The 60,948-nt window shown below is 41.2% G+C and overlaps 3 protein-coding genes across 3 annotated transcripts; 2 read left to right on the top strand and 1 right to left on the bottom strand.

The window, feature by feature from the left end:
* The first annotated feature begins 2,763 nt into the window (after nt 1–2,763).
* On the top strand, nt 2,764–13,468 carry LOC139478909 (pancreatic lipase-related protein 2-like). Its single transcript, XM_071261594.1, has 9 exons — nt 2,764–2,854; nt 3,970–4,409; nt 6,300–6,531; nt 6,811–7,032; nt 9,220–9,323; nt 10,372–10,501; nt 11,422–11,536; nt 11,987–12,166; nt 13,276–13,468. The coding sequence occupies exons 1-9, from the start codon at nt 2,812–2,814 to the stop codon at nt 13,358–13,360; spliced, it is 1,551 nt and encodes a 516-aa protein (XP_071117695.1). The 5' UTR covers nt 2,764–2,811; the 3' UTR covers nt 13,361–13,468.
* A 4,637-nt stretch (nt 13,469–18,105) lies between these two features.
* Nucleotides 18,106–32,158, top strand: LOC139479723 (pancreatic triacylglycerol lipase-like). Its single transcript, XM_071262576.1, has 9 exons — nt 18,106–18,189; nt 19,195–19,652; nt 21,351–21,582; nt 22,602–22,820; nt 25,708–25,811; nt 26,311–26,440; nt 29,447–29,561; nt 30,899–31,078; nt 31,897–32,158. Exons 1-9 carry the CDS (start codon nt 18,150–18,152, stop codon nt 31,976–31,978), a joined length of 1,560 nt encoding a protein of 519 aa, XP_071118677.1. The 5' UTR covers nt 18,106–18,149; the 3' UTR covers nt 31,979–32,158.
* Nucleotides 32,159–33,699: 1,541 nt separating this feature from the next.
* On the bottom strand, nt 33,700–58,097 carry LOC139479998 (pancreatic triacylglycerol lipase-like). Its single transcript, XM_071262966.1, has 11 exons — nt 57,977–58,097; nt 54,824–55,089; nt 53,961–54,107; nt 51,031–51,139; nt 50,485–50,601; nt 47,064–47,180; nt 43,087–43,202; nt 37,974–38,106; nt 36,489–36,612; nt 35,203–35,403; nt 33,700–33,833 (listed from the first exon to the last, which is right to left on the bottom strand). The coding sequence occupies exons 1-11, from the start codon at nt 58,044–58,046 to the stop codon at nt 33,764–33,766; spliced, it is 1,470 nt and encodes a 489-aa protein (XP_071119067.1). The 5' UTR covers nt 58,047–58,097; the 3' UTR covers nt 33,700–33,763.
* Between the last annotated feature and the right edge of the window lie 2,851 nt (nt 58,098–60,948).

Below are 60,948 nucleotides of genomic sequence, written 5' to 3'. Positions count from 1 at the left end.
TAGGGCTACATGGGTACAATGTGTGAAGCCCATTTCTGGTGTCCCCCGCCGTGATTTTGCTGGAATATTGCTAAAAGCGGCGTAAAACCATACTAACTCACTACTGATGTTGTTTACAATGAAACAACACTGTGTAATATGTTCTGGTGTTAATATTCTGTTATTAATACAGACTGAAATGCACAGACTGTAATAAACACACTATGATACACAGACTATTATTTACTAACAAGAATAAGTGAGTCGTCTGGCCTTAATCTATTATCGCATGAAATATGCATGTCTGAATGAATTTTTATTCATAGCAAGATAAGGTTGTGCTGAATTTCAACAATAACTGGGTAAACAAGGTTATCACAACCTACTTAATGTTTAAACAATTTTACTGTTGAGAACTTCATTTTGTCAGTGACATGTCTGTGTCTGTAAACATGGCGCACAGCCCGTCCCTGGTCTTGCCAAACCTATCCCAATCTTTCTTGCCAATGGTAAGCTGTTAGGGTCACATCCTTCGTGGAGGGTACACCTGTTTGAGGGTACTTGTCTCACAGTCTTGAGATTACACTTTTTGATTTGCCAAACATTCGGGCAACCTGGGCAACGTCCCCGCTCTATCGTACTCTCACTTCGCCATTTTGTTTGTTCATTGAGATACTCGGAGGCATTTACAAGCATGTAGATATATATGTAGGACTCTATGGTTGGACTCTGATCTGTAGCAGATTATCAGATCCGTGGCAGATCCAACATATGGGGCCGATTTTGGTGCATACTCAGATCTATGGCAGAGTATCATATAATGTTAATAACTGGCAATTTCACATGACAATGAAAATCTGCCACGGATTGGAGTCCCACCAAAGATCTGGGTCTAGATTTTCGAAACGATCTGAGCCCTAAAATTATCACAAAGTTATCGTAGGGAAATCGTAGACTGTCGTAATCTATTATCGAAACTACCGTGGCCCAAATATATCGTAAGAATGTCGTAAATCTAAGATAGCTCAATACCTGTCGTAAGTTTATTGTATCTTCATCCAAGATGGTGTCATACTTTGCCATAGGTATTTTTCAAACCAACAATCTGCTTTACGTTCAAACTTTGACATTAAACTGTGTGATTCAAATGACACTTCGAAAACACGAAGAACTCATCAAAGATTTCACGTCAGAAATCTGGTTAATCGTGATACCGATCCATATAACTATGGAGTTGATAACTTATAACATGTTTATATCTGAGTCTAGTATGCTGAAAGAAGTGTGAAACAACATACCGTTTCGATAATATGTGAAGGATAAAAACGGAAGGTGTCGGCAGGCTACAGTAATGACCGTGACCTTATTGATAACTCAGGGGCAGCTAATCTTAGTTCATATTCTAGTTGAGAATGCTCTCCCTTTGTATTGGCCCGACCATACTTCTACCCAGTGTGTGACACCTTCGTTACACTCTCGGTAACATTGATAAAATAATAATTGATGTTGGACTTTTTTAAAAGTAAAGTTAAGCTACATTTACCCGTTTTATATTAAAAAATGTATAGATACTTGAGACCATTCAGACAATAAAATCATGGTAAAGGATAGTGTCACCTGCCCCAAAAGTGACCCTTAGCAATGCCGTCAGACAAGCCAAACGTCATCGAACTGCGTTCGGGAATAGATTTGACACATTGACATTGTAGTTATTTCGATCCTCAGCCAGATGTAAATCAAATCAGACAAATCATAATAATAGCTCTACTTAATTTAAAATGATAGAAAAGGACAACATTATCTGTATGTTCACCTTAACATGTGGTGGACATAACTTGACATTCCTAAATTATCTCCTTTTGTGAACGAAAAGTAGTGTCACTTTCAAGTTTTCTAAAGAATTATGTATCTAGATAGACAAAAAATAATTACATTATCTGAATATTAATAGCTTGATATTGCATTTGTTTATTCGTGAAAGATATTGGAATTATTAATAATAAAACAAACCTAAGCTTACTTAGTCCTCATGACACGCTCGTGGGTGCACGGCTTCCTGAACAATTTTTGTTTTGTGTGTGTCGAGGTATAATGTTGGTGTTCTCACTTTTAACTTGACTTTATACATCACGTAACATCAGACTTGAACACGTAGTTTAAATGCTGATCGCCTGCCGTTCAATCAAAGGTCTCGTCATTGTCATTTAGAATAACGTCCCTTACTTTCGCCCTTGACTTTTTACAAGATCTGCGCAATCGCGTGAGGACCATTTGAAGGGAATATATTGAAGTATCTTTTGGCACATTATTTGAATTCTAATAGCCATAGTGTGGTAACACTATACGTACTGATTATAACATTAATTGGGTTTGAAAAATGTCTTTGCGTGTGCACACGAATGCTATTTGTTATCGGGTAGTGATAGCATATTATATTATGGTCATTGTCAGTGGCTGGGAAATCCCCGTGACGTCCCGCCTTTTCAATTTCTAACACAAACGAGTTCTCTGTCAGAGTTAGGATAGGTTTCATAACTTTGTACGATCTGCAACATATTTAAGATAGTTCCGAAAATGTAGCTTAAACTTAAAATATCTTATCATTGAACGTAAGTTTGTAAAGATTAATCTTAGCTAAGATCGTTTAAAAAAATCTTGAGTTCCCCAGATGTAGTACTAAATATCTATATCTATAACATACATTTGTTCACCGACACGCGTCAAGGCGATTGCACAACAGCAACAGGTGGCAAATTTCTTGTCCAAACCTAAGCGTATCACGTGATACTGTTGAACACATTTGTCTTCCTTTGGAGATATGCACTGGTCGTTATGAGGTCTCTTGCGGCGGGTCTCAGCCTTTGGGTGGTACTAGGTAGGTGCACTGATACACTGCCTTACTTACTGTGTTGGCACTAAATCGTTATATTTCTGCATTCATAATATTAATGTTACTTAATCTCAGATTATGATTTCTGCAAACAACGTGGAATACGCCAGGTGTGTCACACATGCACATGTACAAGCACCTTTCTTATCGGACGAACCGTCCACCAGTTGCCACCAAAGTCAATTGTTCTCATCCCATGCACGACATGTGGGATATTCTAACTGCTACATCTCAACATACCCCTTTGATTACCCAGGCTCATTCATGGTAGGCAGACCTAAGTATCAACCTTCCAGTTCTGAAAGTCCAAATCATCTGTTTTCCAGTCCCAAAAGTCCAAATCCATTGCCTTTCAATCTCGAACGTCTGAACGGACCAGAGCAACTTCAGTATATGTTAACGTTTCACAATGAAAAAAGATTTGCGAAGAAAGACGCCATCAAATGAGTGTACAGGGTCAGTTTTAATCCCAACTGGCAAGGTTAAAGATTAAAAGTTCTCAATTACTCAGCATGTTTGAAGACTTGATTCGTCTAACCAGAGTAAACCTCTCCGATAATGATCCAGGACAGTTACAGCATGAATGTTATTACGTGCCTCTTCGTAAATTGCAGGTGCGAGTCTCGCAGATATCCCAGCTTTCGAGCATGTATTGAATTGTGAAATTTTAGTCATCACCGTGGAAACGGATAATAAGTTATGCATACAGGACAAGCGTGCAGCTTGAGAACAAAACTCTTTCTGCATTTGGTCATTTCAATAAAATATCTGGACTTCTTTGAATGTCCTATTAGTGTGATTGTTGCTTAAGGTCAATACCATGCTGCAGTTTAACATGAATACCCTACTCAGACACAGTATACTGACTCCGAACCGACCAGTCCTTTTTTTAGCCCCTTAATGTCTAGCACCGGAACAGGGTTAGTACCATCTCTTAACGTCTTTTGGTATGGCGTGGCCAGAGATCGAATCCCGGACCTTCCGTTCTCTGACGCCCATACGCTAGACAACAGAGACAGTCTCGATGAATAGGTTCCCTCAAACATATTAATCAGATATCTAATGGAAACTTGACTTACACACAAGTTTTATATCCCCAGCTTTGTGTATAGCAGAGACTTGCGCTGACGCAGCATCTAACCCACAAGACCCATCTCATCCCAACTCGTCACATGCCGCAGCATCAACCAACAATCAAGCTTCAACATCTCCACCATCGCCATCAAAAACCACACAGGATCCGCGTGCTAACCAAACTGTCTGTTATCCGGTTGTCGGATGTTTCAGCAACAGCCCGCCCTTTAATAACACAGTTTTTGCACTTCCGGTAACACCGGAATCACTGGAATCGGGGTTCTGGCTATACACACGTGAAAGTATTGGCAACGACGACTATGACGAGCTCAACTACACCGATTTGTCTAGTGTTACTGCGTCCAAGTTTGAGCCTAAGAAACCGACTAAAATAATTGTCCATGGCTTCAATAACAATGGCAATACATCTTGGGTGCAAGTGATGAAGGATACATTTCTGAAACTGGTTTGTAGGAATATTCAACCTGTATATTTCATTGCAAAAATAAGAAAGACAAAAAGTACTGTCTGCTTCCTAAATGCACAAGATATTATCAAGATTTTCCAACTGAAGAAAGCAGGCTGTAGACATTGCTCCAGCTCAGATGCATTTTCACTATTGTTTTAAAAACAGCCAATACACGTTTATGTGTACACTCCAAGTTCTTTTACATCCAAACTCATACCCATTCACGAAAAATAACGGTTGAGGATAAAAAGAATTGATGTGTGGTTTTAACCCAATTACAACATGAAGTTGGTTGTAAGTGAGTGTGCAATATTATCATTGGTAGAATGCACCAACTGAAAGAAGGTGTACAGAATTGGAATAAAGCCATTCCGTTCAAGCTTTATAGCCAGCAGTCATTCCCATTAAAGTGTAGGTGCCCTGCATGAAAAGTTTGTAGCTGTTTCCACAGACAAGGCACAAACATTATACGAGGTGAGGTGAAATGGGGTTTAACACCGCGTCCAACATTATTGCACTTACATAGCAACGTGTGTGTGGCTGCTTGTACTAGTCTGGACTAATGCCGATTTTATACTGTTAGCCCACTGAGATACCATGCTGCAGTTTATCATGAATACCCCTCTCAGACACAGTATACTAATTCTGAGCCAACCAGTACTTGTTTTAGACCCTTAATGTCTAGCGCCAGACAGGGTAGCAACATGTATCATCTTTTAACGTCTTTTGGTATGCCTTGGCAACGGGATCGAACCCCGGACCTTCCGCTCTCCAAACTCTTCCGAGGTCCAAACATAATACGAAAGCATCATTACATTAATTGTTCGGTTAAAAAACTTAGTAGAAGTGACGTGAATTTGTGTGAAACGAAATGTCGCTCTGTCAACTAAGGAAGTAATCTGCTACAGCAGTGACATCAACTTTCACTTGACTATAAAACCTTAAGACATGGCCATTTCTCTTTTGTATTGGTTTCCCATTTCCATATGTATCGGGATTTTGAGATGAATATTGTTGGGTCCAGCAAATGTACCACCAATGTACCTGTCTCAAAGCTTAACAACAATCCTTAATACAACAAATGTAGGACTATCGTTATATTCATAGAAAGCCATTGAGCAAATTTGACTTAATTTCCCTCAAAAATAATTCCGGCAAAACAAATTATTTTTCAACTTTGTACACAAATGTCCCACACGACAAACTTAAGGAAAAACATTTTAAAGAGTGTCATACAACTCTTGCTCAAAGTTGTGTGATCAGGGTTACAACATTCAAGGCTTTAGGAAAGATTTCAAACAGTTTTATGTTAGATACGAGGAAGATATTTTTAAATTTGGCGCATTGGTGACAGATGTCTGACGCACTTCCCCATTTTGACTTGTACCCATGTCTTTATAGATGAACATTTATACGTCTTTACACGTGTCTGTGATGGGTGCCACAGGTGGGCAGGATACGCTCACCTTTTCGTGAACACCTGGTATCATCACTATTTGATTAAAAAACACATATAGTCGGAATAGTAAAATGGACCCTGCTTGGTAGCAGATATTTCTTTTGACTATGGAAAGGTTTTTGTCATTTTCATTTGCTACTCATTTTACTAAGTATAAACAAGAGAAAGTCCAATTAAAACATTATCAAGCTCAAGTTAATTTCGTTATAGAAGGAGTTTACGATCTATTTCCCGAAAGGACTACGTAGGATTCAGGCCCAATAAACCCAGGCCCAATATAATAAAGTCAGGTGTTTTTCAGATAATTGCTCTCAGTGACAATTTGCGTGTTCTCTTTAAAATCATAGTTCGACTTACAACAGGATTAAATGTGTGAATGATTGTTGAACTTTCTGAGCAAGTCTTACCAGATCAGTTCCATTTTACAGGGAGACTTCAACGTTATTGTAGTGGACTGGGGAGTGGGGGCAGTATTTCCGGACTACGCCCAGGCCGTTGCCAACACTCGATTGGTTGGCGCACAACTGAAGGCTCTCATTGATCTTCTGATTGGGGCGGGGCTTAGTCTTGAAGATCTTCACTTGATTGGTCACAGTTTGGGAGCCCATACTTCCGGCTACGCAGGAAGTCGGTTAGGAGGGAAAGTCGGCAGAATTAGCGGTACGTGGTTGATCGTTGGTTATTCCTTAGGGGAAATAAAAGCTTAGGTTCACAAATGAAATCATATTACTAGTGTCATGCGTAAAGACGCCACGGCAGATCCGACGCAAGCCAGTGATCAACGTCTTCAAGGTGGCATCAATCTGATGCATGGTCCATGTTGTTCCATGAAGCGTAGGGATACTTGGCATCGTCATTGTTAGAACAGACCATTACGATATTTCTTGAACCAATATTTGGAAATATCTACATGTATAATATTCTATTTCAATGTTGTAGGAATGGATCCGGCTGGGCCCAATTTTAAAGATACTTCATCAGTGGTTAGACTCGACAAATCTGACGCTGTGTTTGTTGACGTGACGCATACCAATGCCGATACCTTAGGCATCGTCACACCCAGTGGAGACGTCGATTTCTACGTGAACGGTGGAGAGACACAAGCCGGGTGTCCTTCAGGCCTGTTGTCAGGGACTATCTCGACGCTCTTCGGAGGCGGAGGTATCCAGATTCTCAATATATTTCAATAATGTTGCGTTACCTAGGCGTACAATAGTCCTTTTATCGTGGGTTCGAATCAGAGCATGATTCTTGGTTTGCCAGCACGACCGGGTTTCACCAACGTGGTAGGACCTGCTTTACTTCTGATTGACACTCCGTGATATAGCTGAAATACTGACTTTTTTCGAACTGTTACGACTCAAAGCAAACATTAATTATAATTAATCACAGAGATTCCAACAACGGAGTGGTATCTAAATCGACGGAAATCTAAAATACAAAACAAAACAACGGAACTAATGATGTGAATGTAGCTATCGTTGAGGTGTACATTTGCAATACCATGGTGTTGCATCTGAACGTAACATCAAATCACAATGAAATTTCACATCATGCACGAACAACAATTATAAGCAGCTGAATCTCTGCACCTGTCCTCAGCGGACGATGTTCTTAAAAGACCTTTCAAAAACAGTAAATGCACGATCGTGTCATTCGATTTTCTGTTCCACCGATCACTTAATGTTTGGTTACAGGCTGCAATAATTACATGAAATTGACAGGGGATAAAACAATGGTCAATTACCCCGGTTCAACTGGAAATATAACCGTTTACAGAAGGTTGCTGTCATGCCTGAGACATGTTGTGCATTCAGGCGATAACTGCGGGTGTTTGTAGGCACAATATTCCAAACTACTGAAACTCCATCGTTCAAAATCATTGAAAGGTTTTGTTTGACCCACATCAGATTCACAATCACTGTAGCATCTGAGATGAGTACACCTTAAATATGCCCCCAAGAACGTATCTGGGAATGAATTTTTTGGAATGAAACGATGGGGTGGGGGTGGTCGTGGTGGGTGAGGATATACTTAAATGGATTCAAACATGCTCCTGTTATCAATAGAGATTGACATTAATTGGGTAGCAATTAGGTCTGGGTGTGTTATGCCCTGAAAAATACAAATTACAATAATTGCACTATGCAGTCTTCTCATTATCAACGGAGAATTACTTACAATAACGGGATGGCGAATTTTAACATCTACCAATATTCCAGGGCAACAATTGTTAGCCATGATCAGTATGGGGGCGGTTGGGTCATGGTGTGGGGCGGTTTCACACATGATTGGCGAATTATTAGTGATTGGACGTTTGACAGCGGTATGCTGACGAAATGGACGTCATGTCGTTGTTCAATACGCTCGAAATATCAACAGAAATTTGAACTGCTAGATGACAATGCCAGAAAACAGTGTTCCGGACGAGAAGGAATACGGACAGCCGCGCTAAGTCCCCTTACATCTTCCCAAAGCAGCATCTGTGGGATGTTCTCGGACAGAGAGTGCACGCCAGAGACCCAGTACCCGCATCCGTGACTCAACTTGGGGTAGCCCTTCTGACAGTTACATTCGTCACCACTCGCCCCTTTCCGTAACCTGCAAGAAGACTTGTCCCCTTATCAATGAATGCCATATGCGAAAATACGCAAACCAATCAGCATACGCGTATGACTTCAAGTACTTCGGTCAAAGAATCCCTCAGCAATATTTTTTCATTTTACATATTATCTTACATTTAATATTTACCCAAGGTATAGTTAAATGTGTTCAATCATACTGTATAATACTGTAAGTCCCAATGTGTTTTCAATAGCATCTGGGATATATTCGATATATGGGGGAAAATGTAATTGAATCATTACGCAGCGAGTTGACTATTCTTTTAGCTATGCCCTTTTGCGCTTAGACGGACCCCAGTCGCTATCATGGCGACGGGATGGGCACGAGTCTCTATCTGGCCTGTCCCGGAATAACACGAGTTGGTCACGAATGACGCAAGTAAATCATGGTGTCTTGCATGTATCGCCCAACATGGCGGACACACCTAATATTGATCAAAACGCCTGAAATTATGTTTACAGACATCTATCGTCATTACACCTTCACTATAATTTCATCAGTTCCCTTATTTTTTTGTCGGTAGTATATTTTCATTCAAAGAAAATTCGTCCTCTGTCTTCTAAGTTTTGGAGAAGAATAAAATACCCGAAGAACCATTTTTTGTTTGCATGACATAAATCGATGATGATCCATGTTTATGAAGAAGATCTAATGACCCTATCTGATGACTGCTTCATTTCATGGTTATAAATCCTCCACATCTGCATCATTAACGTGTTTCAGATGTAGCCAAAGCTGTGAGCTGCAGCCATTCTCGGTCTATCTTTTTATACACAGAATCCATATCCAACTCCTGCCCCTTCACAGCCTACCCCTGCTCTGATTATGTAAGTATATACTGTATTGTGTGTGTTTATGTAGCATATGTGTGTGTGCGTGACTCACGTCTGTGTTTGTGTGCGTGCATGCGTGCGTGCGTGGGTGCGTGCGTGCGTGCGTGCGTGTGTTATATCCATCATGCTGTAAAATGAATGGAATTTGCTCAATCATATAAGCACAAACTGACAAAACCATGTAGTAACAACTCCCCACTACATACCCATTTAACCACCAGATCCCGAAAACATGGATCTCCACTTGTCTTACTTCCTGGATCCATTCGTGTTTTATTGATAAAGCGTTTGTTGCTATTATATGTCCCCATCAGTTGTGTTTTTTAATACTGAAAGCTCCAGCGAAAACTTCACTGAATGGTTGGGTGAAGTGAGTGAGTATAGGTTAACGTCGGTTTTAGCAATATTCCAGCAATATCACGGCCAGAACAAGAATTGGCTTCACACATGATGGCCATGTGGAGAGTCGAACCCGGGTCTTCAGCGTGACGACCGAACCCTTTAACCACAAGGCTACCCCCGCCCCTGTTGTGTGTAAGAATTACACCATTATGCTCACACTTTTCGAGGACTGGGTGGGTGTAGTTAAGTAGTCTTTCTAAGTGGAGTTATTCTCATGAGTGAGTGAGTGAGTTGGGTTTAACGCCGCTTTTAACAGTATTCCAGTCATATCGCGGCGTGTCAGCTTAATGTGGGAGGAAAGCCCGAAGTGATGCAGGTCGCAGACGTTTACCATTTCGGTGAAACTCACGAGCACGGGTATGGTGCTGACAAACCTAGAAACATAATCGGGGCGAACCAGCATTCGAACCCACAATCATAGGTTTCTGGCGTGCCAAGGGACGCAACTCTGCTCAGCGAATCGCGGCGCCTTAGGCGACTGAGTTGTTCTCATGGACATGTCAGTAAGGTAATGACGATAATAGAAATATAATCATAACCTCAAATTGCGTTTTTTACGTCATAATATATACCGAGCGGTTAATAACTAAAAATGGGAATTTGGAAAGAAATTCTTAATGCTGAATTTCTGTTTTTTCAGAATGCTTTTGACAGTGGTCTTTGCTTGACTTGTGGGAAGCAGGGATGTACACAATACGGGTATCACGCCAACGAGTACAAGACCCGCGGCACATTGTACCTCAAAACGCGAGGAAAGACGCCATTTTGCGGTACCTGTATTTTTTTACTTTTCTGCCGGTGTCCAAGAGTCTTAGGGGATGTAGTTGTGCTGAGAAGTCCCCTATCAGCTGGTGCGCATATGTCGATGTACTGCATGGCGTATCCTAGGAGTCGAGTGAACAACTGGAATATACACTAAGTTCTAGCTCTTGCTAGAAATACATATATGTCAAGTCAAATGGATACCAACTGGACGTGAATGTAAACAGTGCACTTGGCAATTTATAGCAATTGAATGTATTGAATAGATATATGCATAGATAGATAGATAGATGATAGATACACAGACAGATAGAAAGATAGACAGACCGACAGACAGTCAGACATACATACATACATACATACATACATACATACATACATACATACATACATACATACATACATACATGCATGCATGCATGCATGCATGCATACATACAGACAGACAGACAGGTAGGTAGGTAGGTAGATAGATAAATAGATAGATAGATAGATAGAGAGACAGATAGAGAGATAGATAGAGAGACAGAGAGAGTAAACTACGGTTATAACGAACTCAAAGGGACCACTAATTTAAATTCGTTATATACGTTGTTCGTAATAAGAATATAAACAGCATATATACAGCAAATGGAGGGTACCAAGAAATAGTTCGTTTTATCCGATAGTTCGTTATAAGCGTGGTCGTTATAAACGTATATATATATATATATATATATATATATATATATATATATATATATATACTATATATATATACACACACACACACAGAGTAAACTACGTTTATTCATTCACTCAATGCATTCAATTGCTATAAGTGCGTATACATGTACTTGATATTTTTCACAGAAGCAACAGTGGTCGCGTTTAACATCACGTCTTGGTTGGCTAAGTTTCTGATTGTTCTGCTCCCCGTGTATTGCAGGGTATCACTACGGCGTGCAGCTGACGTCTCCCGATGGTGTCAAGGAGACGAAGGGGAAGCTGGCTATAAGGCTGATGGGAAAGTGGGGAGACAGCGGCTTCTTAACAGTCACAGGGTCAGAGAACAGTCTTATTACATCTTAGTACCGAATCACTACATACACTAACATGCATACTCGTCAGTTTCAATATATCGTCATTGATATTGTTCGTTTAGAGAAGGAGACACAGGTGGCCCAGACGTCTAAGGCGTCGCAATTTGCTGTGCAGAATTGCGTCCCTCGGGCACGCCAGAAATCTATGATACTGGGTTCGAACCCCATTCGCCCCGATGACGTTTCTAGGTTATCTAGCACCATGCCCGGGTTCGTGTGTTTCACCAACGTGGTAAACATCTGAGAAGTGCATCACTTCGGGCTTTCTTCCAACATCAAGCTGACACGCCGTCATATAACTGGAAAACTGTTCAAAGCGGTGTTAAACCCAACTCACTCCCCCACTTCACTCTTTTGGTGAAAAAATAAATAAATTCTCCTCCTCTGATAACTTCGTTTATGTCTTTACAGGGACGTAACTCTGAAGCCCCAAAGTACGTTATCCCACGTGGTTGTTTCCCCTGTCGAGGTAGGGGACATAACTACCATTGAAGTTAAATACATCAAGTACTCCGGGTTCTGGTTTGGTGGTGGAGAAGATGCCTTTGCTTTGAGTGAAATCAAGGTCTTGTCAGGAGAAAATGGCTCAAGGTGCGTTTTAAAGGGAAAATTGAATCAAATCCTTTTAATTATTTTGCATCTAATGCTTTACAATTTTTCAGTAATAATGTTCATGTGCTGCATAGATTCATTATGGTTACGGAAAGGATTTTATCGGTTATATTATCACAGATTGGATAATTCGGACGGGAAGTCAATCAATTTAGAACTGCTTTTAAAGGGTACAAAGCATTGTGCCCTTATCTGTGCAAGCATTCGCTGGTCGTGAGTTCGAATACCAGATTCGGGCTGACCATGACCTTTGGTCTGTCACCTCTAAGCGTTGACGAACGTCCATTTGCACTTCCGATGAGGTAAAATGGAGTTTAACGTGGTGTTCATGATTAATGCACTTATATAGCGACATGCATGCACGCACGCGCGCCTCTGTGTGTTCGTGAGTGGCTGCTCGTTCTAGTCCGGACTAATGCCGGTTTTATAGTGCAAGCCCACTGAGATACCATGCCAAAGTTTAGCATTGATACGCCACTCAAACACAGTGTAGAAACACCGAGCCAACCAGGCCTTGTTTCACCCCCTTAATTACGAGCGCCAGACAAGGCAACAACAAGAGACATATTTTAAGGTGCTTTGGTATGACGTGGCAGCGACCTAACAAGTGACTTTCCTCTCTCTATCAACTGGACCAGGGAGGCGGATTCCGGTCCACAGTAAGCCTGTTAAAGTTGAAATACTGTTATAAGTATTATCCGGCGTTATACCCATTCACTTATTTTCAAGGGGGCATGGGTCTTAGGCGCCGCGATTCGCTGTCCTGAGTTGCGTCCCTTGGGCACGCCAGAAACCTATGATTGTGGGTTCGAATCCCGGTTAGCCCCGATTATGTTTCTAGGTTTGTCAGCATCATATCCGTGCTCGTGGGTTTCACCGAAGTGGTTAACGTCTGAGACCTGCATCACTTCGGGCTTTCCTATCACATTAAGCTGACACGCCGCGATATAACTGGAATATTGTTAAAATCGGCGTTAAACCAAACTCACTCACTCACTTATTTGAACACTTATAAGCCACAATTATTCGAGGATAGATTTAGACCCTTTGCATCAGGATGTTTACAACATGGCGACGTTTCTCTTCAGCTACCTGTCCTGCTTAGGGGGGCGTCTGTTGAATCAGAACACACCTGTCAGAGCTGCTGTGTCAAGGGCGTCCTCCTGTTCTTGAACATTCTGCTCGTGTGCACCTTTACCTCAATAGATAACCTAAATGAGCTTGTAAATACCCTCCGAAATGAATGCGTGTATTTTGTTTTATAATACATTTTTGGGTAACTCTCTTTTTACCTGAACATGTTTGCGGTGGTGGGTTGCGACCGGAACACGGTTTCACCTTTTGGGAAGCATTGTACTAAAAAAGGCAGGTTACTCTATGAACAAAACGCCCTGTTCCATATAGCCATGGTCATTTGCTGTAAACAGTTATTAAAGTAGAAAATCCAAGTTCGGGACATTATGACACCGTCACGTATTAGAAAAACAAAACTTTACTTGGGAATTCCCTTCATTTATACAAGGGGCCACGTCGTCTAAGGTCCCGATTCGCTCTGCTTGTTGAGCGAGGATCCGCTGACTTTTGATTCGAACTCCAGATTGGTACCGCTTATGACCCTTGGTATGTCAGCACGGTTGGGCTCCAGTGTGGGCTCTCCTTCCTCTTTACACTGCCCCGACAAGAAAGAACTTAAATATGTTTCATAGTGTGTTAAATCAAACACACTTTAGCTATTGCTGCAATATGGAGCCGGGTGCAGAGCGCTGGTGGAGGCTAAAGTTCTTCGCAAGTAAATGGACGTTTTACGCAGCGGTGAGCCATATAAGGAATCGAATCCAGGCAAACAGGTGGTTGACTGCAAGAGCATAGATCCAAGCCGAGGGAACTTGTGACATTTTATCAGGCAGGTCACACAATGTAATCACTTTTTATACATTAAGGGTTGCGGGTTAACCCTTGTTACAACTCTCAATGTAAAAATTACATGTTAAAATGTTTACATAAAGGGTTGACGTTATTGATGATATTTATTTTTTACATTTAGGGTTATCACTATGAAATAATGCTCATCGGACATTCATGACTTCGTAGATTGAATTGATAGCTACGTTGATTATTTAATTATTAATCATTTTTAGATAATTTTTAGATGATAGTTTTAGATACAACGACCACCTGGCTGCTATATTCAGGATTCATAAAAAGGGTTTGTGATCTCTGACGCTTTGTACCGATTTCTATCAAACCTAATGTATTACAAAGATTACCTTACAATACTCTACAAGGTAACCTCATTTCCGTTACCATCCAAATACCATAGCGACGTAAAGGGGGGCTCTGGTTGATTGAAATGTGGTTATTGTCCGATTTCTTTCAATATGTATATGTGTTACGAAAACCATTTTTAAAGGGACAGTTTGAAGCAACATTACGCACATGACAGTCACGCACACACCAGAATCACATGATATAAAAAAACCCGTTACCATCCAAATACCATAGCGACGGAAAGGGGGACTCTGGTTGATTGAAATGTGGTTACCACAATGCCAACACCCATGAACCTACAACTGCTTCGGCGGATGCGACGTTTCGGTGGAGTCATTTTGCAGCAGACCAGACAAAGTCGCAGATGGTGGTGGGTTGTTAAGGCATTTTTAAAGGGACAGTTTGAAGCAACATTACGCACATGACAGTCACGCACACACCAGAATCACATGATATAAAAAAACCCGAATTCGAATGCAATGATATATTTGTTAAAAAAGAACCCCGTAGGTTTTAGGTTTTAAAAGTACCGTGTCGAGTCAAAAAGTTGTTTTTATTACAATAGAAAGCATATATTTTTCGGGATACATTTTCTAAAGCAGTTTAGCATATCCTGTAGTAAAACCATTGCTGATTGAAAACAACGAAAAATGAACATTACGCATACGACCTATGTATTTTATGTCCCAGGGGAGCTGGGATTGACTGAGTTTATTTTTAACGGACAGATCGACGGACAGGTGGACACTCTGAATCCGTGATACCCCCTAACTACGTAGCGGGGGTACAATGAACTAATAATCTGATGAAATGATATTCACGTGGGTTTTCAAAAGGACTTCATACAGAGATTTTTACTGAGACCAAAATGGCGACTGTGAGGCCATCTTAGATTTCTGAATGAGGTTATTTTACTGGACAGTGTAGTGATCGCCCACACCTAGTTTCATAAAAAGCACTTATAAGTATGGGAAAATAGTCTCAAATTGGGTTATTTATCTAAATTTTGACCAATCAGAGGACTCCGTTCTGTTCCTGTTGTAATAAAATGCACTTCGTGTGCAAAAATGTATCTTAATGCCTTTGAACGAAATTGAACTTCTTCAGATGCCTCGGTTACATTGCCATGGTAAGAAAAGCTCTTCCTGAAATACATTGTACCTAAATACCAAATTTGAACAAAATCTATAAATATCGATCAATCAGCTCTGCAGATGCCGCTTTCCATTGCCATGGAAGCAAGGTAGTAACGTAAAGTGAAGTCATATTGTGTGTTTTCCCGAGATACACCTTTGAACCAAGATTAAACAAATTCGGCTAAATGACATCTTAGTAATGACCACTTAAAGAAAACCTGACAATAACGACCAGGTTGTCGTTGTTGAGAGGTTGTTGGAATATTGAAGATTCAGTGCACTAACACAAGTTCCATGGCTCTGAGAAAACGAGAAAAATTGAAGGAAGAGAATATATGCTATTACAAATAATTATAAGAAAACTAACAAAAACAATGAAAAATGTAAAAATCGAAAAATGACCCTGTATTTCAATTAAACTTTGTTTATGAGTCTTTAACAGTAAGGGGCGATATGTACGATATTAACCCTTGATGTAAAAAATACATTTTTTACTTGAAGGGTTGCGGGTTGTTATTCTTAATGTAACGATTTTACCTTAAGATTTAAGACGTAAACCTATTTGTAAAAAAAGCTACATTAAGAGAATTTTGTACACTGAGGGATGTTACATACTTGCTACAAAGAAAAGCTCGACGAGAATCTCCATATTTTACTAGCGCTTCTTCAATCAAAGCGAACGTTAAACGGACTTTCCCGTAGAATATATAAGGTGAGGTGAGGTGAAATTGGGTTTAACGTCGCGTCCAAGATTATTGCACTTATATAGCGACGTGCATGTACGTGTATGTGTGTGTGTGGCTACTTGTACTAGTCCGGACTGGTGCCGATTTATAGTGCTAGCTCACTGAGATACCATGACGCAGTTTAACATGAATACCCCACTCAGACACAGTATACTGACTCTGAGCCGACCAGTCCTGCCCCTTAATGCCGAGCGCCAGACAGGGTAACAACAAATACAATCTTTAAACGTCTTTTTGTATGACGCGGCCCGGGATCGAACCCTGGACCTTCCGCTCTCCAGGCGGACGCTCTACCACAAGACCACGGAACACAATCACAATATTCATTTGGAGAAGAACACGACAGTTAATTACACTGAAAACTAAAACAACCTACAATAACGTTACATGATTTCGTACTGATCACAATCATACTCAGCAAAACATTATATAAACCACAGAACATTTAACATTTCTTCGCTGGAATCGTACCTACCTGTTACCTACATGTTCTCCTTCAGGGTTGTTGGGATGATTGTATGTTGAGGCATAAATAAGGCTGAAATATATGTAGCTGTAAGGACTCCTCACCAAAGTATGAAAAACACAAAGGAAAAGAAATTACATACATATAAGTCTTAAGGTCACATTATAACTGTTGAATGTATTTTTCTTAATTTGTCATTACAAGACAGAACTAAATGTAATCTGCACCACTTCCTCAAATTTAGCCCAAAATAGGACGGTATAACACTGGACACATTTCCTTATTGATAGGTCTGTAGTTAACGGTTGGTTTAATGGTTCCAGTTATTCAATACAAGAATCGCGTATAGCAAGCCTCCGCTCCTGATGGTCCTTCTATCTGCCTGCAATCTCATTAAAATAAGATCTTAGCGCTCGCTACCACTAAACAAAGATCTGAGGACATCCCATGACGGATCATGTCAGACCGACCTTTTACTTACTTTGACCGACCAATGGAAGGACTGAGAAGAAGTCGACATTAGCCAATCAGAAGGCTGCTTTCTCGTGCTTTACGGCATGAGTTTCAAACTGGCGACTACTCTTCAAAACATTCTCGATTAAGATTTTGCACACTGAACAAAATAGCATTCTGGAATGTCTAATAGATGGTCTAGATTGTATGGATTCCGTCACAAAGCCAGTAACTGTTGTTCGGAATACCCCCTGTTAAACATTTCGAGGTTACATGATTAGAAAACACATTCAGAATGTCACTTTCGTGATCTGGTAAGCGGCGCTCCAATTGGTCGGATGAACGGTCGTACTGACCTGACCTGTAATGGATTGTCCTCATATCTTTTGTTTAGTGGTAAAGAGATCTGATTTTAATGAGACTGATCCATCTACTGAAACTGTCACAACACTAGTGAAGATGCTGCATGGAATAATCCCTACCATCTGTAACAAATCTGGAACCGAAATTTGAAAGATATCTTCAAAAATGTGTCCGCATCGGGGATCAATCGGTATTGATAGCCACAAATGTACGTTGTATTTGGTGAAGTCCTAATGTCAATCATCGTACTTGATTAATTAGTTTACCATGTTTTGTTTTGCATTCCATAAATTATTATGCTGACCGTTTGAAATTTTATGTGACCGTGTTGGTGCGGTATCTCGAGGTACTTACTAATCCAGGTTATCTTATCAGCTTGAGGCACGGGGCGACAAGGGTTTCTTCAGTGGCTATATATACTTTTATCTGCTATCATACAGAAGTGAAACATGCACACGTATAAGGACGCAGATCACGTGACCTGTGATTACAGACCAGGCTCTGTGTTGTGTGATACTGACCTGTGCGCTATGCGGTGTGTTGTCTTACTACAACTCGCGACATCTGCAGGTAGGCGTGTACAGAATGTCGTCACCTAATCAGAGGAAATACTAGGCTAGCAGATGGCGCATTCAAAATTGTTTATACTCTATAAAATTTAAGACATTCATAATATAGCTTAAGACTGAGTTAGTCAGTGAGTTTGGTTTAGCGCTGCTTTCAACAATATTCCAGTTATATCACGGCGTGTCAGATTAATTAGGGAGAAAAGCCAAAAGTGATGAAGGGCTCAGATGTTTGGTGAAAAACCACGAGCATGGATATGGTGCTGACAAACCTAGAAACATATTCGGTCTCTGGTCTAGCCAAGGGACGCAACTCTGCACAGCTGATTGCGGCGCCTTAGACGATAAGGGCAAGAACATGTAAACATCTTTCCAGTAGCTATATAATATTTTTGTTAAAACGGTTGACGAAAGTATGGATCTGGTAATTAGATTTGATTTCATGAAACATTTTCCATTAAAATCACATTAATAAATTTATTCACTACATTTTCAATACATCGGCGATAGAAAGCATGTGGTCTAGGTTCCATGACACAGAATCAGCCTGGTTGCTGATGGTGGTGGACACCCATTCATGAACTAAACAAGGGAGCAAGCAAAGCGTCCAGAAGATTTCACATTAAATCAGAAGTTGATCAAACTGTCGGGCATAAGAAAGCATACACTTGAAAACTCACATTTCACTCTGCTCATTTCTGTGAAATTACAAACCCCGTACGCCTTGTGACGTCATGTGGACGTCATCTGTTGTGGAATACTTATTGATATGATGCACGTAATATCACCTATAATACCTGTATGAAACATGGGTGTATACTTTCTTCTGCCCGACAGTTTTTCAACTGCCATTGTGACCATCTGATTTAATGTGAAATCTTCTGGACGCTTTGGTCCCTCGCGATCAAACTGTTCCAACTGGAGCCAAACCATCATCTAATAGGCACCAAAAGATGTCTAGACATATTCCTATTTCTTATTCCTATATAATCTATATGCAATCTTTCAGTCGTTTTAAGAGTGGCGGCATCACTGCCTCCATCCACAGCAGTCGGAAGAACCGCTCCGACACAGACAGCAACTTCACCACAGACAACCGCTTCGACACAGACAACCATTTCGACACAGACAACCACTTCAACACCAACAACTACAACAACCCCAGACCCACGCACGAATACAACAGTATGTTACCCGCATGTTGGCTGCTTCGACAACATTCCGCCATTTAACATCGCGGAGTTGGCGCTTCCTGTAGCACCGGAAGTAATTGGGACTGGTTTTTGGTTGTACACGCGCGCAAGTTCTGGTAACGGCGACCACGATAATCTCAACTTCACCGACCACAACAGTATCACCGGATCAAAGTTTGAACATACGAAGCTGACGAAAATTATAATTCACGGTTACAAAAGAGGCGGGAATTCATCATGGGTACAAAACTGCAAAGATGCTTTTTTACGACAGGTAACGGTAACATCATACATAATACATGTACAAGCATATATATGTGTATTCGTGTAAGGAAGTACAGAAAATAAGCTCATGATCTCAATTACCAATTGTCTGGTCCAGACTCGATTATTTACAGACCATCGTCATATGGCTGAAATATTGCTGAGTGCGGCGTTAAACAACAAATGAACAAACAAACAAAACTAAAAATATACTCAACAACAAAAGTTCCTGTGACACCAATATTTTAGTGTATATTTTTCAAAGAAGTAAAGTTTGGTTTTCAATATTGTAGTACATGTATGGAATCAAGTCACAAAAGCGCAGAAAAGCATGCATTCCATGCAAACGTGGACTTTTATGCAAGCCCCATGCATTTCACTACCCAAGAATGGATATAAAAACATGTGCGTTAACGGGATTCCATATTCATTGTTTAGCATCAGGCTGACAACAACCACTCAGAAAAACAACAATTTACGCAATTATTCAACATTACGAAATGCCACGCCTGTCCGAAAATGAGCGTCTGCGAGCCATTGGTATGCTTGAAGCAGGATCGACAGAAGCAGAAACACCATTTGGTGTTTGTGGCAACGTTGGCAACAGACGAATGCAGTCAGAGACCATACTCGGAGTGTCCAATAATCGACAAGGCAACTGGATTCGAACATCACACGAAATAGATTCCAGCCAGCAACATTGACTGCAAGAAGCATCCCTGGCCTTCGACGAATATCTTCAAAATCCGTGCGTCGCCGCCTCAGATTTGCAGGGATTGTCACCAGAAGACCCGCCAGACGGCCCATTTTGACAGGAAACCACCGTCAAGCAAGTCTACAGTGGTGCAGACAGCGTCTACGCTGGACGGCCATGCAGTAGGGACAAGTTCTACTCACTGACGAGTCTCGTTTTCACCTCAGCGATGGACGGATTCGAGTGTACCGACGTCGAGGTGAACGTTACGTCAATCATTGTGTCATGGAAGAAGATCGGTTCGGGGGCGGCTGTGTTATGGTATGGGGTGGGATTACAGCAAGACACAGGACCTGTTTGATAGTGGTAGAGAGAAATCTCAATGGACAGCGAAACCTTTCAACGTGACAACGCCGGCCTCATATTGCTCAACTTGTTCAGGGTTCCCTTCAACAAAACAACGTGAATGTCATCCCCTGGCCGACTCGCTCCCCTGATCTCTCACCAATCGAGCACATGTGGGATGAGATGGATCGGCGCCTTCGACGTCAACCACGTGTCCCACAGAAACTCCAGGAACTTGAAACATGCTCCGGCAGATATGGACAGATATCCCACAGGACTTTGTGCGACGCCTGGTCCATTCCATGAGACGAAGATGTGTTGCTTGCATCGCAACCAGAGGTGGACACACACGCTATTGATTTGTAAATTGACATTTTGGCATGTTCATGTCTTTGTTTATGTAATTACGCATTTTCTGAAGTCAGTATGGCAAATTAAACCATTTGAACACTTACAGGAGTCTTTCATCTGTTGCAAACCGAAATTGTTTCAGATTTGATAAAAAACATAACTTTGCATTAAATCTTTTTCAATGTCACAGGAACTTTTGTTGTTCAGTATAACATGAAACATTTTCAATCTGTTAAGTCCTTTTAAAGGAAATATTGTATTAAGTGGCCAGTTCACATCATCAATGATTAAACTACATACAGACGTATCTTCATTTAGGGCGATATCAATGTCATCATTGTCGACTGGAGACGAGGTGCAGTTGCGGGTGATTACAACCAGGCTGTTGCCAACACACGATTGGTTGGAATACAACTTAGATTCATCGTTGACATGCTAATAGAGGCGGGGCTTAAGACGAAGGACGTGCATCTGATTGGTCATAATTTAGGTGCTCATATAGCGGGCTATACCGGCTGGCTGATGAGGGGTAACATAGCAAGGATAAGCGGTAAGAAGCTGATACGAGGGTTGAATGATACGAGTGAGTGAGTTTGGTTTTACGCCGCTTTTAGCAATATTCCAGAAATATCACGGCGGGGGACACCAGAAATGGGCTTCACACATTGTACCCATGTCGGGAATCGAACCTGGGTCTTCGGCGTAACGAGCGAACGCTTTAACCACTAGGCAACCCGACCGCCCCTTGAATGATACGAAATGATAATGAAATCGTTTATTGTGGATATCACAAGATAACATAGCGGTTTATCCACAAAACCTTGAGGCAAGTAAACAAATCATTTCGCTGAGGCAAGTCAGTAAAATAGGTGTGGTGAAATGGGGTTTAACGTCGCGTCCAAGATTATTGCACTTATATAGCGACTCGCATGTACGTGTGTGTGTTTGTGTGGCGGCTTGTACTAGTCCGGACTGATGCCGATTTATAGTGCTAGCACACTGAGATACCATGACGCAGTTTAACATGAATACCCCTCTCAGACACAGTATACTGACTCCGAGCCGACCAGTCCTTGTTTTAGCCCCTTAATGCCGAGCGCCAATCAGGGTAAAAACAAGTACCATCTTTCAACGTCTTTTGGTATGACGCGGTGGGGGATCGAACCCCCGACCTTCCGCTCTCCAGGCGGACGCTCTACCACTAGACCACGGAGGCGGTGGTCAGTAAAATAAGCGCGGCATGTGACATTTGGAAATAGACAAACTTGAAGCAATGTCCACAAGGGAAGTTTCATTATATAAGGCTTGGGACCACACGATACACAATTTTCCGATTAACAAACATTTTTTTCTTAATTGCACAGAACAGACGTGCCAAATAAACACGGCTGTTAACAAAAAGTCGGAAAATAATCCAAGAGTGGCAAAATAATTAAAAAATATAATATTGTAACATTTATACATTAACCGCTACATTTTTTTAAAATCTCGTATCCTATAAACATGCTCTAGATATTATGTTGAGTGATATAGATGTACATATAAATGGTAACATTTTGATTTATATAGGATTGGATCCCGCCGGACCAAATTATGACCATGCAACTCATGTTCTGAAGCTGGACAAGACCGACGCCATGTTTGTTGACGTCTCCCATACAAATGACGGCTTCTTGGGTCAGGAATTAGCTTCTGGTGACGTGGATTTCTATGTGAATGGCGGGAAGGCACAACCCGGATGTCCGACCACAGCACCGGCTGCACTGGGTCCGCTGTTGACAGACAAAGGTACTTTTGTTTATGAAATAAACGACGAGTGAGAGTTGTTTATCGTACCATAAAACGCTGCAGGGAGAATAAACATGAGAAGCTGCGCAGTGTTTTATTGTACGATAAAAAATTTCCCACTCGTCGTTTATTTCTTATATGAGAAAACCTTATGTACAGCCTCTTTAAGAACGTTGATTATTTGTACAGCTTTAAAAATATTTCCCCAAATTTCAATAATGATGACATCCTGAATAGAATCCAACCTCGGAAATGTCGGACAAGTCCATTTTACGAACAGGTGGGTTAAGTTTGGTATTGACCGCATTTTTTACAATCCTCACGTAGATTATCTGACGGTATATTTTCTCCAAATACCGATTGTCATATCTCCCCCACGTTTGGATGCGATCGTTCGGCCAGTGGGTTACCTGCGTAGCCCAGCTTCATTTACGGCGAACGACTCACTAGACTATTCACTCTCGACCTTTTGTCCTGACACCGATTGTCATATTTTCCTCGCTTTTGGATACGATCGTTCGGCCAGTGTGTTTATCTGCGTAGCCAAGCTAAATCTACGGCGAACAACTTACTAGACACTTCCCTCAAAACAATAACGTCGTCGAGGAAATGACATCATCATGTTACGAGGGCATATTCGAATCTCCAGAAATGACGTCATGATAGATATACACTTTTAAACCAATGTAGCTGATTAAACTAACGTGTGCTGACTCCTATCTAGGACACAGTCTTGATGGTGCAAAGGGTAAATGTGAAGTGCAGATTTGAATTAAGAAAGAGGGCAAGAGTTTGAATGATCCAATCAGCGTTGATTTAATCAGGCCACACAAAACTGTGCTAGCCCAACCTATCCATCCTTAACTGAACTTGAATGAAACAAACTATAGAGCTAATTATAGACCCAACTCTTCAACTCTTCAACCTTCTGTTCCTGACTCGTTCCCGCTTTTGGAAAGGTGTGAGCAACCTGGGAATCCATCGTGCAATGGCTGAATGGGGGCGACCAGGAATGGCAGCTGTTTCCACAGATGTCCGACCACACTTGAACTTGCGATGCTAGTGTTTAACAACGTCATATGAGTGGGCATCTTCCCCATAAGTTGCTTTCATTTCATCGAAAGTTTCTTTTGGTGTGCAACCTTTGAAATATGAAAACCTAATCACTGCTCGGTATTCTACTGGCTCCATTGTCACACCCTGCTTGATCTTTACACCTGTGAAAATGGTAAGATTAATAGTTCGGTGCTGCAAATTCAGACATAACCCATAGATACATGTATCATTACACATGTGAAATTTCAACCAAATATGATAACCCTAAGTGGTTTAGGGGAAATCTTTAATGAACACCTCTCGTAGGTTTCTGGCAACTCTGCAAAGCTGATTGCGGTGCCTTGGGCGACCGGGCCACCCGTGCCCCCCATTTGTTTAGTATGATGTATAATGTGTATGATACAGACCACAACAGGAAATTACAGTTATTTATAACCCCAATATGTTTTCATATGCAGTTCAATGTTAAATTATTCTTGCGCTTAAGTATTTAGTGATATACTGAGGAGCAGACAAACGTACACCGAGTTTGTATTCTATGTAATTGAAAATTGAAATAACTGTTGTTAAATTTAAATGTGTCTATTTAACCATTACTCATTCCTGCAACTGTTTGTGAAAAATAATCTATGGTTTGGTTATTTTATCTTAAAATATTGGTTCAATGAAAACTGGGATAAGAAAAGAGTTTTCAAACACATGCCTCCTACCACGTTTGAAATGTAAATTTGTGCCGAATTAGGCAAATTATTGATTTTCAAAGACAAGATGTCAAAGACACTCATCAGCAGTTGTGTATTATGCAAGAATAGTTTTTTTTTAAAGTTTTGAATCAAATTACATTTTATTAAAAAACCACGCGGGCGCCAGTACAATTCAGGTTTTCGATATGATATCGCTAACTTAAGATATTTTTAAAAGAAAAAAAATTATATGATATGAGCTGAAAGGTAAACACGTCGACTTCCTGTTGGTAGGCAGGAGTACGCTGATCACTGTGTCGGATTAACGAGTCTGATTCATGAGTGATTTCGGTAATTCGTTTGAAATTAGCTGTGTCGGAGTCGGAGTGCGAGACTTTCGGATTAACGGGTCTAAATAGCACTCATTTAATCGGTTCCCATCATTAGTGTCGGATAAAGCCGATTGTCGGATTAACGAGTGTCGGATTAACGAGACTTGACTGTGGTTTGTTTTGCTCCTTGGTTTATTTGGAATGGGCTTAATGGGTCATTTATTGAACGTGTTGGAGAAGTTGATGAAAGCAACATATTTTGAGTGAGTGAGTATGGTTTTAAGCCGCTTTTAGCAATATTCCAGCAATATCACGGCGGGGGACACCAGAAATGGGCTTCAAACATTGTACCCATGTCGGGAATCGAACCCGGGTCTTCGGCGTGATGAGCGAACGTTTTAACCACTAGGCTACCCGACCGCCCCCTTTTTTTATTTATTTTTTGTATGAAAGGAGAGTGTCCGATAAACACTTGTCGCAGTTGTAATGCGAGTCACTGAAGACCTACAATGCTAATTAAATTATTTTTTTTATTACAAAGCATAATCTAGCATAATCTATTTATGAGTATCTCAATTACATAACAACAATGTCTAAAAGGTCCTATGGCACACAACACTCCTTGGACCAAGACTGGGAACCGACATCAGTCACCAGTCCACAAAAATAGGTCTTGTTTCGCGAAGTTGAAATAACGTTCACCTTTCAATAATCTAGTCCAAATACCTCAAGCCCAGGTGACGAAAGTTCGGTCTCAAAAACATAAAGACCAATGCTATTTATTAGGGAAACAAGATCGTATCCTTCATGTTTCAGACGGAAACAACACATTAGGTTGCAGCAGCGGCCGAGCCACTGACTACTACATAGAGTCCATCCACACGTCCTGTCCGTTCACAGCCTATCCCTGCACGGACTATGTACCTACATATACTTTATCCTTCGATAGACACAGATATTCATAATTATATAACTATATAGATGTTCTAAACTGTCTGTACCCAAATTGTCTTATTTCGTTTTCTCTATGAGCTAAGGTAGATATTTCGTTTTTCGAATTCCCACTTTTAGTTGTTTTCGTGTGAACAATGTTCTTCCGCCAGAAGGCACCTGAGCATTTGATCCTGATTAATTGTCAGTGTTTAAAGAGTTCTAAAGCTGAATTTTGAACTGATGTTGAGTCCGAGAAAGTGTTTAATGAATAAATGGCTGTTTTGAATCACAAACTTTTCTTCACAATAGATGCATTAAATGTATGATTTTATAATAAATAAGTATGTTGCATGCACGCATCGGTTCAAATCTTGTGTAAAACATAAATGAAATATTACCTTTATATTTCACACGGTTATTTTAAGTATTCCACAGAAACGTACACTTTCACGTTTAAGTTTTCGAAAATTGCCCATACTGTTGCAGAGCAGCTTTAAAAACGGCCACTGTCTGACGTGCGGAAGTCGAGGTTGCACACAATATGGCTATTATGCGGATCAGTTTTCTGGTCGTGGCAGCATGTTCCTTGACACTGGTGGCACGTGTCCGTTCTGTGGTGAGTTTATTTAAAAAATACACGGCGACTGGGAGTTGTTTATCGTTCAATAAAACCTTGCAAGGAGAGTAAACCATGAGGGGCGCAGTGTTTTAATGTACGGTAAACAACGAGTCCTTTATTTCTTATATGAGATATCAACATTTTGTTCAGCCACTTGACTGACTCCCCGAATAGAATCCGAACAAGGCGATGTCGGACAAGACCATTGTATGAACAGGGGCGTTAAGTTTGGCATTTCACAACGTTTACGTCGATTATCTGTACCTTTTCTCCTGCGACCGTTCGGCAATTGCGTTTATCTACACTGCTCAGCTACCTCAACACACTACACACTTCCCTCTAAAAAAAAGTTTAATTTACGACGTCATCAAGCTGCGAGCGCATGTTCGAATCTGCAGAGATGACGTCATGGTAGAACAATGTTTTATCGTAAAATAAACCACGCTTCATTTTTCATTGTTCGTTGCTATTTATGGCGAAGCTATTTTATATATTCCGAGGTAACACGTCACGTGGTACTGGCGGTTCATCTCCGCTCTGTGGTGAGTTTATATTTCACAAAAACACACAACTAGACACTGGCACTGGCACGTCTCTGTTCTGTGCTTAGTTCATTGTCCGTGGCAACAAGTAACTAGACACCGGTGGCACGTCTTCATTCTGTGGCGAGTTCACTGTCCGTGGTAACACGTAACTAGACACTAGTGGAACGTCTCTGTTCTGAGGTGAGTTCATTGTCAGTGGTAACACGTAACTAGACACTGGTGGTACGTCTTCATTCTGTGGTGAGTTCATTGTCAGTGGTAACATGTAACTAGACACTAGTGGAACGTCTCTGTTCTGTGGCGAGTTCATTGTCCGTGGTAACACGTAACTAGACACTAGTGGAACGTCTCCATTCAGTGGTGAGTTCATTGTCCGTGGTAACATGTAACTAGACACTAGTGGAACGTCTCTGTTCCGAGGTGAGTTCATTGTCCGTGGTAACACGTAACTAGACATCAGTGGCACGTCTTCATTCTGTGGCGAATTCACTGTCCGTGGTAACACGTAACTAGACACTGGTGGTACGTCTTCATTCTGTGGTGAGTTCATTGTCAGTGGTAACACGTAACTAGACACTAGTGGAACGTCTCTGTTCTGTGGCGAGTTCATTGTCCATGGTAACACGTAACTAGACACTAGTGGAACGTCTCCATTCAGTGGTGAGTTCATTGTCCGTGGTAACATGTAACTAGACACTAGTGGAACGTCTCTGTTCCGAGGTGAGTTCATTGTCCGTGGTAACACGTAACTAGACATCAGTGGCACGTCTTCATTCTGTGGCGAATTCACTGTCCGTGGTAACACGTAACTAGACACTGGTGGTACGTCTTCATTCTGTGGTGAGTTCATTGTCAGTGGTAACACGTAACTAGACACTAGTGGAACGTCTCTGTTCTGTGGCGAGTTCATTGTCCGTGGTAACACGTAACTAGACACTAGTGGAACGTCTCCATTCAGTGGTGAGTTCATTGTCCGTGGTAACATGTAACTAGACACTAGTGGAACGTCTCTGTTCCGAGGTGAGTTCATTGTCCGTGGTAACACGTAACTAGACATCAGTGGCACGTCTTCATTCTGTGGCGAATTCACTGTCCGTGGTAACACGTAACTAGACACTAGTGGAACGTCTCCATTCAGTGGTGAGTTCATTGTCCCTGGTAACACGTAACTAGACACTAGTGGCACGTCTCTGTTTTGTGGTGAGTTCAATGTCCGTGGTAACATGTAACTGGACACTAGTAGCACGTCTCTGTTCTGTGGTGAGTTTCTTGTCCATGGTAACACATAATTAGACACTTGTGGTATTGTTAGTTGAAGTTTAACCAGAACCATCAGTAAATAACCACAAACGATCAGTGAATAACTAACACATTATATTGAAACACACATGAGTAGGATTGCTCACTAATGTCTGAGTGTGTCCCAGCTGAATGTATACATCGAAGAACATATGAGTGAGTGTAATTCAACACCATTTGTTACCAGTGGTTATATGTGGTTAAACCCTGTAGGTACCGGCCGTGGTCCGTGGAAGCATAGACACAGCTTTGTTTTGGAGGTGAGGTGAAATGGGGTTTAACGTCGCGTCCAAGATTAGTGCACTTATATAGCGACGTGCATGTACGTGTGCCTGTTTGTGTGGCTGCTTGTACTAGTCCGGACTGATGCCGATTTATAGCGCTAGCTCACTGAGATACCATACCACAGTTTAACATGAATACCCCACACAGACACAGTATACTGACTCCGATTCCTTGTTTTAGCCCCTTAATGCCGAGCGCCAGACAGGCTAACAACAAGTACCATCTTTTTAAAGTCTTTTGGTATGACGCGGTCGGGGATCGAACCGCGGACCTTCCGTTCTCCGGGCGGACGCTCTACCACTAGACCACGGAGGCGGTCGGCTTTGTTGTGGAAGGGACACGAGTAGTTGAGACTCTGCAACTCCTTTGACTGTCAACAGCAGACCCGCGCTCGTTTAACGGAACTCCATGATGGGAACTCGTGAAACCCATTGTTTGATAACCTAGCTTTATCATATAATGGGTAGGTTTCTCGGCAGGATAAAGCCAACGGATAAAAACGATATCCGTTGGGGTCATATGCGGATAGAGATGCAAATATCAAAGGTCAAGTGTTTCAGTGTTTACAAACAAACATGGCGTCGCCCTTGTCATCGCTAGACCGAGTCAGATTTAACCATCGGGAATCTGGATAAATTAAAGGGATAATTGATATCATAATCAAAAGAACAGTCTAATATACTAAAAATCAGTGTCTAACTGTGATGTAGCTAAAGCATTTTATAACTTTTGGCAACTTTGGAGATATTTTTGATTGATTGCCTTACTGTATTTACTTTACTTTATTTTGCTTTACTGTTTAAGTATGTGATCTGATATAGTCAGAGGCGTTAAGGTAACGATTGCTGTCTTCACCATGCACTGTGTACAACAGGTTTTCACTACGGTGTGGAACTGACGGCCGCGGACGACGTGACGGAGACACAGGGCCAACTAATGCTCAATCTGTTCGGCCAATGGGGAACCAGCGGGCTCATCGCAGTCACGGGGTAACCACCATATCATGTCGCATACACGATGCACAGTATTACTTATTAAATGTGGCGACTCTGAAACATCTTTGACGTCACGGACTGGACAATCTTGCTGTGAAAGTCGATCTTCCTTCACGCCCATGATTCACTCACCCGGACATGGGTTTATCCTGATGATTTCAGCAGGAACGTTACCGTGCGGATTAACGAGGTCAATATGATATTGATCTTCATAATTCACTAGGCTATGGATGTCCATTTGGTCCATTCAAAGCACCGCAGTCTGCTCTGCGATTTATATTTGTCGTCACTCTGCTTAAATTTTACTACAAATTGCAAGAGCTAAGGGCGTCTGAAATATATTCACAGAGGTGTCTCTATTGAAACAATGGCCTGTGTATTGCGTCTATAGTGGTGCGTCTTTGAAGGTTTCCGTATTTTCTGTCTGTATTACATCGGCGAATGACCGTTTTAGGCCACGTGGATTTCTTGAAACACGTTAGTTAGTCAGTCTCAGAGTATGTGAACTATATTTACCTCATACTGATGCTACCAAAACAAGATGTAATATTACAGGGCCATTTTTCTTCCGTCAGCAACCCATGCAACCAAGGCGAGTGTGCTTGTCGTAAGAGGCGACTAACGGGATCGGGTGGTCAGGCTTGCTGACTTGGTTGATGCATGTCATCGTATCCCAATTGCTTGGATCGATGCTCATGATGTCAATCACTGGATTGTCTGGTCCAGACTCGATTATTTACAGACCGCCGTCATATAGGTGGAATATTGCTGAGTGCGGCTTTAAACAAAAACAAAAAACAAACCGACAAACACGTCATTTGACCACTATAATAAAAGTGTTCCATCATAATTATTATTTCACTTTCAATGGCGTCTGAAGGGTGTATAACACATTTGTTGAACACCTGGTGTCGTCATCACTGACTTTCAGTCGTCCATTCATAGAATTTCAACAGCCATTTGCCCTTTACAAACAGTGGAATCAGTTCCAGCAGAATATCTAGGCTGGTTATTCTCTTGCAAGGGGCACGGGTGGCCCAGTCGCCTAAGGCGCCGCGATTCGCTGTGCAGAGTTGCGTCCCTTGGGCACGCCAGAAACCTATGATTGTGGGTTCGAATCCCGGTTAGCCCCGATTAAGTTTCTAGGTTTGTCAGCATCATACTCGTGCTTGTAGGTTCCACCGAAGTGGTAAACGTCTGAGACCTGCATCACTTCGGGCTTTCCTCCCACATTAAGCTGACACGCCGCGATATGACTGGAATACTGTTAAAATCGGCGTTAAACCCAACTCACTCACTCACTCTTGCATTGACAATTTTCATTGTTAAAGGGACGGCACGTTGAGCCCAAAAGCAACGATGCTGCATGTAGCTGTCTCAAAGAATGAGATAGGGGACGTCACCGCTCTGGAGGTTAAATACGTCAAACATTCAGGTTTCTGGTTCACGAATGGAGAGGATACCTTTGAACTCAGCAAAGTAAAGGTTACTTCCGGTGAAAATGGATACACGTAAGTATTTTAACATACAATCGTTAGATTTGTGAGTGCATACGCGAGAAAATGGAATCTTGGGGCGTCACTGGGTTAGAGCGTTTTCCCATCACTTTGAATTCCCATGTTCAATTCTCCACATGGGAATAATGTTTGAAACCCATGTTTGTGTTCCCTCTGTTAAAAGCGGCGTCAAATCCCAACTAGCCCACTCACACAGTTTTCTGCAATTGTATGTAGTCTTTATATAAGCTGAGTAAGGCAAGCTACGAGTTAAACATTTCATTTGTCGATAAGAATTGGAAGGCCGAGCTTAAAAGGAACGTTAACTGTTCGCTATTTGCGGAGGTATGGATAAATATGCTGTTCAGACAGAAGTAATGTGACGTCATAATGATATGACGTCAGTGTTTATAGAATATATGACGTCTTCTCCCAACTAGCCCACTCACACATTTTTCTGCAATTGTATGTAGTCTTTATATAAGCGGAGTAAGGCAAGCTACGAGTTAAACATTTCATTTGTCGATAAGAATTGGAAGGCCGAGCTTAAAAGGAACGTTAACTGTTCGCTATTTGCGGAGGTATGGATAAATATGCTGTTCAGACAGAAGTAATGTGGCGTCATAATGATATGACGTCAGTTTTTATAAAATATATGACGTCTTCTATGGTTAATGATGTCACATATCGATTACGAAACGTCCGAATTATAGATTAATTTCAGATACGTGGGCTGGTACATAAATTAATACACCTTTCTTCTTTATCCGGAATGAACTTCGATGTCTTTAAGACAGATAATCCTCAGTTCACAATACGTTTTTCTTCTTCAGGTACCTTTTTTGTCTTAAAGGACACACGCTTCCCGACAAGGCGCTGATTAAGACGGACGTCACACACAAGGCCACATGCTGATTTTGGTCAAATACTTGTAGGACGGTGTAATAAACATGAATGTCTGACTTTCACTGCCACAACAAGTAGTTACTTGCTTTGGGAATATCTACATCAAACCTTATACAAGACCATGCAACGTATTGATGCATTATGTGAATACATAACGAAAACCATTACCAAAAATCTTGGAGTATCACATCCCAAAGTGTTTGTGAATAAAGATTAATAAGACACCATGTCTTGGACAGAACCCTGCGGCGCCAAACTGCTAGAAGCGGCATCAAGAAACCACGAGAAATGTCCACTTATGTGCTGTGTAAGAGACATGTCTCATGAATATTTATCTGATTGCTTTAATTTCTGTCTCGTATCTGTCTCTGTAGAGTTGGAGTGTGACCTAGGCCACACACACAAACACTTATCACCCAGGCGTTGTTCAATTATCTTGCTTGTAGGTTGCCGTGTGATGTTAGCGTGGAAACCGTCACCGTATGTTCAGACCAGAGTACTATCATATGTCAGACATCCGCCAACAACAGAGAGGTCACACAATAAATACATATTTGTTAGTCATAACCGCTAATTCAGGTTTCTTTGTGAATTGGTCTTTGTAGTGATTTTATGCAGAATGAACATATCTAACCAGAGGAATATTTCCAGAAGAAGCTTTCACCCAACTAAACAAGGTTCTTTGAAAGGTAAAACCGTCGAACCCAATGAATAATAATATCTTGGGTAATGTACGTTAAGGTTTGGACAACAGAATTAAAGTTGATGTGAATACATGTAAAAGATCTTTAAGAAGTATAATTTAGGATGGACCGAGTAGATAAATAGTGCCCAAACAGGTTACAATAATATGTGATTCGTAGAAAATTATTAGACAGACATACATTCTAATGGCATTCGGCCCATTTACGTACATTAATGTTCATAAATAAATCAAACTATTTGAATTTGGAATATGTGTCCATCATAATTACCTTGCCTTACCACGGGTGGCCCCTAAGGTGCCGCGATTCGCCGTGAGTTGCGTTCCTCGGGCACGCCAGAAACCTATGATTGTGGGTTCGAATCCCGGTTCGCCCCGATTATGTTTCTAGGTTTGTCAGCACCATACCCGTGCTCGTGGGTTTCACCGAAGTGGTAAACGTTTGAGACCTGCATCACTTCGGGCTTTCTTCCCACATTAAGCTGACACGCCTTGATATAACTGTAATCCTGTTAAAGGGCTCACTCACTCGCACCACTGTCTGAGCATCGTGTTCTTTGGGTTCCTGGTCAGTTCAACCTAAACCAGTCGACAAAGATTAAACAGGTACAAAATAGGTATTAATTAATTAGTTATAGAATACACATCATTGTAAACGTAAACTGCAATTAAAACAGGAAAATCCCGTGTTTACAATTGCAGCACTTATGCCAAGTAGGAAAATCGACATTATAAGACAGAACACGATATATGACACTATTGGATAAGTTAGTAAGAATGCAGCAATATTCCAGTGATATCATGGCGGAGGACATACAAATGGTCTAGAAATTAGTTTCACCCTTGTGTTGTGGCCAATCGAAACTGGGATTTCGGCATGAAGAGCAAACGCTTTAGCTACAGTGCTACCCCGCCACCCAAAGACATTATTGGACGTGAATACAATGGAGTATAGCCATAGGGTGTGAATACTCGTGTCACATTTCATTTCAATGTTAACCGCCTTGAATAACCAAACATCACAACCAAGTACAATAATTGTTTTATTCCATTTAATTTCAAACATGATTGGTCAACGGAGGAAGGAGGGATCAACATAGCTGACTCAGCTGTTTCGGAGAGTTGTTGGGGACGGGCATGTTGTGTCCGCAAATGTGGATCCTGCAACAGTTGCCAATGAGTGAATGAGTGAGTGAGTGAGTTAAGGTAAACCAAAAAGCACTAGTAGGTTGCTAACGAATCAAGGACCGTTGTCGGTTGGAACATGTCCAGTGCATAGGGAGATGTTTTGTTTGCTTGTTTGATGTTTAATGCCACACTCAGCAATATTCCAGCTATATGACGGCGGTCTGTAAGTAATCGAGTCTGGACCAGACAATCCATTGATTGACATCATGAGCATCGATCCTCGCAATCGTGATACGATGACATTGATTAACCAAGTCAGCGAGTCTGATCCCGTATGTCTCCCCTAATCGACTTTTACGTCAAGCATGGGTTGCTGAAGACCAATTATACCCCGGATCTTCACGGGTCAGCAGGGAGACGAATGTGTCGCTTCTGTTTCGGTAATGCTGCTTTTTGCAGAAGGAGAATCTATATGGCACCGAGGACTAAGATGTACTCTTAAATCCTTACAAAATTTTACATTGCAAAATGGTTCTTACGTGCCTTCTAAAAAAGTACAAATCATTTGAATTTTCTTTTAAACTTTGCGTATTAGAAGTAGAACAAAACAATTGTGCTCCAGATTATAAATACATGATCATACATGCACAGGCAGATATTCCCTAACGAGTATATGAATAATTGATGTAACTCATAACATAAGGCTAAAACTGAAAATGTAATTTCCTGTGGTAATGGTATTAGAATCGTAAGCCATATAAACACGGACGGATTTGTTTATCCTTTTAGGATTATCAAGGTTTGCGATTTGGAAACCATATTTTGCCCTAAATAAATTAATATCGCAGTGTTGCATACATATTAGTCTGACAATAAGGATTGTTTTCATGTTTGATATATCCCATGTGTACATGCAAACACGTGAAGATCCGGGGTCGAATTGGTCTTCAGTAGCCTATGCTTGTCGTAAGAGGCGACTAACGGGATAGGGTGGTCTGTGTCGCTGACTTGGTTGATCTATGTCATCAAGTCACAATTGGTGCTCCTGGTGTCAGTCACTGTAATGTCTGGTCCAGACTCGATTATTTACAAACCGCGTTCATATAGCTGGGATATTGCTGAGTGCGGCGTTAAACATAAAACAAACTAACACAGAAATGTACGTATAATACTGAGATAGGCCACTGTTATAAATAAAACGGGAACTTCCCACCTTTCTCATTAACAAGCTTAACTCTTCCCGAATATGACTGACAGTTAGCCGAATACCGTGACAGATGATCATGTTTACGGGGTTTGCAGCAAACAGATATATCAGCCATACATACTTATTATGCCTGCCTCAAAGAAACGTTTGTCCTAAATCAGTTTTAACCATAATTTATCGTTTTATCCAACTTACGATTTCGCTTCTTCGCCACTGGCAATGACAGCACCGTCCAGGAAGACATATGGCTTGCGAAGGCCTAACGGATTCCAGTCAAGAGGCTTATACCAATGGGATGAGTGACTCCACCGGAAGGTAATCCGCGATATGTCGCCAAGGTTTGTCTGTGACGTCACAATGAAACTGAAGGTGCGTCCCGGGATCACATCGATGTCACTTGGGAGAACAAAATAGAAAAAATGATGCACAAGTGGAATTTTCTAAATCTTGTTTATATTACTAAAGAAACCAAAACATTCCATTTGGTGAGTAGGTTTCCGTAAATTTGTGGTAGACCTATTTGTATTTGATCTGGTTTACAAAGCAAAGCATGAAATGCATTTTTACATTATTGTCTATTTATAATAACCAAAAAAATATATGTTTAATAATACAATTGAAAGTATGTTAAATAGCTCAGGCAGTTGAATCATGCACAAGGTATTCGTGTCCTGCCTGTCATCAATGCTGTTGACGTTGTCGCGGTACATGCATGTGTGCTGTTCCTGGTTTACCTAACGTCAACGCTAAACCAGTTAAAGGTAATCATTGCAAACATGTGTATTGGGGTTGAGGGGTTGAGGAATAGCCTCGGTCGCCTATAATGCAGAAGATCATTGTTCGATCCAGAACATGAGACCGCCTCCTTGGTCAAGTGAATAGACTTTCTGCCCGGAGAGTGGAAGGTTGGTGGTTCAATCTCCGGCCGCGTCATGCCAAAAGGCGTAAAAAGATGGTACTTGTTGTTATCGGGCCTGGCGTTCTGTGTGAATGGGATAAAACAATGACTGACTGGCTTTGAGTCAGTCTACTGTGTTCTGAGTAGGATATCCATGTACAACTGTATACGATATGTAACTGTATACTGCTATATGGTGTCTCATGATCAGTGAGCTGGCGTCATGAGTCTGGACTAGTAGAAGCCCCAACAATCGCACACACACACGCTCACATACACGTGCATCATTATATAAGTGCAATAATATTGAACGCGGCGTTAAAACCCATTCCGTCAACAAACATGGGCGCAATATGGGCAGACCAATACATTTCAAGAACTAGAGCATACATCTGCTGTTATCCGTAGTGTTGGTTAAAGATATACTTTTCCAGATTTGTCCACACTGCAAATGTGACGAAGTCATTATTTGTTCTCACCATTTGGGAAGAAGCATGAGAGCAATACTTACATGCAGTAGCCGTTTCTGAACACCTGTATATGACTTGACACCTTACCTTGGACACGCTATCCATACACCTACCCGCTGGTCAGCTGAATCTCGCCACTCTGGCCTCCAGTTCCGATAAGTGTTACAAACAGGTTGCCCGTCTCTGTCCGTGCTGCGGCCGGCTTGCCGAAAGACAGTTTCACTTGATAGTGGAAGCCTGAAAGAACATATAGTGCACGGGAATAATGAAGCGGACCTTCAATGCTTACAGGTTAGTGTTGTTCTCGAGGAACTCGTTTTTATTTCTGCGACTGTGAGGTGAGCGGACAACAAGACGCAAGCTTCAAGAACCACTTGGTCATTCGTAACGCAGTACCAGCAATCAAGTACGGAACATTTCTAAACACAAATGCGCAACTTTTGACTAAGGGTTTAGCGATGCCATGAAACTAGTCGAAAATTTGCAAGCACATAAAAGCGACTAAATACGTTTCCATAATCACAAGAAGACTCTGCTAAAAGCAGAGTTGTATGATTCCAACTACATCATGAGAATGTCCTTATTAATCACCATCAAATGGTGTTGGTAAAAGAACAAGGGAACATATGGTACGAGTCGAAACAGGGAGTTTTCGTCATTGATGCGTTAAATTTGAAAACATCCTTACCATTTTCAAATGCAATGCAGAGCATTCACTACCAGGTCAAATATCAAACAGTCAAATATCTTAAAGCAGCTAGCATTCCTTTTCTTTTCCATAATATGTTAGCAACCACTTTTTAAACACATGCTAATGATGTAGTCGGAATCGTACTGTGCTTTTGGTAGAAATTGCTTATGATTATGGAAATTGCTTTGGCCCTTTAGTTAATAATTCACCCCGGGCTGAAGGATACACTTTTTCTGAAGGATTCCATTGGACGTACGAGGAAAAATAGCGGTGAAACTAATAAACATGAATCAGTGAAAATCAATGATGACACCAGGTGTTCGCGAAAAGGGTAAGCATGTCCTGCCACTCACATAATTGTTATGAAAAATATGTGTTTGTTGCCTGACACCGCAGCGGAATATTCCTGTCATTTCTGTCATGCGACGGCGACATGTACGCATCCCAGACAATCAGGTCATGGACCAGAAATCCAGTTACATGACAGGCAATGATTGGGTAATTTTGTCCTAAACTAATGCCCTCTTATGTCAGGGCAATCTTTTTCATGATAATTTTATCATAATAACTATTTTGTCATTTCGCAGAATGGAGAATAGCTGTAACAGGTATGTTCATTGTGTATGATGAACGATACTGATGATCGTTTCTTGCGTTGGTTTATATGTCAGTATCTGTGTCAGGGGTTTATAATTAGTAGTAAATGAGTGAGTTAAATTAGCATCAAACTTTTTATGTCAATCTCAACTACCCAAATGTACCTATACAATTTATGCGAGGTGTAACACTTATTAGAGTAGAGAATTTAGATTTAATAAAGATATTGCCTGCTCTGTCTAAAGTGAGCCGAGGCTGATTTAACTGACCTCAGTGAAATGGGAAGCTTGATTTAGTTAAATCTACTCACGGCAGAATGGTCCGTCTCCACCTGTCTGGAGGAAGTACTTCACTAAGGTCTGGTGACCGCTTGGTTTTACACGGTCGGCATGAAAACCCATGGAGCCACACCCCTTCCCGCTACAAGGCATACATCTGCCGTTCTGTAAAGTGCATATGCATTGTTATTTGTTTGAATCGTAATTTAATAAAAAGTCCAACGACTCCAAAATAGGTTTCCTTTTATTTTCTCCTCCATATGTATTTTTCCATCATTGGAAATAAAACAATTCCGATGAAAGTTGGAAAATTAATCCAGAAATGACATTTTTATTGTTCTGGATTTATTGCTTGCCTTCATTCAAAGCGAAGAGTGAGCAGAGGTGCACTGAGCGAAAGATAGTTATCTATAACTTGCACTTCCCTTCACATCATGACTAGGCATCTAATGGCAGTTTACCCTGATACCGGCATAATATAAAGCGGACGACCTTCATGTGTCTGTATTGCTACAGGAACCTACAGAGCCATCTTTGACCTGTTTTTCAAAACAAATCTGTATTCAAGTATTTGATTTCCATCATGCTGTCTTTATTATATTACTCTCTAAAAACGCAGGCGATATTCGAAAATGAAATATGATAATAGAAATACGAAGAGGCATCGAGTGTTCGTAATGGATGCATAAGACAAATGCATGTAACATGAAAATCAACAGAACAATCAACATGTAGCGGTGTGTTGTCAGAGTGCAAACAACCAAGAAAAACTACGTGGCGCGCAATACAAAAATGAACGTTTGAGATGACTTGATCAATAATGAGTCATTCCCCTACGATTGGTGATTGGCGTGACATGAAAAAGCTTCCATTGACAATTTGAAGGTATCTTATCCACTATTGCAGCGCCTCTCCCAGTTCGGTTAATGTTGCGTTGGCTTTTGACGTCGGTGTACACGTCACCCGATCATGATGTGTTCTATGGGGAAAGGTCAGGACTCATGGCTGGCCATTGGGATGTTCTGCTGCTGTAAGCACGACCGTTTATCGCCTTATCCGTGGACCAGCAAGCCACGCAAACGGCACAACGCAGGAGCCAGTATGTTGTCTAGGGGGTACTGTCCAGTGACCCTTCCATGAACAATATGTAGTTGCGTTCTGGCAATCATAGTGATCCCGCCCCATGTCAAAACCCCAAATATGTCTTGTTGCCTTACGCATGACGTTCGTTAAGACGCCTCCATATCACACAGTGAATCTGGACTCATCCGAAAACACCACACGAAACCATCAGAGATTCCCCACGTTTCTACTCTCTAAACACCATTGGTGTCTTGTTAGAATGTGTCGATTTGTTGACTGTTTCTAATCGTCCAGACACTAACTTGAACTCTGGTGGCCTGGCACAAGTGAACAGCGATTTTATTGGCTCATGGGTATCTTAAAGCGTGGATTTTGATTAATCTGTTGTTGACCTAGGGGCCCGATTATTAACATCATATTTCTGCAGAAACCTATTCCACAAACGGCAAATCACGGACTGAGACACATTGAACATATTGGCTACTCGCTGAGTGCCGCCAGTTTGAATGCCAATATCCCTTTGGCGTTCATCGCTTTATAGACGATACATTTCCAATCTGATGACAAATACTGCATTAAAACAAGAGTAGAGAGTTTCGCATTACTATAGATAATGAAAATCATCAATACTAATGGTTTAGAGCGATCTTCGCCAAAGTGTCAAAATCAAGAATGACGGCCAGCCCCATCCCAAACCATCCACTTGCACGGAGATATTTTTTGGGTCCACGCTCACGTGTTTCGGTTTTGTTAGGGCGTTGGGTTTTGGTTATCTGGATCTTTCCTCTGAATCATTTCATGATCCCCTACTTTGTTTTGAGAGTATATATCATCTTATTGTTCAGTGTCCATCGTATGTAGTGGGCGAGAGTGTCAGTGATCTGACCGTTAATGATAAAATAAAGACACGAATAATCAACCAGACTAATAGAAACTCATTTCCCAAGGATAATGAAAGGGGACAGTATATGACATATGCAGCAGGAGAATTGGTGATAACAAGAACCTAAGCGTTCTGGTCAATTTCTTTGCCTTTGAGATTCAGGAAACATATGGATAGGACCAAGTGGTGCCACAGTTAAGCAATTCGAAACTCCTAGGGTTCTGATTGACATGAAGGATGCGGTGTTATTAACAGGAAATTATCAGATATGTTTGTATAACAGCTGCAAGTTCATGGGTGACTGTACCTATCTAGTTATCTAGTTGCCTTGACCTTTACGTACTCCTCTGTTTAGAGAATGCCAGGTGCTGGCGGTCATACCTATCACACATGATCTATGGTCTAGTGGATAAAGTTAGGTCTGGGTCAGGATACTATGTCTGCGGGGGGATCCATGTTAAGAAATCTGTCATGGTATCTCAGTGGGCTATAAAATATATAAAAACGGCGTATTTCCGGTTGAGTACACGCAGGCAGATGCCCCCCCCCCCCCCCCAACACATACATACACACACACACGCACGCACGCACGGACGCACGCACGCACGGACGCACGCACGCACGCACGCGCGCACGCACGCACGCACGCGCGCGCGCATGCACTTCGCTATAAAAGTGCAATAGTCTTGAATGCGATGTTATTCCCAGGTGGCCCGGGATTCGCTGTGCAGAGTTGCGTCCCTTGGGCAAGCCAAAAACCTATGATTGTGGGTTTGAAACCCGGTTTGCCACGATTATGTTTCTAGGTTTGTCAGCACCATACCCGAGCTTGTGGGTTTCACCGAAGTGGTAAGCGTCTGAGACCTGCATCACATTAAGCTTTCTTCCCACATTAAGCTGACACGCCTTGATATAACTGCAATACTGTTGAAAGCGTCGTTAAACCAAACCCACTCACTCACTATTCCCCATTTCACCTCAACATCTCACTGGTTGAAATGTTTCACTGATTTAGCGGTCTAAATGTTTTACACATCAACCGTTTTCATTATTCTCTCACGAGAAGGAATACCTTACAGTTACTATGTGAAGGGTGCTTGCTTTTACCGAACACGTGACAATTCCTTATACGGTTTTACCTTACAATTGTCTTAATTTGATACTTTCATAATATTTCGGGTCGCATGAACAAACATTTACCCACTTCAGGTCAAATTACAAGGTTAAATTTATCCTCTGATTGTACTCAGAATCATGTTGTCGGTGTGTGGGACATCTGACTGCATTTAGTGACCTTATGACAATGAACGGCAAGGGAGACTCTAAATTAGCTTATAGAGTAGCTTCCCTTTCATGAAGGACAATTACTCTGGCGGGCAGACTGATGGAGTTATTTAAATACAATGTTTATTCCTGACACAGGATATCTACCATCCCAAGACACGGTGACAGCATCTATGTAGTGGTGACACATACTTGCTTAATCACTACGTTGTGTATATGACATGCTTGTGGTCAAAATTTATGTTATGATATCTGTAACCGAAAGATTTGATTATTTCGGATTGCGATCTGAGTTTTAAAACTTCACAGGGAAGGGAGGTAACTCCGAAGTTGGCACGGCGGTTCGATGGGTCCGGTGTGCTTTACTGCGGTGAAGTTACCACATTGTGGCTATTTGGGGGTCAGAAAGTTTGTAAGTATGATAATGTTAAGTGAGCAACATCCAACCATTGTATAATATACACCTGACATTGCCAAATTCAACAATAATGTGCAGTTATATCTAACCATGCTAACATGTCTGAAATAATTTTTACCTAAGAAGCACTTCAGTTCACTGTGGGTATTTTTATTATTATGATGATGATGATGATGATGATGATGAAGTTATTACATTCAAGGTCACGTTTTCTGTATATTGCATGTTTAATATGGTATTTGAATATCTAGACTGAGTGGAAACATTTTATTTGTTTTAACTTGAACCGACGACTAGATCAAAGAATACAATATACAAAACACTGCGGTGTAAACAAAATATGAAGATGAAGTGAAAAAATCGAGTACAAGAAACAACGCCCCTTTTGTTGTGCCCACAATATCATACCAAAACATTGTACTGTAAAAAGACTACAGCTTACGATTCAAACAGTTCTCTCAAGTTACAATTGTCATAAGGTAACAATGAGCCATACGCGGATCAGTCACCTAACACAGTCGTAAGGGGCAAGGGTGATCCCCGCCGTCTCAAACACCAAAGGTCGCGCAGCGTCTCTCTGTGGAGCGAGGATCCGGTTTTCGAATTCGGATTTGCGCCGATTTTGATTCCTGTCCGAATGTGCCGTCCGCACCAGCGCCACACACCTGACATAAGAGGGGCATAATTACAGTGGGCACAGGTGGCCCAGATTTATAAGGCGCAGCAATTCGCTGTGCAGACGTTTTGAAACTCGGGCACTCCAGAAACCTATGATTGTGGGTTCGAATCCCGGTTCGCCTATTTTATGTTTCAAGGTTTCTGATTTTTTCGTTGGTTTAGCTAAAGAGGTAAAAGTCTGAGACCTGCACTAAGGTCGGCTTTCCTCTAACATTGAGCTGGCACGCCGTGACAATAACTCACTCTTAACAAAAATAAATAAATGGATATTTGTGACGTGCTATAGGCCATCCGTTGAATCAGATCAAAAAGCGAACACCAGCATTACCCGGTCACCGGATCAGTGTGCACACTTTCTCAACTCCCTGGTGAGTCCAAGCTGCCTGCGAGGCGCTAGAAGGTTAACATTCAAACTACCCCCGGGTACCCATTCACTGCTGGTGAACAGAGGCATATTTCAAACAAGTCACGAAGGAGACGCTACATATGCCACATGTGGTTAAGTGTGGGGCAGGACCGAGGCCCCAAAAACTCTCAGGAGTCAAGCAAACGAACACGGTCACCCACGTACTGGTCTTCAATGAAATTCAGGCAGCGAGAAATATATATTTTTAAGTTGCAATAAGTAGAGACCACGAGCGCATGTATAACATTAAACATGCTGATGCAATGACAAGAACTATATTCTCACCCATGTAACAGTTTGATGGATCAGCTGTGATAGACATACTATAATGCTGAAAATGAATAAGCGTGGCGTACACTACCAGAACACTTAGGCTGATTTTGTACTACTCACATTGAAATCGTCATAGCTGTTGCATTTAAATCCTTCAAATGGGCACTTGGAGTTGATGGATTCCGTGAATAGCGCGTATGAACGTAGGTGGTTACAAGCCACGAACTGTTTCACACCTGCAAGATGCAAATAGCTTTAGGATTATCCATTACCTCTGGAAAGGTCTCCTGTCTGAAGTGGCAGAAACAGATGGAATCTATGATGTCACTTGTAATACGTCCCAAAGGAACTGGGTAGAATGTTAAGCTACACAAATAGTGCTGGTGTAAATATCGCCAAGCTGGTCTGCACACTCTGGTCATACACACGGTGCTGTCGTTTACTGAATACGCATTGAAGTAAACGAGGAAAAAATAATCTGGCAGTACATTTGCCTTTGGGAATTTGATATTTTTGTTTGAAAATCTATTTGGAAGGTAATATGGCTAGCAAGCCTCTTGATGTTGAAATATACCCTATTATCACATATCTTCATAACAGAACATTAAAGGCAGGGCGGGACAACTTCGGAATAGCTAGCAGTCCGGACTTGACCACACAGAAGGAAGCGAGCTGCAGAAACATTGCTTATATTACTAGAAGGATCTCAAGGAAATGAATCCAAATAATGTGTGTCCCAGTGTGTTCACATGTTCATAAAGCATGAATTTAACAACTAACACAATAAAGGTGTAAAATCTGCAAAGAGTATTTTGAGAAACCAGCTGAACACGAAGCTCAGAAAGTGTATTCGTCAACTGAAGATAAAGCACAGGTTTGTGCAAGTGCGTGGTTGTATACAGATGTGTGGAAGAACGTCACATGGCTGTATACAAGAGTGTGGAAGTACGTCACATGGTTGTATACAAGAGTGTGGAAGTATGTCACGTGATTGTATACAAGAGTGTGGTAAGACGGCACATGGTTGTATACAAGAGTGTGGAAGTATGTCACGTGGTTGTACACAAGAGTGGGGTAAAACGTCAGGTGGTTGTACACAAGAGTGGGTTAAAACGTCAGGTGGTTGTTTACAAGAGTGGGGTAAAACGTCAGGTGGTTGTACACAAGAGTGGGGTAAAAGGTCAAGTGGTTGTACACAAGAGTGGGGTAAAACGTCAGGTGGTTGTACACAAGAGTGGGGTAAAACGTCAAGTGGTTGTACACAAGAGTGGGGTAAAAGGTCAAGTGGTTGTACACAAGAGTGGGGTAAAACGTCAGGTGGTTGTACACAAGAGTGGGGTAAACATCAAGTGGTTGTACACAAGAGTGGGGTAAAACGTCAAGTGGTTGTACACAAGAGTGGGGTAAAACGTCAGGTGGTTGTACACAAGAGTGGGGTAAAAGGTCAAGTGGTTGTACACAAGAGTGGGGTAAAAGGTCAGGTGGTTGTACACAAGAGTGGGGTAAAAGGTCAAGTGGTTGTACACAAGAGTGGGGTAAAAGGTCAAGTGGTTGTACACAAGAGCGGGGTAAAACGTCAGGTGGTTGTACACAAGAGTGGGGTAAACATCAAGTGGTTGTACACAAGAGTGGGGTAAAACGTCAAGTGGTTGTACACAAGAGTGGGGTAAAACGTCAAGTGGTTGTACACAAGAGTGGGGTAAAACGTCAGGTGGTTGTACACAAGAGTGGGCTAAACATCAAGTGGTTGTATACAAGAAAGCGGTGGTACGTCATGTAGCTGTATAAAAGAATGTAATAATATGGCATATAGTTGTATACACGGGCGTGGTAATAATGCACGTCATATGATTATATACGGGAGGGTTGTAATGCGCATTTAGATTGATACAAGGCTGTAGATACATGTTGTTAAATATCACGTTTTATGATTGTTTTACAAAATGGAGATACCACATGACTGTGATGTAATATACAAGAATGTGGTCGCATGCCATATGACCGTATGCATTAAAGTATGTTGTATATATGGTCATAGTTTTGTACACAGAGATGAAGCACAAGGTCATACGGCTTTTTCGTACAAGAAAATGTAGAATTTGGCCATACAATTGACGAAATACTATAAATGAATATATATATCATTTCATTGTGTTGAAGATTGCATATGTCATATGGTTATTGGTACCGTGTGATGTCATTGTGTGCATTGGTAATTCTTATAAAAATGTTCATAATTTATGTTCCAAATCTACATCTTAAAACATGCTCAAAGATGCTCGAGTATTACAGTGGATCAGTTCGCACTCGACTAATGTGCCATTACGTCATATACAAGAAGAAAGGTAATCTGTCATAGGGAAGTATATAAGAAGGGAGGTAATATGTCATGGGGTGTAATAAAAGAAGGAAGGTAATATGTCATAGGGTATTATAAAAGAAGGAAGGTAATATGTCATAGGGTATTATAAAAGAAGGAAGGTAATATGTCATAGGGTATTATAAAAGAAGGAAGGTAATATGTCATAGGGTATTATAAAAGAAGGAAGGTAATATGTCATGGGGTATTATAAAAGAAGGAAGGTAATATGTCATAGGGTATTATAAAAGAAGGGAGGTAATATATCAAAGGGTAATATAAAAGAAGGAAGGTAATATGTCATTATAAAAGAAGGACGGTAATATGGCATAGGTATTATACAAGAAGGACGGTAATATGTCATAGGGTATTATAAATGAATAAAGGTAGTATGTCATAGAGTAATATTCAAGGGAGGTAATATGTCATGGTATAATATACAAGAAGAAAGATATGTCACAGGGTGAGGTGAGGTGAAATTGGGTTTAACGTGGCGTCCAAGATTATTGCACTTATATAGCGACGTGCATGCACGTGTGTGTGTGGCTGCTTGTACTAGTACGGACTGATGCCGATTTATAGTGCTAGCACACTGAGATATCATGCCGCAGTTTAACATGAATACCACACTCAGACACAGTATACTGACTCCGAGCCGACCAGTCCTTGTTTTAGACCTTTAATGCCGAGCGCCAGACAGGGTAACAACAAGTACCATCTTTTAACGTCTTTTGGTATGACGCGGCCGGGGATCGAACCCCGGACCTTCCGCTCTCCGGGCGGACGCTCTACCACAACACCACGGAGGCGGTCCATGTCACAAGGTAGTATACAAGAATGAAAGTTATATGTCATAGGGTAGTATACAAGAAGGAAGTTAATATGTTGTAGGGTAGTATATTGATTGTTGTTCCCCATGTGATATGGAATAAGGATTGAGCGAGTTAAAATTAACGCCGCATCAGAATTATTTCAGCCATATAGCGATTTACAAAAGAGAAGGTAATATGTCACATGGTAGTATACAAGAAGGATGGTAATATGTCATGGTGTACAGGAAGGAAGGTTATATATCATAGGGTAGTATACAAGAAGGAAGGTTATATATCATAGGGTAGTATACAAGAAGGTAGGTAATATGTCACGGGGTATTATACAAGAAAAAAGGTAATATGTTGTAGGGTATTATAGAAGAATGAAGGTAATATGTCACAGGGTATTATAGAAGAATGAAGGTAATATGTCACAGGGTATTATAGAAGAATGAAGGTAAAATACCCAAGGGTACAAAAAGGAAGGTAATATGTCATGGGGTAGTATACAAAAAGAAAGGTTCTATGTCGTAGGGTGTTATAGAAGAATTAAGGTAATATGTCATAGGGTATTATAGAAGAATGAAGGTAAAATGTCATATGGTATTATAAAAGATGGAGGGTAATATGTCATAGGGTATTATACAAGAATGAAGGTCAATATCCAAGGTTGCAAAAAGGAAGGTTATATGTCATGGGGTAGTATACAAGAAGGAAACTAATATGTCATACTGCTAGTATAAAAGAAGGAAGGTAGCATGTCATGAGGTACAAGAAAGAAGGTTATATGGCATGGGGTGCAAGAAGGAAGACAATTTATCATAGGGTATTATACAAGAAGGGAGGTAGTATGTCATGGGGTACAAGAAAGAAGGCTATATGTCATGGGGTGGAGTACGAGAACTCAGCACCGGGGTTAAACCAACCTTCCGCCACTCCACCAATGTTGATTTGAGTGATGGGACCCTTGTCACAGCCTGGTTGTGTCATTCCGCCATTAGGAAAGTAGTCCACGTGTCCACACGCCTGCCGCATCCCATAACCTTCAGGAAAAACACCAATAACTCCCAGCTACACAACAGTCTGTATTCACTCACCTTGGCATTTCATTATCCTAAATCGCCGCGAGTAGCTCCAAAATTGCTGATGCGACGTTAAGCAATAATCACTCACTCATTCACTATCTCAAAAATTCACATGGAAACATAGAATCATGAGTCGATTAAAGTAATGGCACTTTGAGATTTTGCCAAGGTGTGTATCAACTTTTATAGACGATTGTCGACAGATTTGACATAAACACATGAGGATGCACCAATTTATAACCAATACCTTTCTGAATAATTATTTACGCTACAGCACAAATTTGATGATGAAATAAACCTACCCTTATAGAAAGTGCTAGGGAACGTTACTGCACAAGACAATATCTCTCACGGTCTTCTGGATTACACTGCATCAACCAAGGCAGTCAGTGTATCAATATCAAGAAACCAGTCAGTGTGTCAAGATAAGGGGCAAGTCAGCGTGTCAAGGTGAGGGAACTATTCAATGTATCAAGATGAGAGAACGAGTCATTGTATCAAGATGAGAGAACGAGTCAATCAAGATGAAGGAACTAGTGAATGTTCGAAGATGAGGGAACGATCCACTGTATCACGATGAAGGAACTAGTGAATGTACCAAGATTAAGGAACAAAAAACTGTATTAAGATGAGGGAACGAGTCACTGTATCAAGATGAGGTAACAAAAAACTGTATCAAGATGAGGGAACAAGTCACTGTATGAAGATGAGGGAACAAACAGCTGTATGAAGATGAGGGAATAAGTCACTGTATCAAGATGAGGGAACAAGTCACTGTATCAAGATGAGGGAACGAGTCACTGTATCATGATGAGGAAACGATTCACTGTACCATGATGAGGGAACGAGTCACTGTATCAAGGTGAGGCAATGAGTCACTGTATGAATATGAGGGAACGAGTCACTGTACCATGATGAGGGAACGAGTCACTGTATAAAGATGAGGGAACGAGTCACTGTATCAAGATGAGGGGACGAGTCACTGTATCAAGATGAGGGAACGAGCCACCGTATCAAGATGAGGGAACGAGTAACTGTATGAAGATTAGGGAACGAGTCACTGTATGAAGATGAGGGAACGAGTCACTGTATCAAGATGAGGGAAGGAGTGAATGTATCAAGATTAGGGATCGAGCCACTGTATCAAGACGAGGGAACAAGTAACTGTATCAAGATGAGGGGATCAAGTCACTATATCAAGATGAGTAGACTAGTGAATGTATGAACAAGTCACTGTATCAAGGTGAAGGAATTAGTGAATGTTTCAAGATAAGGGAAGAAGTCACTGTATTAAGATGAGAAAACGAGTCAATGTATCAAGATGAAGAAACTTGTGAATGTATCAAGATGAGGGAACAAAAAACTGTATCAAGATTAGGGAACAGAAAACTGTATCAAGAGGAGGGAACAAAATACTGTATCAAGATGAAGGAACTAGTGAATGTATCAAGATGAGGGAAGAAGTCACTGTATCAAGATGTGGGAACAAGTCACTGTATGAAGATGAGGGAACAAACAACTGTATGAAGATGAGGGAATAAGTCACTGTATCAAGATGAGGGAACAAGTCACTGTATCAAGATGAGGGAACGAGTCACTGTATCATGATGAGGAAACGATTCACTGTACCATGATTAGGGAACGAGTCACTGTATCAAGGTGAGGCAATGAGTCACTGTATGAATATGAGGGAACGAGTCACTGTACCATGATGAGGGAACGAGTCACTGTATAAAGATGAGGGAACGAGTCACTGTATCAAGATGAGGGGACGAGTCACTGTATCAAGATGAGGGAACGAGCCACCGTATCAAGATGAGGGAACGAGTCACTGTATCAAGATGAGGGAACGAGTCACTGTACCATGATGAGGGAACGAGTCACTGTATAAAGATGAGGGAACGAGTCACTGTATCAAGATGACGGAACGAGCCACCGTATCAAGATGAGGGAACGAGTCACTGTATCATGATGAGGGAACGAGCCACCGTATCAAGATGAGGGAACGAGTCACTGTATCAAGATGAGGGAACGAGTCACTGTATTAAGATGAGGGAACGAGTCACTGTATCAAGATGAGGGGACGAGTCACTGTATCAAGATGAGGGAACGAGCCACTGTATCAAGGTTAGGAAACAAAAAACTGTATCAAGATGAAGGAACGAGCCACTGTATCAAGATGAGGGAACGAGTCACTGTATCAAGATGAGGGAACGAGTCACTGTATCAAGATTAGGAAACAAAAAACTGTATCAAGATGAGGGAACGAGTCACTGTATCAAGATGAGGGAACGAGTCACTGTATCAAGATGAGGGAACAACTCACTGTATCAAGATGAGGGAACGAGTCACTGTATAAAGATGAGGCAACGAGTAACTGTATGAAGATTAGGGAACGAGTCACTGTATGAAGATGAGGGAACGAGTCACTGTATCAAGATGAGGGAAGGAGTGAATGTATCAAGATTAGGGATCGAGCCACTGTATCAAGACGAGGGAACAAGTAACTGTATCAAGATGAGGGGATCAAGTCACTATATCAAGATGAGTAGACTAGTGAATGTATGAACAAGTCACTGTATCAAGGTGAAGGAAATAGTGAATGTTTCAAGATAAGGGAAGAAGTCACTGTATTAAGATGAGAAAACGAGTCAATGTATCAAGATGAAGAAACTTGTGAATGTATCAAGATGAGGGAACAAAAAACTGTATCAAGATTAGGGAACAGAAAACTGTATCAAGAGGAGGGAACAAAATACTGTATCAAGATGAAGGAACTAGTGAATGTATCAAGATGAGGGAAGAAGTCACTGTATCAAAATGAGGGAACGAGTCACTGTATCAAGATGAGGGAATGAGTCACTGTATCAAGATGAGGGAACAAGTCACTGTATCAAGATGAAGGAATTAGTGAATGTATCAAGATGAGGGAACGAGTTACTGTATCAAGATGAGGGAACAAAAAACTGTATCAAGATGAAGGAACTAGTGAATGTATCAAGATGAGGGAACGAGTCACTGTATCAAGATGAGGGATCGAGTCACTGTATCAAGATGAGGGAACAAGTCACTGTATGAAGATGAAAGAACCAGTCACCATATATTGTTTCACTTTGAGCTTTACGGGCACATTAAACTAACACGCCGTGATATAACTGGAATATTGTTCACAGCGGCATTAAACCCAACTAGCTCACTACCTGTATTGAGTTGAAAGATGAAAGGCGACAAGCCAGTGGTGGATATCCGTGTTGTCTCTTACCCAGTTTAAGAATCGATTCGCCGTCAGTGTGTATAATGTCCACAAACAGAGCATCAGTCGGATCGAGCCTCACTTTGATGTCTGTGTTCTGGAAGTACGGATCAGCTGGGTCCAATCCTGTCAACAGAGTGACATCAAAGTTCTTCATGTGAATAGCACATTAGCTGCTGTGAGACCCTTAAAGTTATAGTTAATTATTAAATATTCTGAATAAAATAGCATCAGGATTTTAATTAAACCCAGAATTTTGGGAAAGACCATACGGATTTTAACAGATCATGTAAACGTCCCATGGTGTCAAACGAGGGATTGCATGTAAATGTCTTCAAAGTGATTATTTACAAAAGTACAATCACGTGTTGAATAAATTTACCGACCTCCGCAATCACAACAGTGACGTCACAGGGCATTGCCAGCGGAATCAGATTAACGACTCCGTTCTGCTTGCTCGTTCCCCATGGCCCCCCAACTCGTGAAATGTTTCCCATTTTCCCCGACAACAGGCAGCGTTGTGTGACATCGTCAAGACCGACAGAGACATCGTACCTGTAATTCTGCCCACGTACTGGATTCTCTCCCCTGCATAGCCTGCAACGTGGGCTCCCAGACTGTGACCGAGGATATGGAAGTCTTCAGGTTTTGCCCCCGCCTTGGTCTGCAATGATAAATGACTACTACAGAACTCTGTGAAACAAACAACAAACAACGTCACTGACAGACCGATTCTTCCCGTCATGTAATCTGTTCTGAACACTACTATAATACGTACGTTATGGGCCTGTGTATGTACTAAATGTACTCCATGTACATCTGACCCGTGAAGTTCCGGAGTAGAATAGGTCTCCAGCAAACCATGCTTGCCGTAAAAGGCGACTAACGGGATCGGGTGGTCAGACTCGCTGACTTGGTTGATGCATGTCATCGATCACAATTGCGTAGATCGATGCTCATGATATCAATCATCGCCGTCATATAGCTGGAATATTGCTGAGTGCGGCGTTAAAGAACAAGCAAGCAACCAACCAACCAAACAAACAAACATGTACATCTCTTTAAAGCCATATTATATGTCCTACAACTATAATGCTAGTGGTATGTGCTTATATACCATACTATATACTATGCTATAAACTATGCCATATACTATACTATACTACACTATACTAAACTATGCTATGCTATGCTATGCTATGCTATGCTATGCTATGCTATGCTATGCTATGCTATAACTCTAGTGAGGGTATATGTATTATATGTACTACAATACTGTAACGCTAGCAGGGTGGTCAGATATAAATAATTCTATGTAATAGTACACTTTAACGCTAGCGAGGTGGTCATATATTGAATATACTAGTACACTGTGACGCCTACGGAACATATAATATATGTAACTTTCTCCCACACTACTAACCCATCATACAAAAACTACAAAAAAACAACTACTTAAAACATGAAATAAGAGATTGATGCGTTTGTTATTAGATTAAGAAAAGAAATAAAGTCATGAATTATTTCGCAAGTCTAGTTTGCCTCAGCTCTAGGGACAATGAGCATTGATTTGGGCTTCATTTGTATTATTTTTTGTATTTTATAGACATATATTTTTAAATGAGATAACAATTATTCTGAGCCTAGTATATGGAGTCTGAAGACACATCCTACATAACTACATAACGGTTTGACATGAGACATGCCCCTTCTTGTACTTACCACTCAACCCATTATTGGCACAAGCGCATTTATCATTGAAATAATTGTTTTATTTGGCCGTGACCCATTCCTAAAATTCCTTCCACGCTGTCGGTTTCAGTCGGTGGTCTTACATTGAACATAAAGCAGCATCTGGTGGCTCTAAGTTATTGCATTTCCTCCGGCGGACATAGCTTTTTGGACGACTGCTCGAACCAGGGAATTTGATTTTGTGTAGACGATAACAGAAACGATTTCTATCTTGGATAGATTCTAAAATATTAAAGGAGCCTAAGCCTTAATTACTAAATTTCGTGAGTACATCCATCGATTGAATATTTTTTGTAGTTGCATTAGCCATTTTCTTACACCTGATTACGGGAAACTGCCAATCTCGTAGCATCTCGTGCATGAAACACGGTTAATTGTCTTGAAAAATTGATACATGCTTGGCCCTACTAAAAACATGTTTGACATCGCTCAGCAATTGCTCCATAGCCATAAAAGGGTTTAAAATGCGTCATCGTAGGATTCTGACGTCCAGTAAATATTTTATGACATACGTGATTGCTTTTTTAGTGATACTATCTTTGTTGTCGGCAGATTGCAGGTGGATTATAAATTCCTAACATAGGTGAAAGATGTTAAGCTGAAATAATTAAAAAACGTCGTGGGATCCACTTTATGGTTTCAACTTCAATTAAGTTATAGTAGGTGAACACTTCTTTGATTTCTGAACGATATTCCAGGAGAACTAATGCCTGCTCTACAAAAGTCATCAACAGTCATTATATTAAGGAAGATAACTTATGGATGTCAACTTTCTTTATAATGAGGAACACAATGTTTCGGAGTACATGCTTACTCCTTCATCAGGCGAATAAATGCTATGAGGAAGAGAACGTATATATGTTATACTGACTATTCACATCTTCCCGAGGCAAAAGAGTTTACTGACTTTAAAAGTCCAGTTTCCACGCTTGCAGAACTTGGCTGGAATTACTGGGCTCGATCGTAGCGCCACCAGTGGTTATTACGAGTTATGTCCTTTCTATGCCTCTCCTATTGACCAATCAGATTCAACCTCTCGTATGACTTGTATTTGCTTCAAACAAAACGGTGGCGCCCAGACAAGACGATCTGATTGATAATCAAGATATATATTGTGATAAAAAGGGTCTTACATCGCAAATTGCATCAAATCACGTGAGCACCTTGATTAAAAGCATGAACAAATTTAGAAATTATCTGTTGACAACGAGTTAGCGGTGCACATGCCTTGCAAATCCTGCAATCGACAGAAATCTGCATGACACTTTACGAACCGGATTTCGATTTCGGTGCGCGATTTTGATCGGACTATGCATAGACTCGTTAGTCCAGCCAAACTGTAACTCCATAACACCAGCCTAGATCGGCAAGGGTGGAAACTGGACTTTTATAGTCAGTCAACTCACTTGCCTCGGGAAGATGTGTTTAACGCCGCACTCAGCAATATTACAGCTATCTGACGCTGGTGCAGGTACATGTCTCTAAGTAGGGTGCAGTGGTTGGATAGTGAGAAAGGGGATAGTGGAAGTGTACTGTTGTCGTCGAGGAGGAGCTAGCTGGAAAGAGATTGGTGTGTGTGTGTGTGTGTGTGGATGTTTGGGAAGGTGGAGGGGATTCGGAATTTGGAAGATGAAGATAGGGAACGGTTTGGAGCCGGACAAAGCAAATATCGGATTGGTAGGGAGTCGGGAAGAGCTGAGATGTTACTAGCGGGAGAGGAATGTTTAACTCACTTTGAGGTATGTAATCAGTTGAGCAATGACCGCCCCTACAATCCTGGTGTTGGCTGTGGCCTGGGTGTACGGGGGAGCCGAGCCGCCGCCCCAGTCGATGATGATGACGTTGTAGTCGTTGTTTTTCAGAAACTCGTCCTTCATTGTCTAAATAAAAAGAACAAACTTCACAAAGCCTCCGGTTAGACTTAGATTAGTGGAATCACTCCTCGGTCCCTCATACACCTTTCCACCCTTCCTGTGTTTTGCTCCACAACAATATGACACCAATGTGACGACGGCCTGTCATTAAATGACGTATGGGCCAGTAGTTGATCCACGGCGCCGGTACGATGACACTCACAAAACCAAGCAACAGAGTCTGCCAATGTGCCAGAGAGCAGAATTTGGTAATTGTCCTAACTGAACAAGTCGGTTAGACTAACCCACATATCCAAGCATGTATGGAAATAATTACATTTTTTGTAAATGATTGTGTCATATTGCAACTACGCATACACCATTTACACACAAACGCCCCCCCCACAAAACCCCCCAAAGAACCCCCCCCCCCCCAAAAAAAAAAAAAAAAAAAAAAAACCACCAAAAAAACACACAAAAAAACACCACCACCCAAAAAAAAACCAACAAAAAAAAACAGAAAAAAAACACACCAAAAAAACACACACAAAAAAACACACAACAACACACACACACACACACACACAAAAAAAACACATCTGAGGCGTAACCACCGCATGGGTTATCTGTCACATTTCAGGCAACGCTCCGTGGCAAGGTAATCTTATGCTTCACTGTTTTCTGTCTATCCAGCCTGTCATTTACACAGAGCCGATGCAAATGTTCTGCATTGACTTTCTTACGTGAAGCCATGGTTCCTTCCCCGTATCGATAAACCCGTGTGTGATCATCTTGGTAGGTTTCCGTGGGTCGAAATGGGACGACGACACCGACTTAGCACTACCGGCAGACAGGTACTGGGCCTTCACAGGGTTCAGCTTGGTGTACAGAAGGAACTGGACGTGGATGTGCAGAGGGGACTGTGGGAGGAAGTTGAGGGGTCGGTACAGGCTGAAGAATGGCGGGGCGGTGTCGAAACATCCCAGACCATCATAGCATACATTAGACCCTGAAACAATTGTGGTATCGATTATGGTTCTGTTCGTGGTGTAAGTTATATATGTGGTGCTTGTTTGTTTGTGTGTTGTTTAACGCCGCACTCAGCATATTCCAGCTATACGGTCTGTCAATAATAGAGCAACCGACTAGCAGGCTAGTCACGGAACAACCGACTGGTAGACTAGTCATTGTCCAACTGACCGTCAGGTACAAGCAACCGACTAGCAGGCTAGTCACGGGACAACCAACTGGTAGACTAGACATTTCCAACTTGGCCAGTAGGTGACAAAGCAACCGACTAGCAGGCTAGGCACAGAACAACTTACTGGTAGGCTAGGCATTGCCCAATTGGTCGGTAGGTGACAAAGCAACCGACTAGCAGGCTTGTCACGGAACAACTTACTGGTAGGCTAGGCATTGCCCAATGACCGATAGACTAATCACTACGTTATTGTATTACTCTCAGTACTTAAACGATTAATCTGTTGGCATTTCTTTGGATTTATATTTCTTCAAGATTTGACTAGCGAATGACTAAGGATCATAATACATGCCATGGTCAGTAATTAACGTAGTGATCGTACTCTTTCAGTTTGTTTCGACATTATAATCAGCTCTAACGAATCTGTCAATCAGTGTGTTATTAACACCAACAGTAAAGTTATTCAAACACGCCAGGGATACAGACAAGTTCGTTATATCCTATAATGTGTTATATTTTGAGTTATAATAATCACACGGTACTTTAAATTTGTGTCATTTTCTTTTACGTTTCTATCCAAGGTCACATGTACATATCTTTATATTTGACACATGATGTGTATTCATCTCTCAACACATTGTATATGTGCCAAACAATCTTCATGTGATGGATTCGTCTCATCCATCTCAGGACTCTTAAGTTGCATCTGCACATTTCTCTCACACCGGCGTCTACAGCTGGTGAGTTGGCTTCATATTATGTCGCGCCAGCTGGACGAAGAAGGGCATCTTCCGAGAGAAGGGAGTGAATCGACTTTAAGAGTCCAGTTTCCACCCTTACCGAAACAGGCCCGAATTTCTGGGCTCGATCGTAGCCCAACCAGTGGCTATTACGAGGTATGTCCTTTAAAACATGAAAAGATTTGGAAAATATCTGTCAACGCCCAGTTGACGATACACATGCCTTGCAAATCCTGCAATCCAACGAATTCGACACGGCAGTTGCCATGTTGTTTATGAACCGGATGTCGATTTCGTTACGGGATTTTGATTGGACTATGCATAGACTCGATAGTCAAGCCAAAATATAGCCTCATAATTCCAGTCTATTTAGGCCAGGGTGGAAACTGGACTTTTAAAGTCACTTAACTCCCTTGCCTTGGTAAGATTATAGAAGGTAAGCCCAAGGCTACTCATACGTTTACCACTTACACGTTAGACCAAAAGAGCAAACCATGAATAATAATTCGAAATCTGATCATAGACTGGATTCAACTGTGTACAGCGAATTGGGGCGCCTTAGGCTACCGGCATACCTGTGCCGTCGACACTACACGTTCATTGCTGTGTAACCAACCATAATTGAATGTTGTTTCATGCCATTGGCAGCAATATCCCAGCTACACCTCAGCAGGTAGTAAATAACCCCCCTGGACAGGCAAACAGTGTTTGACAATGGTAAGGAATGACCGTCGGGATACCGTGTCAGGAAGGTCGCATATCCGATCACCTAAGTCGGCTCTTACGACAAGCATAGGATCTTGGGACCTTTGCGGATTATCCCAGGGGTATTGTTCATGACAAGAGCGACTCTCCTCTTCCAGCGGTGGAGAACCTCGCCAGCATTCTACAGAGACTCCAACATGCGGATCAGATGCGCCTTGTAATATGGAATTATCAATACGGTAATGTTTCCATATTGTGTTTTTCCATAAAACACGACCTATAATTTGACAGTAATGACACTCAACATGTAATTTCGCTATTTCGTATTCGGTTCCTCATATGACATTGTTATTGGCCTTTTCCACTAAATTGCTGTACTCACTTGGATTTAATTAGCGCCGGTCGCCGTAACGCCAATAAATATCGATAATCACCCTCTGAGTGGTCTTTAGCCTGGCGTTTGTGCAAGCGAGACCTGATTAAACAAACCCCAAATCTTTCCTCTGTGAACCGGCTGTTCTATTAGTCAGCGGAACGACGTGCTTGTGGCAAAATAAACACTAAGAATGGATGGGTTAACGATGTTTCTCAGGAAAAGTATTTCAAAGCTTTCTTAATGGGGAGAAGGTGTAAAAACTGTCAATTCCCTTTGGAGTGAAACCTTTCAGTGTTTTAACAACAGACCGAAGAGAAAGCGTTTTTCGTTGATATGTGAAAATAACCAGATGTAGGAATTCGAATGCAGATGATCAAGTTTTAGATAGAGAACTAATAAATATCGCAAACAAAATACGACAAGGCAATATGGATTTTGTTTGCTGAAACAAAATGCATGTTTAATACAAAGATTTCTTCATTGGCATTTGAATTTAATAAAAGAAATGAACTTTAAAATCAAAATAATATTTTGAAGGATTAATATTTCCCTGTTTCCCAACAGGCTCCCTAACAAGTAGATCGAAATTTGAAATTTCATGTTATATAGACTAAACAGTCCCTTTGACAATACGTGCCCGTTATGCAAGACAGAACCTAAAATATTTGTGATTATGAGTTTGTAAAATGTTTTCAGTGAATCGCATATCAAGTAGCTCAGGTATGTAACAAAAACTGCTTTGCTATCCAGTATTCACAACATATGCGACATATTATAAATGCATCACTTTTTCAAATGCCTCTAAAGGTTGACCCTAAACACAGAAACGATATCGCAGGTCATAGAACTGCTTTAGAGGCTGTACGGCACTTACGCTTGTGGGTCTCTGCAGCTGTGGGAGTGGCTACCGCAAACAGACCCCACAGGACCAGCACGTGCAACATGGCTGACAGACCAGTGTTGGCTGGGTGTAAGAAAGAGTAACAGAATTCGGGAGCGGCTGATAAGACTCAGGATCGCGACCACGTTGAACTACAGAGTAAGAGATAGGCTTACATGGCGTCGAATGGAACGAATTGGTAATCTTGTCGTGCGCAAAGGTCACTACAACATGAAGACACTAAAAGAATAATATTTCGGAATGAAAGCCATATTTCTTTTTGTTCCATCCAAAATGTATTGATATATTGTTTACTTAAGAAGGTTTGATAGATAATAACGAAATCAAGCATTTTTGCTAAAAAAGGTTGAATATGTAATACAGAAATTGAACAAAATTTCTTTTTATTATCTTATACCATGTGTGCAGTTAGAGCGCCATCTGAGCAAAGTGTCACTAGCTACACACTACCAGTGATATCTCCACCAATTCCAAGACACAATCGTCAGATGAACTGCCCAAAGCCTACAAACGTATACATCCCACACACGGATTTCATTCGATGTGAAATCTTCTGTTGGCATTATTTTTTTCGAAATCCTACACTGCAGCGTCAGTCTCCATCGTGTTGCAATACCTCTCTTATTTTGCTCACTTTTAATGAGAACATTTCCAACTTAATAAGGTTCGATTTGTTTGTCAAAATATGAGCTATATTATGCGAGCAATCGTTTACTGGCACATATCTCCACTTTTTATCTGTAAGGCTTCTCATCGTGAAACATAAACACCATCAATGGGACGAGAGCCATTGGTGCAGACAGGAGTTATGGAGGAACTGACGGGCACTGGGGCATAAAATAACAGAAGCCCGCGATAGCAACTCCGCTTCTCTCTCCATCTCCCCTCCATGAAATACACACGTAATCATTAACGGAGATCCGGAAGTGGGAGCCCCGGGAAAAGCTATAAATAGCGCTGACGTTTTGTTCGCGTGGATAGTAACGATGTCTAGCTAAAAAATACGGTGTGAAGCAAAAACAATCGAGCTGGTTGAATAAGAAACTGAACTGTGTCATTAAATAACACAGACCAGATAAACTAAAGAACACATTGCTACATTTCGGAAAAAGAAGCGAAATATAAGTTGTCATTGCCTGCCGTTAATAGCTGTGAATAAAAGCGACGCAACCCTTTCCATAATCATAAGAAATCTCTGCTAAAAGCAGAGTCAATTGTACGATTCTGACTCAGTAAGTGAGTGAGCTGGTTTAATGCCGCTTTTAACAGTATTCCAGTTATATCACGACGTGTCAGCTTAATGTGGGAGGAAAGCCCGAAGTGATGCAGGTCTCAGACGTTTACCACTTCGGTGAAAGCCACGAGCACGGGTATGGTGCTGACAAACCTAGAAACATAATCGGGGCGAACCGGGATTCGAACCCACAATCATAGGTTTCTGTGACCAAAGGACGCAACTCTGCACAGCGAATAACGACGCCTCAGTCGACTGGGATGTCCTTGCCTCCCCGACCTTATCAGAAGCATGTGTTTATGAATGACTATCTAATAGTGATGGTACCAAGTCAAAATAGGGAATGCAATATTTCTGGATTGTTTTGTGTTTTGAATTACCTGGCATAACAGTAAAATTGTCAACTTGAAACTTGAAAGTCTCTCTTCTGTCATCAGTCTTGTGATGCTAATCCAACAACTTGTATTTCACGGCATAGATCAAATTACGAAAATGAACTACATTCCGTTGTTTCTTTGATGTCAAATTTCTGTGGATAAACGATGGCTATACATTCCTCTACTTCGCTAAAATCTAGATAAATCATGTCATACGCATGTGAAATATGACATTAATTGTTGTTGTCCAAAGGGCTGTTAGAATGATGCTAGATTGGTTCCACGCACAAACGAGCATAGTGGTATGCTGTGTGAATCGACGCTCAGGAGCGCATCACATTTGACGTCACAGATCCACGACTCGAGATGCAACATTTGTCTCGTGCAGGATTAGCATGTAAAGTTTTGCAAATCAAGTGCAGTAAATCGTGATAAGAATAAAGACATTCTGTGGTAACATTTGACTGATTGTTAGTTTTGTCATTAAGTATTACACATTGAAAACATCTCATCTTAACGTACATACTTCTCTATATGTTTCTATGGTTTGCGTTTCTTTTGGCAGTGAGTATATATTGGAACGGGGGAACACCTGGTATTGTCATTATTTCCGATTATCACTCACAAAGGTACGTTTTTTCGTCCATATTTTTTTAATTTCTGATTAGAACAGAGGGATAAAGAAAGAAACAATTCCACGTTTATGCACGAAGAGCATTCTCGATTTCAAAGGCAAAATTTGACTATCGACATTTGATTGATACTACTTGAATTGCCAACAATATGGCGTCAGTCTCCATTTAACTGTAGTAATATGTTTCGAAATCATTCTCCCTCATTTATGACGTGCTGTGTGTGCGTGCCAAAATAATAGAACATGACCACTATGTTCATTAATACATGCAGTTCAGCTGCTTCAATCAATTATTCATTTGTCATTCATTATTTCTTTATTCGTTTGATTCTCAGAAGCATATCAAAAGCATTGACAAGATTAACATGAAAGTACCAGATGTGCAGAATAATAATTTAAGCAGGGGCAAAATACGGATATGAATCTTTCTCACACACACACACGCAGGCACGCACGCACGCACGCACGAACGCAATTTAACAATTGTAGGGAGACATTTGAATTAAAATAGACAGTATTTGTAAAGTAGCAGTGTAACATTTACGATTGAAATAACAAATGTATTATTACATTCAAGAGTTCAATTTGGATTTCATCAATTGGATAAACATTTGTTCTTTTTCCAGTCTCTGATGCTTGTTACTGGTATACAATTTATAAAACGGATAACATTCATTCGTTGTTGAATTGCTACCACATC

Source organism: Haliotis cracherodii, unplaced genomic scaffold (genome assembly GCF_022045235.1).
Source record: "Haliotis cracherodii isolate W230 unplaced genomic scaffold, xgHalCrac1.p SCAF_4, whole genome shotgun sequence".
In the NCBI taxonomy this organism is placed as follows: domain Eukaryota; kingdom Metazoa; phylum Mollusca; class Gastropoda; order Lepetellida; family Haliotidae; genus Haliotis; species Haliotis cracherodii.
The sequence above is the reverse complement of the archived record's forward strand: the minus strand, read 5'-3'. Positions and strand labels throughout refer to the sequence as shown.

Coding starts and splice junctions, on each gene's coding strand:
- LOC139479998 (XM_071262966.1), bottom strand. CDS start 58,046: ATGTTGCACGTGCTGGTCCTGTGGGGTCTGTTTGCGGTAGCCACTCCC. Junction 43,203..47,063: donor CATTGGTGGAGTGGCGGAAG/GTTGGTTTAACC, acceptor TGCATCTTGCAG/GTGTGAAACAGTTCGTGGCT. Junction 36,613..37,973: donor TGGAGACGGACCATTCTGCC/GTGAGTAGATTT, acceptor ATGTTCTTTCAG/GCTTCCACTATCAAGTGAAA.
- LOC139478909 (XM_071261594.1), top strand. CDS start 2,812: ATGAGGTCTCTTGCGGCGGGTCTCAGCCTTTGGGTGGTACTAG. Junction 4,410..6,299: donor AGGATACATTTCTGAAACTG/GTTTGTAGGAAT, acceptor TCCATTTTACAG/GGAGACTTCAACGTTATTGT. Junction 10,502..11,421: donor AGGAAAGACGCCATTTTGCG/GTACCTGTATTT, acceptor CGTGTATTGCAG/GGTATCACTACGGCGTGCAG.
- LOC139479723 (XM_071262576.1), top strand. CDS start 18,150: ATGCGGTGTGTTGTCTTACTACAACTCGCGACATCTGCAG. Junction 18,190..19,194: donor ACAACTCGCGACATCTGCAG/GTAGGCGTGTAC, acceptor GCAATCTTTCAG/TCGTTTTAAGAGTGGCGGCA. Junction 21,583..22,601: donor TAACATAGCAAGGATAAGCG/GTAAGAAGCTGA, acceptor TGATTTATATAG/GATTGGATCCCGCCGGACCA.